Source organism: Apium graveolens, unplaced genomic scaffold (assembly GCF_009905375.1).
Source record: "Apium graveolens cultivar Ventura unplaced genomic scaffold, ASM990537v1 ctg8823, whole genome shotgun sequence".
In the NCBI taxonomy this organism is placed as follows: Eukaryota; Viridiplantae; Streptophyta; class Magnoliopsida; order Apiales; family Apiaceae; genus Apium; species Apium graveolens.
Window position 1 is genome coordinate 7,859 of NW_027421497.1, and position 72,089 is coordinate 79,947.

The window sequence follows — 72,089 nt, forward strand, 5'->3', positions numbered from 1 at the left end:
CTACTCACTCCTTTATGTAGGAGAAAAAGTGAAGTTGTTGGGACAAAAAGCCCAGTAAGATTAAAGGCCCAAAGAAGAAAGCCCAGAAATGGAACGTTCCAGAATACTCCAAGGAATTCCAAAGGAAATAAATAAAAAATTCTCGAGAATTCTAGAGAATTCTAAAGAAGGTGTTTAAACATATTAAAGTCCAGTTATAATATGGAAGAGGCCCAATAGAAGGCCCAAATCCAATTAGGATTTGGAAAAATAGAGGCCCGAATCCAATTAGGATTTGGAAAAATAGAGGCCCAAATCCAATTAGGATTTAGAAGAATACATGCCCAATTCAAGGCCCAAATCAAAGCCCAATCCCAATTAGGATTTGGAAAAAGAGAAGGCCCAAACAAGGCCCAATCCAAATTGAATTAGAAAGAAGGCCAATAAAGACCAGGGTTGAGGTCGAATTTGAGGTCGTGAATTCTATTCAAATTCTTTCGAACTGGTGCCCGAAAATTATGGGTAAAAAAGACTAGGATTGAGGTCAAATTTGAGGTCGTGAATTCTATTCGAATTTTTTCATATAGACACCCAAAATTACGGTTAAAAAAGACCAGGATTGAGGTCGAAGTCCAGACCAGGATTGAGGTCGAAGTCCAGGTAAATAAGACCAGGATTGAGATTGAATTCCTGAATCAAGCACAATATTTTTCAGGAACAAGGCCAGAAATTTTGACCAATATCCAGGTCGAGGGTTCGACTAGGATCCTGGTCGAAATCCAGGTCGTAAATCCTAGTCGAAACCATACGACCAGAAAACAAATAAGCACATAAATTTCGACTAAAATCCAGGTCAAGGGTTCGACTAGGATCCTGGTCGAAATCAGGTCGTAAATCCTAGTTGAAACTTACGACCAGGAAACAAAGAAGGACATAGATTCGACCAAAATCCAGGTCGAAGGTTCGACTGGGATCCTGGTCGAAATCCAGGTCGTGGATCCTATTCGACATCCTTCGACCAGGATTGAAATGCTGCCACAAAATTCGACTAGGATTCAGGTCGAAATTTCGACTAGGATCCTGGTCGAGAAAGAGCTGAAAATTTAAAAATATTCATGAAAAAATGCAGAAAATTTGGAAAAATCTCGGAAAAAAGGGAAAATTCCTGAAAAATATCAGAAAATTCCTAAAAATAGGGAAAAGGTAAGAAAATAAAAAGGAAGTTTTTTAAACGACCCTGAAGCCGTGTACAAGGCAAATCGTTGTAAACGTGTAGGTCGCTCCACACTTTACCCTAAACGATAACCTGAAAGGGAATGAACGAACTTAACTTTTCCGAAATCTTATACGGTTTCCCAAAAATTGGGGGGAAAATGATAGGGATAAATAATCCTGATTGTGTAATTAAATATTACATTAATTATACATGATTTGGGTTATTAAGCCCAATAAGAAGATGTATGACATTCATACCAAAAAGGTTAACACATTGATCAGGCCTGATGGACCAGATCAGGCCTGATGGAACAAAGAAGGCCCAAAAACCCTGAATATTAATTAATTTCGTAATTAATTAATAAGGGAAAAATCAGCTATTGAAGAGTCCCAATAAGGACATAAATCCTTGCAGATTAGCCTCTAAGGGACCTAGAAGGATAAGGAACCAGTTTCCTACTATTTAGGACTCCAAAGTCTATTCTAATTCTGAGACTTGTCAACCAAGTCTCCTATACCAAGTCCAATTTAAGGACTCCCAACATCTATATATGGGGTCTCACCCCACAAATCAGAACTACATTTTTTGACTTGATCCTTGGCAATCAGCAAGGTACGTAGGCATCTTGTTAAGGCAGATTGAGTCACAAAACACAAGAGCAGTCAAATGGAGTCTCGAAGCTCACGTTCCTTAGTAATAAATACAGCAGTTATATACCTTAGTTTTTAATCCATTACAGTATATAATTTCTTTATTTGGTGGTATCTTACTCTTTTTAGTACTCCCTTCAATAATATTATTAGAATTAATTATTTTTAAAATTAAATAAATAATTAGTTTTTATTTTATTTAAAAATTAAAAAAATGTTTATTATTAGTCTACACTAACAATTATGGTGTTGTACTGTTGCATCTCTTACAACTTAATTGACATTTATCCTAAAAAATATTCATTTCATGTAACTTTTTATTTACTTTTAAAATACTTCATTTAAAGATCATTAGTTCTGAAAAATAGGTCTTAAATTGCGTTAAATAATAATTTGTGATAGACAATGGTTTCATAGAAATAATACAAAACTGTTATAATGTAGTATTTCTACAAAAGTTTAGAGCAAGGGATTTATAAGACGTTGTATGAGTTTCTGTTCTACAATGGTTAAGTGAGAATAAACTGTCGTCTGTAATCAGATGACGGATTATGTCGTAAAACTCGTTGTTTGATTAATTTTCAGACAATCGTAAAAGAGTCTCATGTTAATATTAGTCATTTTACCGAATTTTCCTTATAAAATTATTCAAGATAAATTTGATTTTTTTTAATAATTTTTTATATGACTAAAATCTTTATACTTTAACATCCGTGTGGTTTGATCGTCTAAAAAAATATAAAAAAATAATTTTGTTATTCTAGAAAGAATCTCGATGAGGGTAATAGTACTTTTACCTAATTTTCCTTATAAAGTCAAGCAATATAAATTTAATTTTTTTATAATTTTTTCATATGACTAAAATCTATATTCTTTAACATCCATACGGTTGGATCACCTAAAAAATAATTTTAAAAAATAATTTTGTTATTCGGGAAAGAATCTCGTTGAGGGTAATAGTACTTTTACCGAAGTTTCATTATAAAGTCATGTAAGATAAGTTTAATTTTTTATGTAATTTTTTCATATGACTAAAATCTATATACATTTACATCTGTATGGTTGGATCGACTAATAATTTTTTTATTCGGGAAAGAATCTTGGTGAGGGTAATAGTACTTTTGCCGAAATTTCCTTATAAATTTATTAAACATAAGTTTGAATTTTTTTTATAATTTTTTCATATGACTAAAATCTATACACATTAACATCCGTATTGGTGGATCATTTAAAAAATATTCTAAAAAATAATTTTTAAAATTTAAGAATTTGATATCACACAAGGTCTCTTATTGTGCCAACTAAGTGATCTAGGTGAAGCCAATCAATGGGTGAGATTTTGCAAACTAAGCGATCCGGGTGAAATATTTTCCACCAATTAGATGGTGCCACATTTTCCTATAAATAGACAATGGTTACTGTCTTGTTAGAACCGTCATCTGAACCTTATTTAAGAACCGTTATTTGACATATAATAAGACCATATTTTTCATAAACACTTATCTGAAAGGTAAATATCCAGCAGAAAGACTTCTAAAATTAACCGTTGTCTCGGGATCGCTTAGACAACAAATTCATAAATTGTTGTCTTTTTACATTTACAAGACAACGGTTTTGTAAACCATTGTTATAGAGTTGGATTAACAACAAATTTGAAAAACCGTTTTCAAATATTTTAAAATGGTTACTCATCCCGTTGTGTGAAGCATATCAAGACAATAGTTTTAAAAAACTGTTGTGCAAACTCCACTTTTTTGTGATTTTTTTACAATGGTTCACAAAACCGTTGTATGAACCTTGGATTAGACAATGGTTATAGGAGGGCAAAATAAAACCGTTGTCTGTCATTTTGGGACAACGGTTCTTTTGTCAACTGTTGTCTAATTAGTGTTGTCTGAAACTGTTTTTCTTGTAGTGTATAAATAAAAGTTGACCGTAAATATGACTTCTGCTGGTCAAATTTAGCTGCAATCATATTTAGTTAGTCAAATTTAGTTGCAGTCATATTTAGTTGGTCAAGCTAATGACATTAAAGAAGCTCTGCTTGGGAGGCATCGAGGATTAAAGTATTAGTTAATTTTGTTTTTTTACTCTCAGATGTTACCTTGATGTGTTTCTTGAAGTTATTCAAGTGTTTACAATGATTTTGTAGAAGAATAGAAACCTAGCATGATCACACAGGTTTCAAACATGATCCTGCTTTCATGAAAACCTCACTGTCTAAGTACACGACTACTGTGGTATTGGGATGCTCATGTTTATTACATCATATTCATGCAAGAAGGTAGCAAAAGTCATTGTCTGATGATTTAAAATGTTCATGCAAACCCTGTGTAGCGATTGGGAAATTCGTGACGTAATTAAGAGAATACAGTATAATTTTGTGGTATAATTATAAATTATGTGATTAAATAAAGGGTTAAATAATTTTGTTGGTTAATTGTCTTTATTGTATATTAGTAACTGGGAACGTAAAATGACGAGTTCCAGTTTGATGAGTCAGCTTAGGGGATAAGCTGTGTTGTCGGGCCGTCAGGTTGAACGGGACCCTTTTTAAAAGAGATTAAAAGTATTTAAATGTGAACTTGTGTTGTAATGTGAAATGGAAATGTTTAAGTGTTATATTCCAGAGATGTATCAGTTGATATAAAGAGAATGATTGTGAAGCATAATTGAAACACTCAGCGTCGGGCCGTCAAACGGGACAAGACCCGTTACGCGAAAAGGAGATAATATTAAAAAGTCCAATTTTATGATCAAATTTGAGTCGTGATATGTGAATACATGCTATTGCTTGAAAATATGCTTGATTATGTGCTCTATTGATTTTAAATAATTTTAAGGGATTTATTTGATTTAAAATAAGGTTTATTGAACCTTTAAATATTTTTATAAAATTAGCTGAGTATGTTCAAGGTGTGAAATTTGTTTGTTATCTTCAAAATAGTCCTAGAGACTTTATAAAAATTATAGATGGATTAATTTCGTGATCGGTGTATTTTAAAATGATTTTATCGAGTTATAATTCTATCTTGAACGCAATCTTGTAAAATTGGTACTAAATCAACCGTTTGCTCAAAAGTTATTTTGAAAATATGGCTGAAAAGCTAATTTTGAGATCTTTATTCTAAATTTATTCTTTGCCTTCCCATATTTTCTGACAGAGTTATTCATTATTTAAATTCATTTTGGAGTTTAGAATAAAAGAGAAAAGAGAATGGACGTAAGAAAACCTTGTAAATTACTAATGTACCTCTGCCCTTTTATTATAAAAACCCACTCCCCTTTTCTTTTCATTTCTTCACCTGGATCTATTCTTTTCTCTCTCTTTTCTCTCACTTTCTCTCATCTCATCACTATCTCTCTCTCTCTTCCTCTCTCTCTACCTCTCGGTACACCTCTCTTTTCACTCAATTTTTATGGATTCTACCATAAAAATTCATCCTTGTTCCATATATGAGCTTTAATCCATGTGCATGTGTGTGTTTATGCTTGCATGTAAAGTGTTTGTCTGTTTGAGTTCGGTATTGAGCCGAGGCTCGAGTTTAACTTGATCAACTAGAGTTTTTGTTATTATTGTGATGAAATTGTATTGCATGTAGTTGTACTGCATTTTTTTAATAGAAATCGGAGGTTTTAAGGTTGGAAACCCCCGAATGGGGGCACCACCGCCACTGATGATGAACTCCGGTGAACCGGTGGTGAGTTGTGATGTAATAGCTGAACTCTCATATGAATAAAAAAGATTATTCGTAATTTCATGTTGTGCTTTGCTTGAAACCGAATGGTTCTTTTTTTTAAGAATATAAGTTGATTTTTGGACTTATAAATGATTGAGTATAAAAGATTGGCAAAGTAGAATGAGTTATGGTTTGGAAACATTAATTGGTACATGATGTTGTATTTGATGATTGTAAGTAGTTGTTACTAGAAATCGTGATATAGATAGATAATTGGTGGATTAAAGATCTATTTGATGTTTGCATGTGATATTTTTGGGAAATTCGAATAGTATAATTCGAGTTATAAGAAATTAAGATGAATTATGTGCTCAAAGTGATGCTTCTATGTTTCCATGAGTTATAATATTGAACATAAGCTAGATTGGGATAAATTAATGGTTAAATGTAAAATGGTGTTGTATTTAGCAAGGTTGCGATTTAAAAGAATCGTTTGATTTCTCGCCCGTGTTGTGTTATAACCGAATGGTTTATAGGTACAAAAGTGATTGATTTGATCCTGAGATTTGACTAAGTGAATGCATGTGAGATTCCTAAGAAATTATTTTTTAATTATTGGTTTTGGTTCGAATTATGTGAAATAAAAGAAAAGATTGATTCGTTTTGATATCGGGTTGTGTGATCATTATTATTACTCGAGTATAGAGTTTGGATGTAAGGATTATATGCTATGTGTCATAATTGCGTTGCAATATTTGATTCATTGACTAATTGATTTAAAGTATATGAGTATGTGGTATAAACGTGGTTAGTGTATATGATTGAGTATCTGTACTTTTCACTACAAGAAAATAAGGGTAAATTTGACCGACTAAATTTGACTGTCAACGGTCATATTTACGGTCAACCTTCGTGTATAGCTAGTCAAACTTAATTTTGACCGGCAGTATTCACATTTGAAGTCAACCATTATTTTGCAACTGGTCAATAGTTAATTTTGACTAAATGTAATTGAATTTAATTTCGGTCAAATTTAATCGGTCATATTTATTTTTTATGTCCCAAAATTAAGAGAGGGAAAATTCTCGCCTAGGAAACAAAATTCGAGCCGAGGGGTGTAAATTTGACCGTCGTTGGTCATATTTGAACGCGGTCATATTTACCTTTTGGCGCCAAAATTCCCGCCACGGTTAAACGAAAATATCAAAAAAAATTTGACCGATGACGGTCATATTTATAAATTTGACTGCCAGTGGTGAATTTTAAATAAATCATTTTTGTTTATTTATTTTAATAAATAGTAAATTATTTATTAAATTAAAAAATATTGGAGTACTCTAATAACAAAAACAACATATTAAGAATTATTTTAGTCACTGGTAAGATTTATTTTAAATGATATAAATAAGTTTAGTACGAGAACATAATATTTACATTAAAAACTAATGAACATATAGTAATACGCGTGTAAAAATTATATCAACAATACATTATATTGTTCAAGTGTGTTAGTCCCTTAACAATATGACAAGAATTACAGAAGGGGGGTTGAATGGAATTCTTGAAACTTTTTCTTGAAATAAAAATGTTCTAACTCGATATATATATAAGTGTGAATTGATTAGCACAATGCGGAATAGTTATTTAAATGAATCAAAACACAAGTAATTATAAACAAGAGTCTTTAAAAACTTTCTGGTGGATTTGAATGATTCCACCAGAGATATATAATATATCGAGAGAACCCTGTGTGCAAAATGCTCACAACTGCTTACAAATATTGAACAACTAAGAATGCTAAGAATTCTGCTTACAAATGTTTCTCTGCTTGTATCTCATATAATTCCTTAGTTGCTACTTCTGGGTTTATATATCACCAAGATTACAAAGTAATGAGACAGATAATAAAACAAAAACTATCTAGTCTATTACAATGCTACTTCATTACTCTATTTCAGCATCTTTGAATATTTTCATAATAGAATAGAAATGGCAATGCTTCTTTGTTCTCGAAAACCCAGTTGAATAGGCTACCACATTCCATTTGCATCCACTCGACGCATGTGACTGTGTTGTCACTGTCAACAGATATTTGAATTCTTTATCCGTCGGGTTTATGATCATCCGTCGAGTTATCGATCATCCGTCGGGTTGTGATCATCCGTCGAATTCATTGTTGCTTATCTGTTGGGTAGCAATCATGCACTTGACTTCATTTCACTTATGCAGAATTATAGGACATCATTTATGTACAATTAATCAACCTATTCTGCATATCTAACTAAAGTCAACATGACTTAAGTACTACTACATATTCTAAACAATGTGTATGCAGAAATGTGCTACAGACTTTTTGTTACATAAGCTACTCACTCGATGGATAATAAGTCATCATCCATCGGGACTATATTGAGTCATCCGTCGGGACTATATTGAGTCATCCGTCGGGACTATAAACCTTATCCGTCGAGTGCTACATAATTTCACTAAGTAAAATCTACCAAGGTGTTTTGTTCATGAAATCATCAAGTACAGAACATATACACAACAAAGTGTTTGTATGAGATACATGATTTAAGATTGGATTTAGAGGTTAGGCTGTCAATTTAAAGGGTTACTAGTTTTGTGAATTTCAAATTTTAATTTTAATGATCCAATTGTACGAATGTTAATTTTGTTAGTTTTGAAGGGTTCATGAAAAAAATCCATTTATAGACACTATATCTTAACTATTATAATGTATTATTTTTTTATATAAAATTATAAATTTGACTATTATGGCATTTTTTTCACATATATAAAAATAACGGTAATTATTAAGTAAATTCAAAAACGGTTTAGATGGAGGCACTACTAGAATTCTTATTATAGATACCGGTACTTGGACATCCGTTGTTCACACGACCAATGTTAAAAGGGTATATCGATATCGATATATTTATAGTGATGTTAAAGCTCACATCACACCCTTAGTCGATAGATTCTCACTTTCAGCACATTATAAATATACAGATATGAATTTATAAAAGTAAGTAATAAACAAAGTATATATAAGATTAAGTCGAATGCATAGCTATAGTTTGTGTATAATATTGGACCAAAATAAAAAATATATACTTCAATGCATATACTTTGTCTTAAAATGCATAAATGGATAGTTGATACTATATTTAGCACTAAAATAGCTATAGCTATCCTCACCCTATTATTATATAATTACGAATGAAATATATTATTTTTTATTTTAAATGAAATTTGGAAAAGAGCTACAAAACTTCACTAAATTTGGAAAGATATTAGTGTAAAATAGAACCAGTATTCGACTTAAAAGGCATATTTTAGCACAAAAATATACTTTTTGATCTCATATTATAACAATAGATGTAGTCATTTTAGCCTTTAGCACTTGACTTAAGTACCAATTTTTTCTAAAATAATTACTTCAAGATTTATTAATATAATAGAGTTTAAATATTTTCTATCTACAGGTAAACTTCGATAAATTAATACACCCGGATCATAAAAAAATATTATTTAATGAAAATTATTAATCAATAAATCAATTAATAATTTTATTAATTTATCGATATACATCATTTTTAATTTCTTTTAAACATATTACAAATATATATGCCAAAAATGTTATTAATTATCATGATGCAATGAATACCGAAAATGTTATTTATTATTGTGGCGAAAATAAAGAAGTGACATAATTGTTGAATATGAACAAACAATTAATACTGTTATAAAAAAATGGAAAGAAGATAAAAAAGGAAGATTATAAGATTATTGTAACCACTCTAAATGATGTCCTTAAAACAACAATATTGCTTATTTTCTGTAGGTCTAGAGTACGCCAAGCTCCCTAAAAAGGATACAAGTACATGGACAAATAAATTTCATAAGAAAGTAAGTTTACATTATAGTCTTATTTTAAAATATAGTTTAAAAATATATAACTTTAATATAAGACAAAATTATTAATTTATATATTTTATGCGACTTATATATTTTAATAAAAATTATTAACTTATGAAATAAGAGAATTATTAATTTATATTAACGATCTGGGTCGGGATTATAAAAAAAATTACTTAATCGAGGTTATTAATTTATTAAGTATTATTTATTGAAGTTTAAGTATACTGGACTCAGACCCGGGGAAAACTTTTGGACTAGGGCAGGAAAACTTTTGGGCTAATGCCGCCCAAATTTTCTTACAACCACACTCAATCGACTCTCTCTGACTCAAAATACCGTAACTCAATCGTCTCTCACTTTCAGCACTTCCACTCTCGTTCGCTCTCTACCCTCTCTTTCTGGCTAATCTCTCCCGTTAATCTCTCTTAGAACCACCGTCACTTTCTCTTGACACAACTTGGGATCTCTAGTACGTAATAAGGATTTTGGATTTCTAATTATGGCTCAATTGATATACATGTCAAGTTAGGAAATTGAGGCTCAATTGATTTGTTTATGTTTATGTTACCTTAAACCTCTTATAATTTTTTTAATTTCAGTATTCATCTAATTAGGGATTTGCATTTCAAGGCTTTGATTTAAGGTGATTTCAATTTCAGGGTTTTGTTTTGATGTTTATGTTCTTAATTTTTATGCTTATTTGGTTTATTTTTACGAAATAAAAGAAGCTCGCTCTACCTGCCTTTATTATTATTCCTACTCGTGTGTTGTGTCAAGAAGTATTGATCATATTTTTAAGTTTGATTTTGTTTTATCTGGAAATTTGTGTTGAGTTTAAGAAATGGGTGGATTGTTTCATACTCGTGAGTTTTGTCGACGTGTTTTGACTAATTATTTTATAGTTATGTTTAAATTTGCGGAACTGAACCAATTTGCGGAAATATAGCTGATTGTTATGTTGGTTATGATTGTAGGATTATAATGAGGTGATGTTCAGTGCGGCTTAAATTGGTTCAGTTCACGACGAACGCAGAATTTGGAGTTGATACCATTTTTAGTGTTGTTCTGTTTGGCTTTATTGAATTAAAAAATTTATCATGTGTCGGATTTTAATTTTTGATTGTGGTATTGTCAGAAAATAGGGTTGGCAGGTATTGAATTTAGCCGTGCTTCAAACAGAGATTGATTATGATTATAAAGTTGTTAACTTGTTTAAAGGAGAACAGCTAACTCCTGTAATATTTCTTTTATATTTTTAACGGTAGTGCAATAATTCTTATCCGGGTAGTAAATAAATCTAACTGAATCTAGTCTATAACTCGAGTCCAAGTTTTTCTTATCCAATTGATTTGAGCCTATGTACCTGATTAAAGTCAAACTCGAGTTGTTTGAAAAGTTATAAATCTGGAGTTTATCTCACATTTAAAACTAGGTTTTGTGTTTAGAAGATGAGATGAATAGGGGTGGAAATAACTCAATTTGTTCCGTCAGAGAACAAATATTTAAATTATAGGGCATCCACTCCTGCTTCCACAATCTGATGTTCTTTGTGCAGGGAACCACTGAGTTTATACTCGCGAACTGTGTTAATTTGGATCTACAAGTACCAAGTAAGTTGATGTTTTTATGTTTTGATTAGTTATGTCTCTTTTTCATATTTTAAAATACAAGCATGTATTTGAAATGCCTGCTTAATTTATCTTTAATATTATAGAAAATAGAGAAGTCCTTTAAACTACTGAAATGCTAGGTACATTTACATCACTCCTTGTATCTTGATGATTTAAATTTATTATCCTGAGTTTTTTTACTAGTTTATGATGGATTACAAGACTAACTGTGATTTTATATGATTGTTTGCAGTTAGATGTGCAAATTGTATACCTAGAAAAGATTGGTTTGTAGTTGGAGCCGATAACAAAATGATTCACGTATACAACTATAACAAATATGATAAGATTAAAGAATTTGAAAAAAACACAGACTACATCAGGTAATTGAATCTGCATCCAAACCTTCCATATGTTTTGTCAGCGTCTGATGACAAGCTCATCATGCTCCAGGACTGGGAGAAAGGCTGGGAATGCACTCAATTGTTTTGGCAAGATAAAACATATTTACACTTATTATTTTTTTTGGATGATTGACTTGTAGATTTTTTAATTTACTGCTAGGTTTTTCTTGACAACACAAGAGAGTCGTTCTTTTTTTTTATAGATTCTTTTGTGTTTTCCTCATCGCTGTTTAGCCGTTTTCTTTTAGCAAATTTTATATCCCGAGACTTTTTTAGAAATATGAATGCATTATAGTGTCATTTTACAAGAATGTATATGGGATTAAACAACTCCTTAGTGGGCCCTGTATTACGATCCGATAATATTAGAGTGTCCTCCTTTTTACAAGGGCATTATTATGTATTACACCGTAAATTGAAGCATTTTCCAAATTTGCCAGAAGATTCTATTCGTGAGATACGTCATTCGTCGGAATATGTTTTGAGCATAATAATAATTCTTCTTTGGTGCAGATTTACTCAGTTTGAAATGTCTCTGTCAATAACTTGAAGTGCCTTAGAGGAAAATTGGTCCACAATGGGCAAATATGCATATTGTTTCACAGGTTTGTCTTGTGGATTTAAACTTTACTGCTGAGACCTTTTCCTAAGATGTTTTACAAAACTTTATGAAGTCCTTTAAATTAATTCATGTGCATGAGGTTGGCCATTATTTTTCCCATCAATATTGCAATAATTATTCTTATTGCTTACCTATTATTAAAAGTTTCTTACCTGTAAAGAAACCATCTGTTTATATCACTAAAATGAAAATAGTAGTTGCTCACACTACAAGAAAAATGGCTAAATATGATCGAAATTTTCCAGTCATATTTAATCAAATTTGACCTCTAGCGGTCGTATTTAGTTAAATATGACCGAAATGTCGGTCTTTTTAGACTGGTCAAATTTAGTGAAATCAGTCAAATTTAATTAAATCCGACCGACTAAATATGACCGCTCAAATATGACCAACTAAATTTGACCGCCTAAAATTGACTTCAATCGGTCATTTTTATATTTTGACCTTTGACTTCAAAATTTTTGTAAAAATTGAATTTCCCGCCTCTAGTCACAAAATACCACGACCAACGGTCAAATTTATAAATTTGTCCGACTTATCACCAGTCAATTTTATAAATTTGACTAGGTTATTTTTTGGTCTAAATTGTAAATATGACTCCGTTTGTGTTAGCCGAATTAATAAAAATGACTGATTTCGATCAAATTTAAAAGCAAATATGACTAATATGATCAAATATAATTAACATGAAATATTGGTATGCTAAATGTGACGAAAAACGGCCAAATTTAACATACAATTATTTTAAAAAAACCGGCCCTGTGAACCAGTATATCCATAACCTGTATACGATCCACAATCTCCGAAAATAAACAAAAACTCAAAATATAAAGATAAGTTTAAATTGTGCCATCCAAATAACTTCCTTAAAACATCCAAAAGGTTATACATGCCAATATATTGTAAAAAGTTTGACATCTAATAGCTCAACAAGTTAAGCTAGGCTGGGAAATTGATTATTCAATCCCAAAAAGTTAACCCAAAAGGAGACATAACACATAAGTTTATGTCCCAAAAAGTTAGCTACCAAGGAGAAATTAGTTGTTATATCCCAAAATAATTATCTAAGAGATGATAATAGTAGATATTAGAAGTTCATTCGATGGCAAAGTCAACCTACTAGTACTAGTTAGAGCAGGGAGTGTCACGCTAATGGAGGGAGTAATTCTCAGCATCCTGATCTTCATCATCTTTATCGTTGTCTTGGAAGTGGCTGTCACATAAAGAAGCCTTTTCAATTCTAGTACCCTACAATACAACATATAATCTGTATCAACTATCTATAGAAATTGCAATTTAGATTCACATGCGGTAAACAAACTAAGATAACCAAAATATGAGAAGTTCAGGAACCCAGGTCAAACCCCATCTTTAAACATTTTACTTTGTACATATCAAGCATTTCTTGATTTAAACTACAAACTTGCACAATTTATATTTAGGCATTAGTCCTAAATATATGAAGTAACACATGGGACACATTATAAGAGAACATAACATATTATTTCTTCTCTCTGGATTATACCAGGGTAAATGAACCTGGAAATACGAAAATTGTCATACTTCCAATAAATAAAAGGTCCATTATTTCTAGAAAGTGTAGAAGTAACTTCTTTAAAATCCAGTAGAAAACAGCTCAATTAAAACTATTTATCTTCAACATCATTAAATTCTTAACGTCTTAATATTCAAAGAGATAAGTAGTTTCCGCTTTAGCTTTCTATGCTGCTAATATTGTTGTTATATGCTTGTAATTTTAACTATTTTAGAACCTTAATAAGTATGTGGATGGGAATTTAGACGATGTAGAGCATTAACTAGTAGGTCGCATGAGGTGGTTATGAATAGCTATGGATGTTGTCCTGTTTTACAATGAAGTCACTAAATAAAAATTATAAGTTTAATTAGTTGAAGGAGATGTCATAGTAAATTTAGTTATGTCTATGTAAGTCTACATGATATTCTATTAAAGAATAAATGGTATTCATCCACGCCCTCTTTGTATTCTTCCGTTAAATACTTCAAATCATCGTACCGATTACGACCAACCCAACTACGAGCGTATGTCATCTACAAATTATACATACGTGATGTGAGTTGAATTCAAATTACAATAAATGTGAATAGATCATAAATAATCAATTTAAATTAAACAAATTGATAAACTGACAACCATGATAATTTACATTAATATTCACCATAAAAGTTCAATTAATTATAATCATGGTTCACAACTAATAATAACACTAATTTCATCAACAAATTAAGAATTTCCAAAAATACATATACATGTGTATAACCAAATAATAGTTCCATACTATATTAAGAAAGTAAAATTAATTAAATGCAAAAGTTAAGGAATGAAACTTACTTGATGATTGATTAGATCTCATGAAAAATGAGGACAAAGGGTGGAGTTATGGTGGACAAAGGGTGGAGTTATGGTGGAAGAAGAAGGCAAAATGAGAGGAGAAAGTTTAGTAAAGAAAGGAAATTTTAAAAAATAAGCAGAAGTATCAGATCTGAAATGGTTTAATTTGACCGAGGGCGGTCATAATTATAAATCTGACCGTGTGCAGTCATATTTGTATATTCGACCGAAGCAACGGAAGGCAGTCAAATTTAGTACATTATTAAAATATATCTAAAAAATAGTAAACACAAAATTGACCGGTGACAGTCAAACTTAATATGACCGACTTCAGTCAATTTGGTTCCTGATAATATCTCTTAGTTTTGGCGGGAATTTTGGCGCCATTTTTTTATGACCAAGCCTAAATATGACCGGCCTCAGTCATATTTGTGCCGCTCAATTTTGGTTAGCATGGCGGGAAATTTCCCTCCATTTTTTGGCAATGTTAAAAACTAAATATGACTAATTAAATGTGACCGATAATAAAATTGACTTTCATCGGTCATATTTAATCCTTGACCAGGTTTAGAATGCTGGGTTGACATTAAATTTGATCGCCGACATTGAAATTTAAGTCTGACCAATTATATATGTAAGTGGACCATAAATATGACCACCGTCGTAAAATTTAGCCGCAGTCATATTTATTCTGTCAAATTTACCCTTTTTTTCTTGTAGTGTAAAATGATCCCACAAACTTTACATCATTATTACAAACAATGTTTGAATTGGTTAACACTTGTTTGATTCTTCTTTATTAATCATGTTTTGTGATTCTTTTCTATTTTTATCAAGTTCTACTATATATATGTGTGTGTGTATATATATGCTGATATGATAAAGTAAAATATTTTTAGTATTGACGTGATAAAGTGTTTTTCCTCTTGCACACGTACTTGCACTTGAGTCAATTTATCATTGTTTTTATTGCTACATTAAACAATTCTTGATCAGCCTAAGTTCTGATAAATAGTTGAATTCTTAAAGTTAGATATTGGTTGAGTATGAATTTGTTTTTTGTTTTTTAAGGTTTGTTATTTTGAGCAATTTTTTTTACTGTCAGCCAAGAGTATACATGGTTTTGTAGTTACTCCTGTTGTGCAAATGCTGCAATTTACAATTGATTTTGTTTCTAATTTTAAACATTTATGTTGTTTGTTATAAAGTAAATTTCACTTAATGGAGATTATATGTTTAGTGCAAGGTACTAGAATCAACAATGTGAATTGAACGACTGATTTCAAAGCAATAAAGATGAAGACGAAGATGAAGATGCTAACCAGTAGAGTTATTTTTCTATAGACTGAAAATATAGTGTCATCTAATAGCTAATCCTTTGGGATACAACAACTGTCTAACAGCTTCCTTTTTAAAATTAAAAGTCAATTCATATTGTGGATGTATTGGTCTGCTCTAGATGGTCTGTAATTTTTTTGCTAATAACAGTCAATTCAAAATCAGTCTTTTTATTAATTTCACCAACTCAAATGTCGTCATATTTATAAATTTGACTATATACTAAAATAGTCAAATTTATCAAAATGACTGAAAATGTGTCGGTCAAATTTATAAATTTGACCGCTGTCTGTCATATTTATTTATAAGAGGCGGGAAATTCAAATTTTATCAAAAATTTAAAATCAAAAGTCAAAAATTTTTAATTACCATTTTCAGTCAATTTTAGTCGGTCAAATTTATTCGGTCAAAAATGAACGGTCAAATTTAGTCGGTCATATTTAACTAAAGATGACCGATTTTGCTGAATCTGACAAGCCTAAAAAGGCCCACATAATTCGTTCATATTAAATCAAAAATAACCACGGGCAGTCATATTTAGTTAAATATGACTGAAATTTTTCGGTCATATTTGCCGTTTTTCTTGTAGTGCTTAGAGTATTGTGATAAAGGGAAATTGTTAATCGTTCCGGGAACATCGAATGGGAATCTAGTTAGGGTTTTGATTTTGGATTGTAGATTCGGAGCGTGAGGACATTCAGGCTAGGAAAGGGAAGGGTGTACTGTGTGGCAGTAGTTCAACCTTTGTAAAATAGGAAAGCGAATCGAGGCAAGTAACTCTGCCTACTTGTATAAGTTATGCATGGAAAAGATATTGATGATGCCATGATAGAGTATTCATCTTTTATAACACTTGTGATAACCTGATATTGATTCGTGAACCCTGATATTGATTTTTGTACCATACCTGTTATTGGTTCCTCAAAACACCCTGATAATGTTCTTGTAACGAATTGATTTGATTATTGTTTAAACCATTACTCGAAACCTATTGATTTATACCCCTATTACCCATTGATTCCTTTGGATACTTTGAATTCTTGTTAACCTTGTAAGAACCTTTGTGAACACCCTTGCGTATTGTTTTGAACAACTTATATCTTTCCTTTGTATACCTTATTTTGTAATAATTTCTAAGACTGATCTGATTCCCTAACTTATGATCCTTATTGTCATTTGATCTTGACCATATAATTTGTATTTGATTGTCTTGATTCATTTTATTTCTTTGAATCCCTGAAATTGAACTTAAGAATGATTTTTGACTTGAAAGAGTCCGAATGATTTCATATTCTTGGTAATGATAAAATTAATTTAGTAAAACCTTTATTTTCCAACACAAGGTTTTCCAAATGAATTCCTGATGGATTGTATTGAGACGTAAAAGACTAGTGGGACTAGTCCAATATAAGAGACTAGCCAGACTAGTCCAATTTAAGGCTAAAATTATGCCATAGGTACCTTAACGACTAGATGGAGGTCGGTACGGGCTGATCACCCGTATTATTATTTTTGAAAGTTAAAGTAGTCCAATCAAGGGTTCCCTATCAATTTATAAAAGATATTGAATACATTGCTTTAAGAAATTGATTCTGTGAAAATGAAATGGTTTATAATGATTCGAAATGAGTTGATTGTGTTATTGTTTAGCATACAGCTTTGAGAACCCTGATTCTTATTTTGATATTTTTATCAATTATATAATTGATTCCCAGAGTTCAATAATTTCTCGCTCTCCATTTGAAAGATCCTTGAGATCCTAATAATTTGTATGAATGTCGGTTTTCTCCTTATCTTGAACCTTGATTCCTGAAAGCCCAATTATCTCTTCATAAACCTTCCCTAGCCCAAAGATAGAAATCTGCCACCTAGAGATTTTCATTAGAATGCCTTAAAATTAATTGTGAATAAATATTAATTATTGCATCATAGAAATGTCATTTAGTTAGTTGTTGAGTTTTATACACATATATTATGTTTTGTTCTAACCATGGCCGTTAAGCAAGAGGATGGCCAGACTTAGGCGCACTTCTCGTAAGAGTGTACCTGGTGGACCCTACCATGTTGTAGGCTTCCAAATGCCAGAGCAGGCAGTACAGGTTGTGTGTGAGCAAGCACTTAGTCGGAAAGTTTATAAAGATTCGATGGGTTATCTGTCGGTTCCAATTCAGAATCAATTGGGTAAATTAAATATTATTTTGGGTTGTAATATATATTATCTGGTTGGTAGTTGTAATTTTGTCTCAAACTTAATCATGTTTGATCCTGTTATTAGTTTATCGGGGTTTATGCTTAATTATTCTTAGTATTAAGGTGTGGGTCCTCATTTCGTAACCCCGAGATTGAGGGCGTCACACCTTGGCATGTTCATGCATAGACAATAGCGATCTTGGTTGCTCTTTATTATTCACATGATCACGCGAATGTGACTAAGCATGATCATGCATGCACTTAAGCATGATCTTTGATTTAGACATGCTCATTCACCATATGAAATAACGAAATGTTAATATTTTGGACATCTAGCACGACCATGCACACAAGCCATTGGCATGATCACACACTAGAGTAGCATGCTTGTGCAATCGATTAACATGCTCATGCAACATAACTACATCAACAGTTAATAAGTCAAGAATCACGACATTTCATTCTTATATATAGGTGAGTATATGTTTCATTTTTTTATATTGTGGAATTATTAGTTAGTGTCATTGAGGATATTCACCCATTTAAGTGTGGGGATGTGTTTAAGTTGTGTTATACTATGATATATAAAAATCAAAACATATTGAAGACTTTAAATGTAAAAAAAATCTAGCTTTGTAAAATAGAACTAATAGAATTAGTGCCTACGACATCACCCCTTTAACATCAGTTAAAAATGTCACGATGTTAAAAGCAGTTTTAACATCGGTCGCTTCAAAACCGATGTTAAAAATGTTGTAAGACATCAGTATCTTAAGCAACCGATGTCTATAATCATTTTTTAAAAAAATAAAAAAGTCCCCCTTCTTTCTTTCCCTCGTTAATACACCAGAAAATCCCCCCTCTACCAAAATTTTATTCTCAGTTTCCCCCATTAACCAAAACCCTTCCCCATTCTTATATCATCCTCTCATTCTATCGATTCTCTCTTCTCTTTTGCGTAATGCCTTGTCGCTCTTCTTCTTATCTCTTATCTCTCATATAGCACTTTCTATCTTCTCACTCAACTCTCTCTTACTAGAATCCTATTTGTCAACCCTATTATATAAATTTAACTCGATTAATTTATAAATCGAGCTCGATTGGTGCTGAAGAGCCTTGAAAGAAGTCGGACTCCTCGATTAGTGTGAGAAAAGTAGGTTTCTTTTGAATTTATTTTCAAATTTATGTTTCGATTTTAATCGAGTTTGTTTACAGGTCGGTTTGGAGCTTTGTTAATCTGAAGTTGGGTTTGCTCGATTAGGTAAGATTTCACTAAAATTGTTACTTTAATATGCATATGTATATCAGTTGGGTTGGCTTCCGCCTTTCTGTTTATTCCTCTGTGTTCTTGTTTAATTTAGGATTTTTTTGTTTTTCAAGTATAATTGTAGCAAATGTTTAATCGTATAAACATATGTATATATTAAATGAAACATTTAATATATATGTGCAAAATCATCTATTAAAGTTTTAATCGTTTAATGTATATGTGTAAACATGTGTTATATACGAATGCTTCTACTTCTCCATGGAATGTATGTGATTGTGTTTATTGGGCTGCTCATCTGTGTTTAATTTAGTTGTGTGTGTGCTTTTAATTATGTGTCTTACAAGCATTACATTTGAACATTTCATTAATGTTACCATTTTGTATATATGAATGCACTTCTACTTTAAACATTTCACTTAATGCACATATATATATATATGCAGTTGGGATGTATATTGTTACATTTAATTATTCATGTTCTATCTGCATCTTCTATCAGTTGCATATATTTGTACTAATTTTGTTGCATTTATATTAAAGGATTGAAATGGAAGCTAAGAAGCAGAAAAAGTCCATAAATAGTAGTGAATCTAAAACAGCCGATGAAGCCAATGAGTTTCCTCTACAAATCAAAGTAGCAGAACAATGCGATCAGTCTGAAGGACCAAAATAAACACCAAATGAAGCAGCTGACTGTACCAATAGCTAAGGAGCAGAAAAAGCCAAATAGAAGTAGGGAATCTAGATAGCAGAAGATGCCAGTGGTCAGTCTGAAGGACCAAAAGAAATACCAAATGAAACAAAAACTCAACCAGCAACCAGTATTAAAACTTCAAAGTAGAGATATGGATCTGTGCGAGGTATTTTAATAATGTACAAAGTAGTGATCAAGAAAGCTCAGGAAATGAAAATTAATGTCAGATGAAATATGTATGGAGAGCTTGAAGGAGATACTAGACACAACTTTCAGTCCTACATTGAGATGCTAGCTAGAACTATGATTCCAATTGATATTGCAAGCTCGCCTAAGGTGGATCGGAAATTAAAAGCCAACTTATGGTCTGATGTTGAGGTAAAATTTTACATGTTCTTAGGACAATGTATAATTGTTGTTATATCTGTTTTTAAGTGTTTTCCATAGTACATTCAAAATTCCTCCCGAATGTGAGGCTTTGGTGCTAAAGTCGGCAGGAGTGAAGTGGAGGCAATTCAAAACTATGTTGACTTCCGACTATGTTATGCCGTTTGTTGGACAAAAGAAAAAGCTTAGGAAACCTCTAAAGATATCTTTTTTAATAGGACTTCAAAAATATTGTGTTTAGTATATAACTTAAATAGTGTACGATTTAGATAAAAGACTTTGAAGTACTAGTTGTCATTTATAAAACTACAATAAAACTAAAAACATTATTATTTTTGTGATCAGAATTTAGCATATGACATATTAATAAATTTAAGCACATCAAACATAGTTATTAGTTATAATTTATGAAGATTACAAACTTATAAATTTTTAAATATTATAAATTTGTAAAAGACACTTCGGAGAAGATAGGATATAAAAAATGCCACTAGTTTTTATTTAATTTTCTTAGGTGTAAGTGAAAATAGTTTTTCGCTACAGCCATCGCGTAAGGATAAGAGCGAGCGGGTGAAAAAGCGGAAATATCCACACTGCATGTCGAGGAAAGGGTATTAATTTACAAGAAGATGAAGTAAGAAACTATCAATGTTGCATTTTTTGTTTGTTTTCATGGATTTTAAATATTTCTATATTTTAAACAGATAAAAGCAGAGAGGTTGCAGTCTGGGGAGAAGGAAGATAGGGCAATTTTTTTTTTGAAGGGCCGTAAGAAAAAAGATGGGGTATATGACGAAGAAGTGGAAGAAATAAATACCAAATTGTAAGTAAATACTTAGTAGACTTTACAAGAAGGTAAGCAAATAATTTTTTTTTTGTTTTCGTATTTGTGTTGATATGATGCCTTGCTGGAGAAGAAGGAAAATGGAGAATTTCAACCACTAGGTGGTGTAGATGTGTAGAGCAAACCCTGGAAATCTTGAGCATTTAGGACGAGTTGTGGCATTGAAGGGTTCGTCACCCCAACATTGTTTTTCGATTTGCCTACAGAGAAATAAATAAGAATATAAAGGCTAATTTGATGTACCGTGATCGACGGAGGATGATGAGATGAAGACATTAAAGAAGGAATTTATGGCACATAGTCAAGCTCTAAAGACTCAATTTTCTCCAAATTTATCTGAGAAAGCAGCATCATGTCATGGAATCCTTGATGAAGGGTGTAAACCAACTGTTGCGAAGGAATTATTGGAGGCTGAAGATGACAATGAATGCATTATTTTTGACAAAGATCATCTGACCCAAAGGTAAAGAAGCATGTAGTATTAATATGTGATAGTGCACACAATACATGTTTACGAAAATATATTATTTTATGTCTTCCCTTATAAATGTAGGGTGCAAAAAAATGTGAGCTGGATGTGGACAATATTGAGAACAAGTTTTGCATTTGGTATGGTTTTGGAACACCCGGATAGAACAAATTCAATACATGGAGTGCCTATGCCATATTGATGTTTTCATGTTTGGTGGTGAGAACATCCAAGAAGAAGGCTTGGTTCTCGTACCCATACGTGGTGAAATATAGAGGGTCCGTTAAACTGTTGGCTCACATTCAACATGGCCTCGGTACATTGTAATCTTCCATCTGTAATTAAAAAGGTAGGTTGACGCTAATAATTTCTCACATTATGTTTAGAAAATGGGTTTCTATATTTAATAAATGATTGATTAATTAATTTCATAAAAAGGATAAGGAAATAACTTTGTCAAAAGTAAAAAGTGAGTTGCTATGCCTGGAAGAAGAATTTGACAAGGCAAAGACACATAAGAACGTGTCGAGTTGCTTGAGTTTGTTATACAAACATGCGAAAACATTCATGAAAGCTACCGGGTCCTCTTTACCGATTCCGTGCAGTGTAGAGCTCTTTGGAATAGAGAAAACAATATTTGTTTTGCATAAAAATATAATTTCCTTTTTATAGTATGACATGATCGGACAATCTACAATAGCGGCATATATGGCGTAATCATAGTCTTATTTTGAGCCTATTTTGTTTTAGCTACTTGCATACCATGGTCACTAAGAATGATGATTTAGATCTTTTTACCTTCTGCGATCCTGGAGTTACATTTTCCCTCCAACAAAGGTTTTAAATCTTACATGGTCAATCAGTTGAAAGAGGGGAATGTTGATCATGTATTCTTCTTGTCACATAACGAGAGGTAAATTTTACATTGTTACAATTAATTTTTAGGTAATTTTTTCCGCACATTCTAACTTTATTATATTTGTTTTAAAAAATAGTCAACATTGGATTTTAGTCATAATATGGGAGAGTGACATCTATATTTGCAATCCTTGTCTCAACCGCATCATTTTCCTAAGTTGGAAAAAAGTACTGTCAAGGTAATCTCTACGTGTACATGTTTCAGTTTTGATATAGATATTCTAGATTATTTTAGGTACTTTTTGACATTTTGTCATTCTATCACGTAGCGCAATAAAATATTTTAATACAGGAACTGGAAGGGAAAAATAAGCGTACAAAAATAAGAATCTTGCTGTAAGTATTGCATTTAGTCTATTTATCCAGATGGCGAAGTCCTTTTTTTCGCTTCTGACTTTGATTTTTGTTATTTGTAAAGGGATCGCTCAAAACAACCTGGTGCTCATGAATGTGGCTACATCGTCCTGCACTATATGAAAGAAATCATTTCAGATAGAGATATGACATTTAGAACCAAGGCATATCTAGTTCACGTGTTAACTATTAAAATAAACAGTTCTACATAATTCATGTGCTAATTCCTTGACACATTTATTAAAAATTAGTGGGCGACCAAGACCCGTTTGTCTTATATGACGGACGAGCTTGACAAGGTGCGAATGGAGGCTGTAAAATATATCCAGGAGTTGATATGAGTTTTTAAAGCCCGACTTGATTTTTGCAAACTAGTAAAATGGAACAATATGATTTTGCAAACATTAGTGGTCTCTTATTTGGTATGTTTAAATACGTAGAAGGAAGTGCTACTGTTTTGGTTCCTCTTATGTTGGTAAAATTTAGACATATATATTAAGTTGTATATATTTTAGTTGGAATATGAGATGTATATGGATGGCTATATTAGATTTTTGTTGTAGATATATGGATGTTGGTTGTTTGTTGGATGTCGGAATGGTTAGATGTTGGTTGTCGGAGAATGTGGTTGAATTTTGGTTGTAGACATGAAAGTTAATTTAGTATATTTCTGGTTGTTTATCGGATGTTGATTTAGTATTTTTTTTGCTTTTGTCTGGGTTTATGGACAAAATGCAAAGGCTTATTTTTTTTTAAAAAGAACTCAAACATCGGTTCTTGTCATAAAACTAACGTGAAGCAACTAAAAACACATCACCTGCTTAAACTAAAAATGATGTCTAAACTAACAAAATAAATCAAATTATAGGGATGAAAATGATGTCTAAAATGTTAAAACGCATCACTTTGTGCAAGAATATAAAAGTAAATGAAAAGAAAACTGACATCTTCTAGAACAATATACATCGGTTTAACCTACACAATGATGTTAAAGTAGAAATTTCACATCGATTCCTCAAGTAAAACTGATGTTATAAGTTATGTTTAACGTTAGTTAAGTAAATAAACTGATGTAAAATATAGAGTAAGACATCAGTTTTTGTTAAGAATCTGAAGTCTATCAACTAAAAGTTCTTCCCTGTTACATGTTTATAGTGCTTTTTAACCTCCTAAATACCGTTTTTTCACAATCTAGTTTTAACATGTTATTCAAATAAAGGGCTAATTATACATCAGTTTACTAAGGAAAACCGATGTCTATGTACATCTTTGACATCGACTAAAACTGATGTTAAAGACCCCTACCTTTCTCTACACATGCAAAGACATCAGTTTGAAAAAAGAAAGGCATCGGTTTATAACCGATGTCTAAGGGCATTTTTCTAGTAGTGTAGTTTATATAGATGGTATTACATCATATAGTTACCTATATGTTAGTTGGATTGGATTGTAATCATAACATGATCTCAAACTAGCAATAGTCCAATTTGGTGACTAATAATGATACTATGTGTACCTTGTTGTTGACTAAATTTTGGTAAGATCACATTCTAAAGATGTTACATGCCTAGTATCACTTGTGCAGAGCTTAATTATTTCTTAACACATTATTATTGTGCTCTGAAATTCAGACCTAGATATGTATGTTTCTTGAGGGGTAGAATCTTGTTAATGATTATAATTTTGACTATTCTATTTTTTGAGCTTAGTATGTAAAGGCTTAAGTTTGGGCGAGCTATAGTGTATAATGTCAAGAAAAAAATTATAAAAAAAGAGAAAAAATATATAAATGTATGAATAGTAGCAATAAATACTCACCAAAAATTGTGGTATACTTGACTAGGTTGAGCTCGTTAATAATCGAATAATTAAGTTTGAGGGGACTTTGTGCCTAGTAATCTAAATCCTTTTTATGGTATGGGATTGCTAACTTAACACTCACTACATGGGCATTACTGCATAAATCTTTAGGGATCTCGACCATTGCATAATTAATTAAACCACCTAATATCTATGTGTGTATAATATGGTCGATAAAGTCTTATGTAGGTCGTAACTCGCTTACACTAAGGAGACACCGAACCTTAGACCGAGCACAAAAAATATCATACGTACATATTGTTGTCATGTTGTAGAAATAAAGAAAGACATAAATATCCCTTGCTAAACTTGAACAATGGCTGATGGTAAGTAACGAAGTGTTTAAGATCTATTCTAGTTATCAACTTGGGAGCTATTAAGTCACATGACTTGTCATATTTAAACTTGTGTATCTTTGTTCTTGGTTCATTAAAGTGCATTTTATCAAACTAAGCACGCACGCATATTTTGTACTTTTGTTAACTATATGGTAATATTGTGTGTGAGCTTGATATATCTAAACTCGGTGCATGAGCTGAGGGCTATATTTGACTTGGCATAAACTTTTATATTTGAGATCATTTATATTGTCACTCATTTAGATTTGTGGTACATTCACTATAGGCCCCCACGACACCTTACTCGTCAACTAGGGCTATCTTAAGGTTTAAAGAGTTTGTTGCATATCTCAAATGCATCCGAGATCACCATATGAAAGTAGAATTAGTTAGTAGTATTATATATTAATTTGCACGAGGATGTGCAAAATATTAAGTGTGTGGATTATTGATAGAGTGTCTATTATATATATATTTTAAAGGATTTATTCTCATATATATAAAATTATATATTTATTTCTGTATTATTAATTAGTGTTGATTATTTTATTAAAGGAAATTAAGAAGTCCAACTTTAGATGAAATTTGTCTTATTTGGACTTGAATTATAAGCAAATTTGGATTTCGTGGGTTCCATGCACATACAACATAGTTTGGGCCCTAACTCGAAATCTAAAGATCACAATTAGGAAATCTTATCGCCCATGCGAAGCTAGCATAAATATCAAGGTTTTAGAAGTGGTCCAACATCAATAATCCAACTTGAGCAGCCGAGAATTAGGCCTGGAAGACAACCTACAAATTTACAATCAGAATCCAATTTATCTCGGGAAAAAAACGTTAAAACTCTTAATCATATTATATTTTTACATATTGTATAAAGGACCATTACATATTAGAGTATTGAATATATATAGGCGTATTCTTGAGAGAAGGGAGATAAGGAGTTTGAGAGGGAGATTCGAAGAAGAAGTAAATGGATTCATCAAGATTTGAAAGCAACTTTAAAGTTGTATTCTTTGTACATAAATTTTTACTCATGATTTCCGATCTTAATATATATTTTGTTTCACTTATAATGAATTACTGATTCCTTTATCCAAGAGTTGGGTAATATTCGTTGACTTAATAAGTTTATTTTACTGTATTGTGATATTCTTATTATCGTTAATATGTCATTGAGCGCTTTATACAACTAGAGCACTAGCTAACTTCTAATTGAATTTTTAGGGGTTAAAACAAATACGGAGAGGAGTTGTAATTCTAGTATATGATAAACTCAATTAATTTATTATATGGCGAGATTGATATGTGAATTGTATGACTATAATCTACTTTGGGAGATAATTTGTAAACATTATAAGAATTGTTTTGACCAAACAAGAATACAAATTAGATACTCATATTAATAATTATCCAAAATCCTAGCTCTTTTATTACAAATTTTATTACAAATTAGACACTCAAAATTAAGATTTTATTTGTAAATATAGGGGTTAACTCTATTGTTACAAAAATGTCATTTAAACATTTCTTTTTGAAAAAAATGTCATTCAAACTTATATATACAAAATCATATTTATTTTAATTATTTTTCCAAAGTTAATTTTAGATATTTTTCACATGTAAAAACTAGAAAAAATAATTTAATTGTTAAATATAATAAATTTTCTTACACATTCAACATCCAATTAAATGAAAAGAAATTTTTTTATATTAAACTTGTAAGAATTAATTTATTTTTGGATATTTTAATTCCCTGTTTCTACTTAGAAACTTACACATCACTAAATCCTTAGAAAACAAGTAGAGGACCAATCATTGCAATAATTAGAGGATTTTATAACTAGGTATTTATAATAAAAGTCCACCTAACAACCAATTACTAAAAAAATACTAAATTACTAATTCTAGAACCTTCCTACATCCTATATACATACATTTGACCAAGATTCAATTAAAACACTCCCTTGTTTTTTTAGCCCTCAAGCTCTCTCTATACTTTTTCTTTGCATTTCTTAAAGCTGTAAGCTAATTTAGTTAATCAATGATATCAGTGAACATATGCATAATTGATTTGGAACATTATTTTTATTTAGATTGATTAACGTTTATAACAAGATATATCATATTCATTTCCTTATATTTTGTATGTACTGCCATCATTTCATTTTTGCAGCTTCAGAGATAATGTCAAAGAAAATTTCTATGGGGGGAGAATCATGTGGTGCCCCATCAGCCAAGCACCCAAATGCGGCTGAAATAGAATTTGATTCCATGAACCAAAATCAATCTCTGGTAATATTTTTGTATTATTTAAAATATGAAAGCTTTATATTTTATTTTATTAGGAGTTATTATTATACCAAACAACCTAATTTCTAAGGTGATAAGCAGTTCACACCACTAATGCCTGCACAAATGGGGTCTGGATCCCAATCCATGACTCCAGGAGGAGACTGGTCGTTGGGATTTCAAGGTGGATGCTAGCATATTACAGGGTAAATAACAAGGTAAATTTTTACGTTTTTTTATTTTATCAATTGTTATATATTAATCTCTAATTTATTAGATTTTGACATTACTTTTCGTGGGCCTCATGGAATAAATAATTTTGAACTGGACTAAACTTTATATGCAATGATTAGTTGATATTTACTATCAACAAAAATGATTCTAAGCATTACTATTTATTGCAAAAAATATTAAAAGATATAGTAAATAATAATATAACTCTTTCTAATATAATCATCATGATCACCCCCTTAATTACTATATTTCTAATTGTTGATTATCTCATGCAGGAATCTAAGCCTTCTGATCTAATTGCTGCTCTGAGGGGGTTCATGCATTACCCAGAGAAGGTTTCACAACAACAGAAGAAATATTTATTTTTAGTTATTTTCATTTCATATATATGTACACATCATATGCTAATAACTTGAACTTTGAGAACGTCTTTTTGTCAAAGCACAAACTACAAAAAAAATCTACAAAAATCGATGAATAGTTTTATCTATTAAAAAACATAAAAGAAAATTGTCACATTATTCTTAAATATAATTTTAAATGAACTTACTTTTGTGGCATAGAATTTGTTTATAATTTATAATGTTTATATCCATATCCACTATCTGATAATAATTGTTATTGCTGCATTTTTGTTTCTTTTTGTTTATAATCGTTTTTAACAGAAGGATTCAGCCTCAACCCTGGCTGGAGTAATGGATTACATTCACCAAACCAAGGGGGAAATCCAACAACTGGATGAGAAGCTATATAGGGTATGTTGATTATTTATCTGTTTATCTATAATTAGAATTAACTTTAAGAGTGTTATAGTTTGTTTTAGAAAATTGTCATAGATATATGTGATATCACTTGTTAATCTCACGCAGCTTAGGTTACTACAACAGTCTCAATCAGCTGGTGTGCAGTCTCAGGACACAACTGCGCAACATTATGACATGGCAGGCAGTCCGGTTAGCGGATTGGTTGAAATGCCAAATCAGATGGAGGGAACTGATCACCATGATATACCAGAAATGGGAATTCCTGCTGACCAATCTGCTGAGGCCGTGGATGATGCTGTCGCCATGTATCTAGCTGTGGATGATGCTGACGCCATGTATCTGGTTGTGGATGATGCTTCCGCCATGTATCAGTCTGCTAACCAGGCCGCTGATGTTGCTGCCAGAGAGGGCTCCGGGAAGTCCAAAGCAAGTGCCTAGGGTCAAAACAGGCTCAGGGTCCACATTTTATTCAGGATCATTTTTATGGTCTATTATTTCTATTATTTGATGGAGAGTTGAACTTGTTGGATTTACAAATTGTGTTTTGATTTTTTTTTTTTCTGGTCTTCTTCAAATCAGTTAAGTACTTTCATGGATAAAATTAATTTTGATTTCTGATTGTAATTGATGTTTGAGTTTTGTTGTCAGCATATAAATTTCTAGACATCCTAATCAAATGCCAATTTTTATTTTCAAAAATCAAGTTAAGTGTCAATTTCGAGTCCAAATCAAGTTAAATCTAGTTACCTAAATGCAATCAACTTAATCTATGTGGAAAAATTATATTTCCCTCTTTCCATTATCTTGTCCTTTTTACTTTCTTATGTGCTATAGTTCGTAGCCCTTCCCACATTTGTAATTATTTATTTCCTCATTATTGGTTTAGAATTATAAATTTGCTTCTTGGTTATATTTTTACAAAAATTGGTAGTCATACTTAGATACAAATCTAAAGATTAAATTTTAGTACAAATTTGATGTCAGGTTTGGATATAATCGGTTTGGGATATGAATGATTTTAATTGAATTTGTATTTAAATTTGACTTTGATGTTAAAATTTGGATTCAGTTTGAGTCAATTATTTAATTTAGTTTCAATTTTGGTTTAATCTCGTTTCACTACTAGAAATATGGGATCAGAACCGATGTTAAAAAAAATCTGAACCGATGCCTTCGCGTGTGATGTTTATTACAGTGCTATACATCGGTTTTAAGATTAAATGTGATGTCCTTGCAATAAATTTCAGCTTATATTATAGTATTTTTAGGTAAATATGAGTATATTATGAGGTATTTATCCATTAAATCATGAAACCTACAAGCTTTAAAAGCCATTTATTAAAAAAAATTCGAACAAACCAATATGGAATGCTAGATCAGACATCGGTTAGATTAGTTGTCCGATGTGAAATGTTTGATCAGATATCGGTTAAATTAGCCCCCGATTTGAAATGATGGATAAGACATGGGTGTTCTTCACGAAACCGATATTAAATCTTTTTGTTTAACATCAGCCAATTTCTCTAACCGATGTTATTTGACTTAAAATACATTGAGTTTCATTTTAGAACCGATGTCAAATGACTATTTCACATCGGGTTTTTAGTTCTTTTTCGTTTAATATTATTTTACATGATGTCTTTTGTACATTCTTTACATCGGTTAACATTTACCATTGTGATGTTAATGTGGTGTAAATTACATGCCATCGTGGTCCTGTTTTACAGCCACATGAACCAATTACATTTGCACAAAAAAAAAACCTAACAATGCAATATCCAACCAAAAACATCCAACAGAAACATAAAGCTACATTGATACCAAATTTCTTAACATACAACATTCCATCAATCAATTCGGACATACATTCCAAGTCTAAAATAAACATCCCAACTAATAACAATAAAATAATTTAGTTTTCCAGGACTTGTTAAGAGTTTATACATAGACCTTTTTTTTCCTCTGAATTACAATTGTGCAGCTACCTTTCAAGGGTAGTATGTAGTTGTGCCAGTTTCAACTCGGATTCCTCTATTTCTTTAAATCTGGCTTTACTCTCATTTTGAACTTTATTAAACATGCACAGAAACTCATCAGCACTCTTTCTCAACTCTGTTATCTCTTCCTGCATGTATAAAATTCATATTGTAATAAAACGGTGTCTTGTAATCAATCAATTGATTAGGCATACGATCAACTATAACTTGAGTTTTGAGTGATGAGGCTAACTTACAGGAGAGAAAACTACATCTCATCTTCTATTATTTCAAGAAACTGGTAAGTTTTCTTACCCTCCAATCTGAAGGGTAAACATATGAATAACCATCTGATAAGTCTGTAAAAAAATCATAATTTGCTGGGGTCCCTGAATAAAAATGAAAACAATACAAGTTTTAACCAATTCATGATCAGAAACCAATTATTAGTGAAAAGAAACTGTTAGTGGACATAAAAAGAGAACAGTACAACTTAAAACCAATTCAAGATCAAAACACACTGGTTAGTGAAAAGAAACTGTGCACACAACTCTATTCTACGTAGTCAACTCTGATCTAACAATGCATAATCTCTTTTTTGTTTAAGATGAACAAACTTAACGATTAGACATGGATAATTTTGATCTATTAAATCCTCGAATAGAGATAAACAACCAACCATGATACCTTCAGCCAACACAGAATTTACAGAGAGTAGACTCAAAGCAAGGGCCCCGACTCCTAGTAATAGTGGCCTTATCTTAGAACTTCCTGCAATAATATTCACATGTATAAGCACAAACAAATATATGTAATCATTTAATAATATTATGAACAAAGCTTTTATGTAGTCAAGCACCTTTTACTAAAGAAGATGATAACAATGGGATTCTAGCTTAAACTAAAGAAGATAAGTACAATGGAGTTCTACACCATTCATTAATTTTAGTCACCGCTCTATTTGCTAAAATGAATGCCAAATCAAACTTGACAACTCAACCAAAGAAAAAGATGTATACTTGACCAACTAATAAAACCCCCACATACATCCCTCATATACTCCCTTGAGGGCTTGACAGTTTATTCAGTATAACATATGCTTTAGTGCATTAGATTTTGAAGTATACCCCAACTGGAAATGATAATCGAACTTATAACTTTGTCCATGGAGGATGGAGTTTTGACACTAGGATATCGACGAAACATCGAACTCACATTAAATAAATTGAACTATTTTGCAGTTAACAAAATAAATGTGAATTCACTCCCCTAAAAACATGTTAGAAAATACAAAAATAACTACAAAGATAAGCATTTAAATATCCCGAAAGAGAAATAAAATTTAGAATTCTCAGCTTACTTTCTTCCCAGAAGTTGTGTCACTAGAGCAAGCATTAATATTGATTGCAGAAGGCTTTGAAGTGAATCTTGAGTGTGCCACATTAAGCTGAAACTAAATAGAGAACATAAGCTATAATGATAAGTTCGAATAATAAACATGGTTACAACATGAACTCATCATGTTTGATAGACTTGTGGAGGGCAAGGCTAGTGAGAGTGATGAGACTGCCATTCTTAATATCAGAGAGCCATTCTGTTTCAGTTAGTTTCGGTTTGAAATGGATATATATTTGTATGGATTGTATATGTGCATTGTGTGATGGTTAAGATTGTTGTGCTTATGTAGATTTAGTCTTTTATTTCTATTATTTCAGGAGGCTTGTTTTGATTAGCAGCAAAAAGCTAGTAACATCAACATGCAAGAGTATCTATAAGATTTAAAATCAGAGAACAAAGAGCCAAAGACCCTAAATGTGTTTATAGACATATATGTACAACATAAAAAATGCACCTCTCCGGCCATCGTAGTTGGAACCCCTTTGTGCATCATTATTGGTCCTCACGGGAGCTACACCAAATTTTTCACCAGCATTTGGTGTACCCCCTCTAGAAGCTGCAAGCGCTATGGGTGTAGTTACAGCAGGAAGAGATGAAGTAGGTGTTGATCCTGCAGATCCAGCAATTCCACCAATACTCACACCAGGAAGAGGGCCATGTCCCTGAAATATGTTATGCAACAGTGACTTCAGTGTAAAGAACTACCAGTAGAGCATTTGTATAACAAGATAGAGAAAATAACGCAAGGAAAAAAATCCACTATTAAGGATTACGTTAAAACTCACTTGTGGCTTAACCTGGTCCTTATTACAAAGAAACAACACATCACCATCAAAATTATTGCTCTAAACAATCGCATAAAAAAATTTAAATTAAATCCTTACATGAAGTCATGATAAAGACATTAAATTGTGTTCACTGGGATATAATGGAATGAGATTTATAATCTTATAATGAAGTCATGAAAAATTTTACCATCTCAAATTGTCAATTTTGTTCGCTATTTCCTCGTACATTCTTTCTTCCTCTATAAATGTCTAGTTTTTGATTTCATTACATTCTCTCCAAGTGGACAGAACATAAGGGGTAATGAACAGACTGTTGGCTTCAGCTTCTTGGTAAGACATTAACCTCTTTGTTCTTTTGTTTTCAGATTTTTTCTCATTCTTTCCTTCAACAAACCTAATAAAACTAAAGTAATTTATTCCTAATTTATTGTAATTAGCATACATAGGTTTCAAAGTAATTTAGTATTTAAATAAACTGGACATAATAATCTGATTTTTAAATGGTTCCTATACAATACCATTAACCATGTCATCCCATAGATTAATTACCAAGCTAATATTCTCAATAGGTGTTCAAGTATAAACAAAGGCTATAGGTTACAACAAATAAATCCATTACTATTACTAAAACTTAATATACTAGAACTTAGAGAAGATTAATATAATGTTAGTAAACTAAATAAGCTGGACAATGATTTATAATAAAGAAGCTGGTCAGGAAATCAAACCTTTCATATCATCTGTACAATTGCCTTTGTTTCACACAAAGCACCTCTATAACCGAGTCCTTGGCTAGTTTTATGATTTCCTTTACTAAACAATCATCAATTGCAATCTTGTGCTCTTTGAGGATTGCAACAGTTTTGTGAACGAGTTTTGCTCACTTCTATAGCGTATTTTTTGTACCTTTTCACTATTTTCATAGCCTTGTTGACCTCTTCTTGCGTACAACTACAAGCTGAAAATATATACAAGAAAGTAAACAAATTGAAAGTACGACATGGAAGTTTGTAAGTCCCTTATTGATTGAACTCAACTTTTTAAACAATCCACAAGTCTTACCTTATCTTATATATAGGAAAAAACATCAGAACTCTTATATTTAAGTTTGTTAGCAAATGAATTTTAGCAAATCACATTAATGTTAAAACATTAATAGTTAATACTAAAGATTGACCCATTATACATGTAACTTATGTAGACATAAAAGCTAGGCATATTCAAAATATCTTAATTTTAAATATCAAAGAACACTCACTGGGTCATTGTATAACTACAGGGTGTGACATAATTAAGTTGATTATATGTAACAAATTGCACAAGATTTAAATATTTTATAAATAAAAAAAAGGAAGGGAAGAACTATTCTTTCCTTTTCATCAAACTATCCTCAATTGCTTTGAGTAAGGCCTGAATCCAACCTTTCACCAATCGATTTCATACAAATCGAACCAAAAAAATTATTTCACATTGGCCTCGTACTTAATTAGGTTATGTGGTTTAAAATTGTGAAACAGTGAGGATGAGATTAATTAGGGTTTGAGATGGGTTGATAGAGAGATGGGAGAGGGAGACTGAGACGGTGAGAGAGAGAAGAAATAGAAAAGAGATATAGATGGTAAGAGAGATTACATTAAGAGCTTGATCTGGAGCTTAATTAGGTCCAGGGTCTAAATTAGGGTTTTGGAGAGGGAGTATCGAAAAAGGAGAGAAATAGAGGAGAGATGAGGGAGATGAAGTCGAGATTTCAGAAAGGGAGTTAGGGTGTTTGAGATGAAGTCAGGATTGAGAGAGAAAGTTGCAGTGGTGATTTGAGAGGGAGATGCAGGGAGTGAGTAAAGGGGAAAGGGGAAGATATTTTGGAAAAAGGGGGAACTAAAAAATGAGTTGGGGGAAAATTTAGTTAAAGGGGAAAGTTGTGTACTGAAATGTGGAAGAATTATTTATAGACAACGGCTTACAAAAATAACCAATGTCAATTTTAAAAACTTTAATTTGATAACTTTAATTTTTGAACATAGACAACCATTAGTATACGAAACCGATGTCAAAATGTCTAAGTACCGATGTTGTATCTACTATTTCTAGTAGTGTTTAGGACCCATTATTATTTTAGATGGTTTTGCTTCATTTGGATTGCTGTTTTTTATTCCTAGGTTGAAGATTTATTGGTATATTGGATTATGAAAATGTTGTCCTTGGTTAATAAGTTTATGAATTGTGGTTTGTAATCTATGGGATAATTTCATAGTGCAGAGTTTAGACCACGTACTTGTGCTTATGGTGCAGAGTTTAGACCCTCCTTAACAGAGAAATATTTATTGATTTTTAGTAAGAAGCCTCTGCTCCTGAACTTAGTTCAGCTAGTGAATAAAGAATGAGTTAACATTTTTACAAGGATGTTCATCAAGTTATCAATTAGCTGATGTCTCAAACAATTGCATCTTGAATCGACTTCACATCGTTCATATTATCTACCCATGCGCTTATGACTGACTCGTATATTATATATTAGCAAGTAAGACTCGATTAACCACATAATAGACATAAGTACATAAGCACATAATCATTTTTATAGTTAAAATAATTTTTAGAATCAAAATCGACTTGCTGATCGCTCAACTGATCACCATCAGACTCGTTTCCCATTTTTCCGGAATTTTTCGGACTCGTCTCGGTACGCACTTCGACTGATATTCAACAAATAACAAAGTCAACTAATTTCTAGAAGAAATTAGGCTTTAATATTATTTTTAATGAAAATAATTCATTTTTCTGATTCAAAGGGCTTTCGTTTCACTCAAATCGGACTAACGGTCTAATTAATATCAATTAAACACTGATAATTCAATTTATTATTCAATATAAATAATTATTACTAATTTTTAGAACCCTAAAATGATTTTTAAATAATTATTTAAGAAAAATCAGAGTAAAAAAAGATTTTTCCATAATTTTTGGAATTAAAATGAATTTGTTATGATTTATTGAAATTATTTCATTGATTATCGAAGTAATTAATCATTTTTAAATGATTAATAAATAATTAATAACTAGTAAATAATTAATAAATAATCATTTAATAATTTAAAATAATTCATCCCTAATTATTGTATTATTACGATTATTATTACAACTTATACGATTTAATCGATCATCTGTATTTAATTATTCGTTACGAATAATTATTCTAATATTCTTCGTATAATTAACTATCGCTCGAATAATAATAATCTAACTCGTCGTTCAATTATTCATATAAATATGAGTTACTCGTTTTATTCGACTAATTATCGAACCATTAATTATATGATTCGATTATTTTTATTCTTATTTATTAATTAAATACTTAATTATTAATTAATAGACAAATAAATAAATAAATAATTAAATAATTAAATAATTACATAAATAATCAATTTCGAGTTTTTAAATTAATTAAATAATTTAGAAATTAATTATAGATATTTTCAGAATTTAAAACTAATTTTTAATAGATTTTTAGAATTAATAAAACTGATTTTTAATTTTATAAAATATAATTAAAATAAAAAAAATTCAGAAACAGAAACAGGTAACTGATTTGGGGCTTTTTAGAATCAAACCCGGGTCCTCGTTCCGGGTTAACGGGTCGGTAATCGGTTTTCAAGAACACGGTTAACCCGCCGGATTCTGTAGCAACTCCGGCCACCGGCCGAGTTTTCCGACGAGTTCGATTCACGCTCCTAGGACCTCGTTTACTCCAGTTTTTTATGTCAATCGATTCCCCGCGGCTGCAGCAACGTCACCGTCGTATCACCTCCCTCCCGTCGCCGTCCTACCTCCATCTTCGGCCAACATCCGAAGCTTTCCGGTGAACGCTTATCAAAGATACAACCTCTTATAATCATTATCAATAACCAAAATCTGTCAATAACATCTATAATTTACTAAAAACAAAAATCAAAAATTCGAAAAACCAAGAACTCGTTCTTAGCCTTCCAGGGGTTATATAATCAAAATAAATATATGAAATTACTCCTAAACTCGAGATAAAGCTATTTGAATCAACCAAAACATCAAACGATTCTTAAATTAAAAACCCCTAAATCGAACATGAACGCTAAAAATCGAATTGAAATTCACAGATATAAAACATGAAATTGATAGCAAAATCAGATAGTAGAGCTCAAGAGATTTCGATTGACTACTTACATGTCTGATTTGGAGGTCGGAATCACGATCAAATCCCTGGTTGAACTCAAGAATACAAAACCCTAATTTCTGGAAATTTGGGGAAATTGCAGAATTTTTCTGATTTTTAATTAAATAATTAATAATAACTAGGGTATTTATAGTATGAAAAATAATACCCCTAAATAAAATTAAGGGGCTAATTACACTCCTAATAAAAATATTTGGCCCTAATTTTTATAATTTTTGAGTATTAAAATTTAATTTATAATATTTTATATATACAATATATATGCCAAAATTTCCCAAAAATTGTGAATAATGCAAAAATACAAAGAAATGGTATAAATAAAAGTCCTATAATTTTATAAAAAAAATGTGATTTTTGTGTGGTTTTTAACATCCAATGGGGCCCGAAAAAGTTATTTTTCGCAAAACGAGAAAATTTATAAAATGTCTAGATGTTTAGAATAATGTGATGGTAAAAGTCGTTTGATGAAAAATAAGTCCCGTTTTTTTTGAAATACTGGCTTTATAATCATGGTTTGGGTCATAAAACATTTGAAATGAAAGCGATAAATGCAAAATAAAATATCTGAAAAATATCTTAAAAATACCGGAATGACAGAAAATGCACGTAACACGTAGCAATTAGGGTTTGACAGATAATTACACATAATGACACATTAATACACATAATTTATTATAAATATAAAATAATACAGACGTAAATTTCTCAAACGTTACAAATATGATAAATATGATAAATTTTAATATATTTGTATATATATATATATATATATTTGATAAATAAACATAAAAAATTACTATTTAAACTCCAAGTGTATTGTGTAGGACATAACTACCCGTAATAGAAACAAATTCAAAGAATTTTACTTTTATAAATCATGGGCAAATTTGTAATAAAATTTCTAAAATTTAAAAGTGGAGTTTATATAGTAAAAAGTGGAGGCTATTTAACAATTTCCTAATAATATATATTATAATAATGAATTTGTAATTAATATAATCATTTTATTTTTTACATACACTCTTAAAGTCTAAGAAAGTTAGAATTTATACCGTTGTTCAAATTCTAATTTGAATAACAGAAAACTACTAACCATTGTATGTGCAATTCGTAAATTTAAACTTGAAATCTAATATATCTAGGAATATTTTTTTAGTATATACAATATGTTGTTACACTACAACTTTAAATACTTTTATTTTTTTCTAAACTTCAAAATTCTTAAATAAGTCTAACATCAATATTTTTTATTGTTTTCTCAATTTGATATGATACGTGCCTAAAATAAATTTATAAATTTATAAAATGATCAAGAATTTTAATTTTAATTCTTAATTATTTTATTTTACTAGGATTTGTTCAGGCAATAAGTTGGTATGGCCCACCTATCTCGAGAGGTCACTAGTTTACCCTTTTGCCAACTTTTTTGATATCCATTTTTATGAGCAAGGGAGAAATGCCAGACCTTAATCAAGCTACTGATAATTGATAGTACCCCTTCCATGGGAGGATATAAGAGGTGAGTTTCTATATACTCCTCAAAATTATGAAATTTCACCAACACCGATACAGTAGGTTCGTTTAAATTGTAGATTGAAAATAATGAAACCAGCAAATAAGGTTGTTCATCAAACTGCCAATACAATACTGTAAATTATGGTTTTTTCATTTTATGGTGTAGTTATAGTTTGATTTCTTCACAAACCGCGTTGATGCTGTTTGCGTTTTTGATATAGTAGTATGAATCGCTTGCATTAGAATTCTATAAAATATTATTTATAATATTTAATAACCATACAATTTTATTAAAATTATATTTTATATGTTTTATTGTTATTATAAGTTTCATGTTTTATTATTAAATTATATAAATCAATAGTTGTATTGGACTAGCACATTTACACATATTATACGAATAACTAGCTTAATAACTTGGGAGGCATGGATTATTTTTTAGCATTAAATGACACTCGCATATTATATTTGTATGGGCCCTTAAAACAACCTGTACCACACGCATTTCTTCCGCATAAAGTATAAGATTCATGAAGTGTGATTATTGTTTCATAATTTACTCGAACGATATATATAGTTTGGTTAGTAGTTTTAGTTCAAATCATATCACATCTCCCCCCTAAGAACCCTACAAGTAAACCTATACATTAGGGCCTAACAATTAAATTCAAATTTTAAAATCAGATATTTCACAAATTATTTGAATATATATAACATATTATTGAGATTATATTTAAACGCTTATTACTTTTTATTTTCACTTTGTTTCGTGGTTCCCTACTTAAGGTGTCTCAGGCTCGATGAGGCACGCTTGGCTCTTGAAGAAGTACATGAAGGCATATGTGGGCAACACTTGGGGGGCAGGGCCTTAGATCATAAGATAACCCGTTTAGGCTTATATTCGCCAGAAATGATGGCTGATGCCAAAGAATATGTGAAAAAGTGTGACCGCTATCAGAAGCACGCACTAGTCGTTAGACAACCCCCCGAGATGCTGACCTCCATCAACTCGCCCATCCCCTTTTCTATGTGGGGAATTGATATACTGGGGCCTTTCCCCATGGCCACGACACAAAGGAAGTTCCTTATTGTAGCCATTTTATTTTACTAAGTGGATTGAAGCCAAGCCTTTGGCCAAAATCACAACTAAAAAAGTTGCACAATTCCTGTGGGAAAATATCATGTGCCGGTATGGAATTCCCTGCATCCTAGTCACTGAAAATGGAACACAATTCAACAATGAGGAATTCAAGAAGTATTGTGGGGAGAATGAAATTGAGTTGCGATTCACCTCTGTAGCTCACCTGCAAGCCAATGGGCAAGCAGAAGTGGCGAATCAAATAATCCTGGATGGATTAAAGAAGATGATTGAGAAGTCAATGAATAACTGGGTGGATGAAATACACCTAATACTATGGGCCTATAGGACTACCTGTAGAGTCACGACTGGAGCAACTCCCTTCATGTTAGCATATGGTGCAGAAGCAGTTGTTCCTGTAGAAATATCACATTCCTCCCCCAGGATTCAAGCTTTCAATGTTGAGGAAAATGAAGAAGGGCAAAGGTTAGCCCTGGATCTAATTGATGAAGCACGAGATGAGGCAAATGCAAAGATAGTGGAATATCTGAAAAAAGCTTCGTTCTACTACAACCTAAGGGTTAAAGAAAGGTTCTTCAAATAAGGTGACTTAGTCTTGAGGAAAGTGGAAGCTTCTGGTATAAGGCAGAAAGGGAAACTTTCCCCAAATTGGGAAGGGCCATACAAAGTCAAGAGCGTTAAAGGTAGAGAAACCTACAAGCTGGAGACTATGGATGGTTTTGAAGTCCCGAGAACTTGGGATGCCCAAAACCTGAAAGTTTACTATGTGTAAAACAGTTAAAGTACGATTCTCACTTGTCAGATTGACAAGAAGGTTTAAAAGCACATTGAAGCTTTGCTTGCTTAGGATTTTTTATAGAAGATATGTTTAGGTTTTATCAGGGTTGAACCCATCTCATGTAAGGTATCAAGAATACCAAGTTATAATAAAGAGCGTTCGGCTTAAGCCTATTAGTTTGATACATTGTGAAGGATAAAACCAAGTTATAAACTTGAGTTTGAAAACTCAGAAAAAATTAGATGATACTTGGGCAATACAACTGAAAATAATAAAAGTCAATTACAAAGTTCAATATTGTCTAAGACAGAAGAAATACATAAAACTTAGGCCTTGGAAAGCTCAGATTCTTTTGAACCACTATCTGAAGTCTCCTCGGACGTCTCTTAAGTCGGTCCCTTGGATGTCTCTTCGGAAATCTCAGCAGAGGTTCCCTCGGAACTATCCTCAGATGCCTTGGAGGCCGCAGAAGACGCTGGTTTAGGAGACGCTGGCTTTGGAGGCTCTTCTACCCTGGCCTTCTTTGTAACAGGCTCGGTCTCCTCCTCAGAAGAAGATTCCTCCTCTTCTGAGTTGGATTCAAGCTCTTTCCTCTTTTGGCCTTGGCCCTAGATTTCTGATGGGCCATCCTTAATCAGATCAGCTAGTTTATTTGTAATGCCCCCAAGTGCTGGAACTCACACAGGACAAGGGAAGCAAGATTGTTCAAGGACTTCTGGAAACTCGTCCTGGACATCCTCCACAGCGGCGTCCCGACCTTTCTTGTAGCTGACTGGATGTAGGAGGGCATCATGCTCCACCATTAAATCCTTGAATTCCTAAGTATCCATCCAGCCGCCAAAGGCTTTGTCCTTTTGAGCCTTGAGGATAACATTCTCAGCCCGGGCCATTTTCAGGTCAGAAGTTGATGAGGTGAGCTGGGTTTGAAGAGCCTCTATCCTCTGGTTGGCCTCCTCCAGCTTCTTGTTTGCATTCTCTAGACCAACTTTCCAAGCCTTGGCTTGGTGAATGCCCCTTGAAAATGGACATTCGCCTACAAGATACAAAGAAAAAGTGAGAAACGAGAAAAATTGCGGCAAAAAGCTATGAATGCCAAAAGAAAAATACGTATCGTCGCCAAAGCCTGAGCTCCAAAAAGCTCGTTAGCCTTCAAGTCCTGTTGAAGGACAAGGTCATTATAGTCAACCGGGGAAATGGAATGCATAGACCATTCCTTGGCAAGCGCTGTGTTGCCAATAATCGAATCCTTTCCCCGGATTCCCCTAGCGGGTTGGAAGAAAGCTCCTGGTTTTGGTTTAGTACGTAAAGGTTGGCTGGGGCCTTCTTCGCCTGGTTCCTTCGCCTGGAGTAGGAACGCTGGGAAATGATCCCCGAGGCGCGGGTCTTTGAAGACCTTCCCAGCACGTTTCATCATGGTTGTCTCCAGGTCTTTAGGCTTTGTAGCTTCCTCAATCTTCTCAGCCACTGCAACAAATAAGAAAAGTGAGTTGAGAAATTAGCAAGGTAAAAGATGGAAAAAAATGAAGACAACTAGAGAAGGAAGGAAACATACTCTTTTTAGGAATGGGAGAAATGCCACGTTCTACAAGAACGGTCTCCCTGATGAGATCCCAAGAGTAGGAAGTCCCATTATCTTGAGTAAGGACGTTGATAGCTTTGGTCTCCTCCTCAGACAAAAATATATCGTTAGGGCTCCCATTTACAGCTAGCCCAAAAGATGAACGAAAGAGGGTGCCCCAATCGCCACCCTCCCAAAGAACGTACATAAAATCTTTCTTCCACCCGAAATTATTGTCAGGGATAGACTTCCCATTCACTATGTAGGGAATAGTTGGACGCTGGTCCAAAGAACCCACCCCGGATTCTTGTCGGGACTATTCTTGAACTAAAAAATCTTTCTAAAAATGTCAACCGAAGGAGGAATATTGTGTTTGGCCCATTACGACAAGTAGCACAGAATCAACCTCCAAGAGTTTGGAGGGAGTTGTCAAGGGCTGATCCCCACATCAGCTAGAAAAACAGGGATAAATGGGTGAAAGGGGAGTCTATTACCTGCCATTAGAGTGTCCCTGTAGACGCATAGTGCATCCTTCCTCCATTGACAGGCCCTGACGGCCGGACCCGCAAGAACTAGCTTGAAAGGTTCCTTGATTTTGAAACAAGCACTCAACCTGTCCAGCTCCTTTGGATCCCGAAAGACACTGATATGATCGTGCACGTCTAAATGCACATCAGACGGGTACTCGTCCACTCGGGTGTTGATCATATCAATCAGGGAAGTGTAGCTTGATCGAATGGGGAATTCATTGGACTTTCTGGCCACGTTCATCTTGACCAAACGAGTCATTTTCTTATCAGCCATCTGAAAAAAGGGCACATAAGAAGACAATTTTAAATGCAAACTATGCAAAAACAAGCATAAGAAGAGAAAAGGGAAAAGTGTTTACCTGAAGTAATGCTGCTAAAAGAGGCTGGCTTGCTAAATGGAGGCTTTGGGGCTCAAAATACTCCGACCTACAGTTGTTCTTCGAGATCCTTAACAGAAGAAAAAAGAAGGAGAATTTAGAAATGAGAAAGTGAGGAGGAATAGAATCTACTCACTCCTTTATGTAGGAGAAAAAGTGAAGTTGAAGGGACAAAAAGCCCAGTAAGATTAAAGGCCCAAAGAAGAAAGCCCAGAAATGGAACGTTCCAGAATACTCCAAGGAATTCCAAAGGAAATAAATAAAAAATTCTCGAGAATTCTACAGAATTCTAAAGAAGGTGTTTAAACATATTAAAGTCCAGTTATAATATGGAAGAGGCCCAATAGAAGGCCCAAATCCAATTAGGATTTGGAAAAATAGAGGCCCGAATCCAATTAGGATTTGGAAAAATAGAGGCCCAAATCCAATTAGGATTTAGAAGAATACATGCCCAATTCAAGGCCCAAATCAAAGCCCAATCCCAATTAGGATTTGGAAAAAGAGAAGGCCCAAACAAGGCCCAATCCAAATTGAATTAGAAAGAAGGCCAATAAAGACCAGGGTTGAGGTAGAATTTGAGGTCGTGAATTCTATTCAAATTCTTTCGAACTGGTGCCCGAAAATTATGGGTAAAAAAGACTAGGATTGAGGTCAAATTTGAGGTCGTGAATTCTATTCAAATTTTTTCATATAGACACCCAAAAATTACGGTTAAAAAAGACCAGGATTGAGGTCGAAGTCCAGACCAGGATTGAGGTCGAAGTCCAGGTAAATAAGACCAGGATTGAGATTGAATTCCTGAATCAAGCACAATATTTTTCAGGAACAAGGCCAGAAATTTTGACCAATATCCAGGTCGAGGGTTCGACTAGGATCCTGGTCGAAATCCAGGTCGTAAATCCTAGTCGAAACCATACGACCAGAAAACAAATAAGCACATAAATTTCGACTAAAATCCAGGTCAAGGGTTCGACTAGGATCCTGGTCGAAATCAGGTCGTAAATCCTAGTTGAAACCTTACGACCAGGAAACAAAGAAGGACATAGATTCGACCAAAATCCAGGTCGAAGGTTCGACTAGGATCCTGGTCGAAATCCAGGTCGTGGATCCTATTCGACATCCTTCGACCAGGATTGAAATGCTGCCACAAAATTCGACTAGGATTCAGGTCAAAATTTCGACTAGGATCCTGGTCGAGAAAGAGCTTTAAATTTAAAAATATTCGTGAAAAAATGCAGAAAATTTGGAAAAATCTCGGAAAAAAGGGAAAATTCCTGAAAAATATCAGAAAATTCCTAAAAATAGGGAAAATGTAAGAAAATAAAAAGGAAGTTTTTTAAACGACCCTGAAGCCGTGTACAAGGCAAATCGTTGTAAACGTGTAGGTCGCTCCACACTTTACCCTAAACGATAACCTGAAAGGGAATGAACGAACTTAACTTTTCTGAAATCTTATACGGTTTCCCAAAAATTGGGGGGAAAATGATAGGGATAAATAAATCCTGATTGTGTAATTAAATATTACATTAATTATACATGATTTGGGTTACTAAGCCCAATAAGAAGATGTATGACATTCATACCAAAAAGGTTAACACATTGATCAGGCCTGATGGACCAGATCAGGCCTGATGGAACAAAGAAGGCCCAAAAACCCTGAATATTAATTAATTTCGTAATTAATTAATAAAGGAAAAATCAGCTATTGAGAAGAGTCCCAATAAGGACATAAATCCTTGCAGATTAGCCTCTAAGGGACCTAGAAGGATAAGGAACCAGTTTCCTACTATTTAGGACTCCAAAGTCTATTCTAATTCTGAGACTTGTCAACCAAGTCTCCTATACCAAGTCCAATTTAAGGACTCCCAACATCTATATATGGGGTCTCACCCCACAAATCAGAACTACATTTTTTGACTTGATCCTTGGCAATCAGCAAGGTACGTAGGCATCTTGTTAAGGCAGATTGAGTCACAAAACACAAGAGCAGTCAAATGGAGTCTCGAAGCTCACGTTCCTTAGTAATAAATATAGCAGTTATATACCTTAGTTTTTAATCCATTACAGTATATAATTTCTTTATTTGGTGGTATCTTACTCTTTTTAGTACTCCCTTCAATAACATTATTAGAATTAATTATTTTTAAAATTAAATAAATAATTAGTTTTTATTTTATTTAAAAATTAAAAAAATGTTTATTATTAGTCTACACTAACAATTATGGTGTTGTACTGTTGCATCTCTTACAACTTAATTGACATTTATCCTAAAAAATATTCATTTCATGTAACTTTTTATTTACTTTTAAAATACTTAAATATAAATATTTATATAAACATTTAAAGATCATTAGTTCTGAAAAATAGGTCTTAAATTGCGTTAAATAATAATTTGTGATAGACAATGGTTTAATAGAAATAATACAAAACTGTTATAATTGTAGTATTTCTACAAAAGTTTAGAGCAAGGGATTTATAAGACGTTGTATGAGTTTCTGTTCTACAATGGTTAAGTGAGAATAAACTGTCGTCTGTAATCAGATGACGGATTATGTCGTAAAACTCGTTGTTTGATTAATTTTCAGACAATCGTAAAAGAGTCTCATGTTAATATTAGTCATTTTACCGAATTTTCCTTATAAAATTATTCAAGATAAATTTGATTTTTTTTAATAATTTTTTTATATGACTAAAATCTTTATACTTTAACATCCGTGTGGTTTGATCGTCTAAAAAATAATATAAAAAAATAATTTTGTTATTCTAGAAAGAATCTCGATGAGGGTAATAGTACTTTTACCTAATTTTCCTTATAAAGTCAAGCAATATAAATTTAATTTTTTTATAATTTTTTCATATGACTAAAATCTATATTCTTTAACATCCATATGGTTGGATCACCTAAAAAATAATTTTAAAAAATAATTTTGTTATTCGGGAAAGAATCTCGTTGAGGGTAATAGTACTTTTACCGAAGTTTCATTATAAAGTCATGTAAGATAAGTTTAATTTTTTATGTAATTTTTTCATATGACTAAAATCTATATACATTTACATCTGTATGGTTAGATCGACTAAAGATAATTTTTTTATTCGGGAAAGAATCTTGGTGAGAGTAATAGTACTTTTGCCGAAATTTCCTTATAAATTTATTAAACATAAGTTTGAATTTTTTTTATAATTTTTTCATATGACTAAAATCTATACACATTAACATCCGTATTGGTGGATCATTTAAAAAATAATTCTAAAAAATAATTTTTAAAATTTAAGAATTTGATATCACACAAGGTCTCTTATTGTGCCAACTAAGTGATCTAGGTGAAGCCAATCAATGGGTGAGATTTTGCAAACTAAGCGATCCGGGTGAAATATTTTCCACCAATTAGATGGTGCCACATTTTCCTATAACTAGACAATGGTTACTGTCTTGTTAGAACCGTCATCTGAACCTTATTTAAGCACCGTTATTTGACATATAATAAGACCATATTTTTCATAAACACTTATCTGAAAGGTAAATATCCAACAGAAAGACTTCTAAAATTAACCGTTGTCTCGGGATCGCTTAGACAACAAATTCATAAATTGTTGTCTTTTTACATTTACAAGACAACGGTTTTGTAAACCATTGTTATAGAGTTGGATTAACAACAAATTTGAAAAACCGTTTTCAAATATTTTAAAATGGTTACTTATCCCATTGTGTGAAGCATATCAAGACAATAGTTTTAAAAAACTGTTGTGCAAACTCCACTTTTTTGTGATTTTTTTACAATGGTTCACAAAACCGTTGTATGAACCTTGGATTAGACAATGGTTATAGGAGGGCAAAATAAAACCGTTGTCTGTCATTTTGGGACAACGGTTCTTTTGTCAATTGTTGTCTAATTAGTGTTGTCTAAAACTGTTTTTCTTGTAGTGATAAATAAAAGTTGACCGTAAATACGACTTCTGCTGGTCAAATTTAGCTGCAATCATATTTAGTTAGTCAAATTTAGTTGCAGTCATATTTAGTTGGTCCAGCTAATGACATTAAAGAAGCTCTGCTTGGGAGGCATCGAGGATTAAAGTATTAGTTAATTTTGTTTTTTTACTCTCAGATGTTACCTTGATGTGTTTCTTGAAGTTATTCAAGTGTTTACAATAATTTTGTAGAAGAATAGAAACCTAGCATGATCACACAGGTTTCAAACATGATCCTGCTTTCATGAAAACCTCACATGTCTAAGTACACGACTACTGTGGTTAATATCCAAAATTGATACGCTTGGTTGAGTGGTTAATATCCAAAATTGATACGCTTGATGTGGTTTTGTATTTTTATGTGCTACTTAGAGAGTGGAGTGGGTAAGTACTAAATTAACCTTCTGCCAAAATAACCAAGTTTTTGCATGTAAGGCTATTCTAGTATATTGATTAATAGAAAGAAGTTAGCGGGGTTGGAAATGACTTTGGTACCCCTCTCTCCTTTTGGATGTTCAAATGCATGCAAGGAAAAATGGGTAATCAACAAATATTTATTCACAATTCTAAATATCATTTAAAAGAATGACTTTTATAAATAAAATTAAAATTCCATAAATTACAAGAATTATACTATAAAATAGCTTGGAATTTTAGAAATTTTATAAGATCACTTTCATAATTTTAGAGAAAATATATTTTTGAAAAGTAGATTTTATCAACTTATAAAATCTTGAAAATTACGCACAAAATTCCAGATAAAACACTTTGCTCATCGATTTATATTAATCTGCTATATTTGGTCACATAAACATTTAATTCACATATATTCATGCAAGCTTAGAATAATTACACATAAATATCCCAATACGACTCAATTATAAGTAATTAAATACCGGTCGTAACATCCTCTCCCCCTTAAAGGATTCTATCCCCAGAATCTTGGAGAACAAATGAGGATACTGTACCCGCATATCAGACTCTAACTCTCACATTAATTCCTCAACCTTGGGATTCCTCCAAAGTACTTTCACTAATCACACTGATCCTAAGACTCTTTTCTTTCCAGTCGAGTATCTTGACGGGCTGCTCTACATAAGATAAATCTGCTTGAATTTCTATTGACTCAAACTCTATCACATGCTTGACATCTGGGTTATACTTCTTGAGTAATGACACACGGAATACATTATGAACATGCTGATACTGTGGTGGCAAAGCTAACTCGTTAGAAAATTTCCCCACTTGACCCAAAATTTCAAAGGGACCGATGTATCGCGGTGCTAATTTTCCTTTCTTCCCAAATCTGGTCAATCCTTTCCATGGAGATACTTTTAACAATACATCTTCGCCTACTTGGAAATTCACGTCTTTTCGAGCTGGGTCAGCGTACTTTCATTACTTGTCTTGAGTAACAAGTAATCTCTTCTGGATCAATTTGACTGTTTCCTTCATCTGTTGAACCATTTCGGGGCCGAGAATCTTTCCTTCTCCAACTTCGTCCCAATTCATTGGTGATCTGCACTTCCTTCCTTATAGATCTTCGTAGGGCGGCATGCCGATACTGGAATGATAGCTATAGTTGTAAGAGAACTCTACAAGTAGTAGGTGATCATCCCAACTTCATGTGAAATCGATTGCACAGCTGCACAAAATGTCTTCGATTATCTGAATAGTCCGCTCGCTTTGACCGTCCATTTGTGGATGATATGCCACGCCCATGTTCAACTTTGTGCCAAGACTTTCTTGAAATTATCTCCAAAATCTTGAATTAAATCGCGGGTCTTGATCCGAAACTATCAACACAGGTACGCCGTGGTATAATACGATCTCGCACACATACAAGCCACCCAATTTACCCAATGAAGACCTATAATTTATTGGAAAAAATGCGCTGACTTCGTAAGGCGATCAAGTATAACATATATAACATCATTTCTGGATTTTGTTCGAGGTAATCCTACTAAAAAATCCATAGCAATATTCTCCCACTTCCATTCTGTAATCTTTAAAGGATAAAGTAAACCACTAGGCCTCTGGTGTTCCGCCTTCACCCTTTGACAAGTATAACACTTGGTGACCCATTCTGCAATTTCTCTTTTCATATTTGGCCACCACAACTTCTTCTTCAAACCCCGGTACATCTTTGTGCTTCCTGGATGAATTGAAAATCTTGATTTATGTGCCTCTTGCAATATCCCGTTCTTTAGTTCGGTCACCTGAGGAATCCAAATTCTTGATGAAAATCTAAATACACCTTGGTCATCTTTTTGCGTGCATAATTCTTCTCCTTGCCCAATACCTCTTCCTGACATATCCTTATCTTTTTCAACAATTCTGGCTGAAAGGTAATAACTTGACACATTTCCCCCATTCTTCAGCGAATACAAAGTTCTAGTTGAAATTCCTCAATCTCCTTAAACAATTCCTTTGACATTGCCATTATATTCAACTTCTCATTTCTACTCAAAGCATCAGATACCACATTTGCTTTTCCCGGGTGATAGTGTATCGGGAAATCGTAATCCTTAATTAGTTCCAACCATCTTCGTTGCCACATATTGAGTTTTTTTTGCGTAAATATATACTTCATGATCTTATGATCCATGTAAATTTCGCATCTTTCTTCATATAAATAGCGTCTCTAAATCTTGAGTGCAAATACAATGGCTGCTAATTCCAAATTATGTGTAGGGTACTTCAGCTAATGAGGTTTAAGCTGTCTTGATGCATATGCAATCACCTTATTGTGTTGCATTAACACACAACCCAATCCTTTATGTGAAGCATCACTGAATATCATAAATTCTCCTTTATCATTTGGTAGTACCAACACTGGAGCGGTAACTATAACGACTCGTATTTTTTGTATTATTTTAAAGTGTAATAATTAGATAATTAATTAAATAAAATATGTGTATAGATTTGGCAGCAGTGTGTTGATTCATATTAGTTATTTGAGAATTATTGATGAATAGGTTGGAGTTGTGTAATTTATTATTAAGTTATATTTTTTTATTTTACGTTTAAAATTGATTTTATTGCATTTTATTTCTCATAAATATATGGAATGTCTTTAAATTGGTTTTATAATTTTATAATTTCAATAATTGATTTTAGGATTTTATAAAATTGAGAAATCAGTATTTCATTAATTATTTATCTTTAAATGATTTTTTGAATGTGTTTATTTGTAAAATCCATATTTAAATCCAACATTCTTTGAAAATTACGAAACTCATATTTCATGAAGTTTATAATATTATGAGAATTTTAAAATTATTTTAGGAATTTTAGGAATTTATTTCACCCGCGCGTTGTTTTGTTTAATTGTTAAAAGTGGGTATAAATTGCATTTCAAAAATGGTTTTAAAATTTCGAAATTTAGGTTATTATTAACTTCGGGATATTCGTAATATTTTAAGATTATTTTCATAATTTTCTGAATTCGTTTTTGAGTGCACCTAGGTTCGTTAATTACGAGTTTTGGGGAAAACCGAGACTCAAAACCTTCATAATTATCTTATAACTACGTGTTGATTTTTCAGAAGGGGGAGTGCCAGATGTTTCTATCTCCTGTATTCATAACCAAAGGAAGAAAAAAAATAAATAAACAAAAACCCCCACCCCTTGTTTCTTGTTGTGTGTGTGTGTTTGTGCTATGTGCGTGTGTGTGTATTTGTGTTGTGTGTGTTTGGCGGCTGTGAGGCCGTGTGTGTGTGCGGTGGTGATAGTGGTGGTGCTCAACTGTGTTGCTTGTTCAGTTTGGGATTTTGATTATTTTATTATTATTATTTCTGCAGGTTTTTGATTAATATTTAGGATATTAATTATTCACGCAGAATTATTTTAAGGATTAATCAGTGAAATTTTGTGTTGGAAACCCGAGAATTGATCGGGTACCCGCGAAATTTTACCGCCGTCCACGATGACTTTGTACGAGCAGACGTAGGACCGTGATGATCACTACCTGAGTCCTAAATTTTATAAATAAATAAAATAATTCGTATAACCGGTTTTGTATGTAAATGATTTTGGAATTTTTGAATTGTGTTGCGAATTGTGGGTTGTGAATATTGACACCGACTGTAATCGACGGGTAGGCTTTTAAACATAAAAGTTGCTGCCAAAATTTTCTAAAAATTTATTTTAAATATGAGAAACGTACTATATAATACAAAACGTATTATCCTTATTTGAATAGGACTATGTGATTACGTGATTGTGTGTGTATATATAATACGAGTCAGGTTATCAATTGGGCTATTAGGATTTGAGGATATCAAGCATGTCGGTATAACTGATTAGGGTATTCTGTTATTGTAGATCCTAATCGAGTTTCGCTAGGACCGAAGTCAGTGTAACAACTACTTAGGGTTTCCAAAAGCGTTGCAAGGAAAGTACCCCTGACCATTCTTTTATGGTTCAGTACGTATAAATAAACTGTTGTGTTATTCTCGTAAAGGAACATAAACGTTTTAAGTTACGTATCCCTTGTAGTTATAGATCACTGTTCTAAACCTGTTTTGGGGAAAAGTAACTTCGAAAGGTACCTATCTTAGATGAAAATGATTTATGAATCAGTTTTACGTGTGCTGTTAAAATAAATAGTTTTTGAAATGAAATAGGTACAAGTGTTTTGAAAACTGGATAAAACGATCAGATATGTGATACATAGGGGCCAGAGTTGGGCTATTGAGGTGGCATAAGAGGCTAATTCAGTTGCGCGCAATTCATAACCGATTAGTCCAGCTGGTCAAAGACCTAGGTAGTCTCTGAGTTTCGGAACAGGTAAATAGGATGAAGGTTAGGGCTGTCTGGTGTTGATAGCCTAATCAGCTTTCTTCACATATATGTTACTTATCTGATTTGGCTTTGTGATTCCCGTAAGCGTATAAGAAATTGATACATTGGATTTATAAATATGAATAGCATGCTAAAATTGGACTCTAGTACTTACACATCACACTACTACATTTGTTTTGTTAAAAGCATGCTAGTCAGTGATATCCAGTTATCTTAGCTTTTCTTTATATACTGTTGTTCGAAATGATCTACAGATTCAGATTTTATGTTGATTATAGTTCTGTTCCTATAACTGTTTACATTACTGTTATATCTTATTATTCATATATTGGTACTTCTGAGCAATTATGCTCACCCTTGCAACCTGTAATATATATATCGCAGATGCCTAAAATATAGATCAGACCTTGGCAGAACCATGTCTTAGCCCCTTCAGGACCCGGTTCCTCAGAGGTAGTTAGTATCAGACCATGTGCGGTTTGATGAGTTGCTGAATAAGGTAGTGTGTGTCATACTTTTGAATAAATGGTTTATAATAATGTGTAGCTTGGATTATACTTGAACCTGGATCGGATCTTGGTTTGGAGTCGTAATAATAAGAATCTTGTTGTTTATATTTCTTGTAATTATGTTTAGTGACGTCAACTCCTGACCCCGGGGTTGAGGCCGTCACAGTTGGTATCAGAGCTACAGGTTCAACTCCCTAATTCAGGTTAGGGATTGAGTCAAAAAGTTATAGAACTGTGTCTTAAGGTGAGTCAGCAACTCATATAGAGGAGCAAACCCTTGGAGTCAGTCGAGGGTTCCGACGACGTTACCCTGGCATCTACTAATAATTTAATAGAACTGCCTTGACCTTGTTGTGTCTTTCCTGTATATTTATCATGTTGGCAGTGGCCTATTATGATCTCTAGTTCTCCATCCCGGGAGAATTCATCAGACTCGGATAGCTCTGACTCCGAGAGGACCACGGATGTTATAGCTGAGGAGACTCCTCTGCCTCCCCCACCAGTTCCTTCATTCGTACCGAGGGATATCCCTGGACCTAGTGTCCGTCCTTGCTGGGTACGTAGTTCTATATCTGCTGTTAGGGACTTTCCTACCGGTTTTGGTCCCAGTTCTTCCTCTTCGAGACCTCTGATTCCTCCCTCTGCCCCTAGCGGTACCTCTTCCCCGATTCCCTACCATGTTCACCAAGCGGTGAATAGATCTTTCATTAGAGAGCAGAGTCCGGGGCTGGCTGCACAGCTTGACCAGATACCAGTTTGACCTTTTCAGGGAATCCCTGCCCCTTCACCTGAGGTGCAGACCCGTGTGCGATCTTTGACCCAGACTGCTGTTGAGAGGGCTAGATCCATTGACCGTTTTATTAGCTCAGAGCTCAGGTCCATTCAGTACTAGGACCTGGTGAACTGGTTGGTGTTTGAGTTAGGTTCTATCGGTGGCAGTGGTAGTGGTTAGACCAGGGCTGCAGCAGTGAGATACAGAGCTCAGAGTTCTCTTCCAGGAGTTCTGTAGTTATTTCTTTATATATCTACATTATGTTGTTATAGTTTATAGTAGGCGAGTTGCTATGATAGCCGATTTTGTTGTGTATTCGAAAGGTTTCTTTTCAGTTGGATTTCAGTTGTATCAGTTGGATTTCTGTTGGTTGTTATGTAGTAGCCGCTTTCTTATATTGTTCAGTTTTCATATATATACTTGTGTATTGTTATTATTGTTGTTACTATCATTGTTGCTTCTATTGCTGATATCTCTAGATTATGTTCATTCGCTCAGGATGGATCCAATTAACGGAGGATGAGGATATTGTCTTAGTGGCAGCACTCTCCTGATACATATGTATAAACTGCTTGGAGCAATCTATTTTCTTATATATGACTATTATGTTTCAGGAGAATGCCACTAAAGAAGAATTCTCAAACCAATAACGGATCTGCTGGGGATCCCTCCATGAGTGAATTGATAGATTTGTTGCGTCAGCAGTCTATTCAGCTGGCCCAACAACAACAGAAATTCCAGCAGCAGCAACAGTAATTTCAGTAACAAAAACAATAACTTATACAGCAACAAAAGCAGCACATCCAACAGCAGCAGCTGCAAATCCAACAGCAACATGAGATGAGGGGGACAAATCAAGTTGTTAGTTTTAAGTCTTTCCAGGCGGTGAAACCCCCAGAATTTAAAGGTGAAGTGGATCCTGTTGCTGCAAGAATATGGTTGAAGGAAATGGAGAAGGATTTTGCACTCACCAAGGTAAATGAGGATTTAAAGACAAATTATGCTAGTTATTTCCTGAAAAATGATTCAAACTATTGGTGAGAGTCTACGCGAGCATTAGAAGGAGAAGGTCTATTTTCTGGACCCGATTTATAGAACTGTTCTTGGAAAAATACTTTCCGGATTGTCTCCAGAGTCAAATGTAGAGGGAGTTTTTGGAGTTGAAGCAAGGAGACATGAGTGTCACGGAGTATGAACCCAAGTTCACAGAATTGGCCCGTATAACACCAGGTATGTGAGTTCGGAAGCTCAGCGAGCAAAACGGTTTCAACAAGGGTTGAAGCTAGAGATTAGGAGTGGAGTTGTAGCCTTACAACTCAAGACATATACTTCGGTAGTTCAGGCTGCTAAGGAGCAGGGTGAGAAGAAAAGGAAGTTTGAAGGCGGACCTACTAGGCCAGAACCGGGAGGAGTGAGTTAGAAGTTTCAGCATCAGTTTGGAAAGAATAAGGATAGGAAGTTCAAGAGATAGAATTCTCCCCAGGCTAGGCCTAGTACTACTTCAGTCAGTTATACCCCAACAAAGTTCAACAAGCCAGTGATCGACTGTAAGACATGCGGAAAGAAGCACAGTGGTTAGTACAGAGAAAATGTCAACTATTTTAAGTGTGGCTAGAAGGGTCATTATTCCACTGAGTGCAAGTCCGAGACCCCAGGAGAACCTGTTTTAGTTGCAGCAAAGTGGGACATATTTCTAGGAATTGCAGATCAGTTACCTAGGGTAGTTTTGGAAGGAGTGTGTCCCAAGGACCAGCAACAAGTACCGCCAGGGCTAGAACCTTTAAAATGACTAAAAAATCTCCGGCTCAGGATTCCCATATAATTGCAGGTACGCTTTCTCTTAATTCCGTGCCTGTTAACATTTTATTTAATTCGGGAGTGTCCAAATATTTTATATCCATGAACTGTGTGAATAAAATGCAATTGATATTGGAAGACTTAGATGAACCTTTGACCAGAGAGGTGGCTAATCAAGATAAAGTGCCCGTAAGTCAACTCTGTCCTAAGTGTTCCCTATAGATTTCAGGATATACTTTCCCTGCCGACCTAATACCTTTTGAGTTAGGAGACTACGATGTTCTTCTAGGCATGGATTGGTTGTCTCTGTATAAGGAAAATATTCACTGTAAGAAAAAGAGAGTTGTTATGTATACCACAGATAATAAAAGGATTAGCTATCAAGGACTTAGGCAGGACAAGAAGTTTCTTTTGGTATTAAAAGCAAAGAAATTATTGCAACAAGGGTGTGAAGCATATTTGGCTCATGTGGTGGATATGAAGAAAGAGACCCCTACCTTGGATGAGATTCCTATAGTAAAAGAATTTTTCGACGTCTTTCCAAAAGAATTGCCAGGATTACCACCTGATCGAGAGATAGAGTTCTCCATTGACTTGACACATGAGCCGAAGTAGTGTCCAAAGCTTCATATAGAATGGCTCCAGTGGAAATGAAAGAATTGTCCAAGCAACTTCAGGAACTATTGGATAAGGGAGTTATTCGACCCAGTGTTTCTCCGTGGGGTGCTCCAGTGTTATTCGTAAAGTAGAAGGATGAAAGTATGAGGTTATGCGTTGACAATAGAGAGCTGAACAAGTTGACAATAAAGAACAAGTATCCTTTGCCAAGGATTGATGATTTATTTGACCAGCTGAAAGGGGCATGCTATTTCTCAAAGATTGACTTAAGATCTGGCTATCACCAACTGAAGATAAAACCCGAAGATATCCCCAAGACTGCATTTAGAACAAGGTATGGCCATTATGAATTCTTAGTAATGTCATTTTGATTGACCAATGCACCATCGACTTTTATGGATTTAATGAACCGGGTGTATAAGGAGTACTTGGATAAGTTTGTTATTGTATTTATTGATGACATCCTCATCAATTCAAAGACTCCAGAAGATCACGCAACACATCTACGGATTGCCCTTTAGAGGTTCAGAGAAAAGCAACTATATGCTTCAACCTCTGACCATTTACCTTGAATGCTTGGCCCAGATCACTTTTAAAAAATTCCACCGCACCATGCAGAAACACAATTTTGGTTATGAAGGGCCCTGACCACCTTGACTTCAACTTTCCAGGAAAAAGACGAAGAAGAGATTTGAACAAAAGAACTTGTTGCCCCGACATAAATGATTTGAGCACTAGACACCGATCATGCCACCTCTTGGCTTTCTCCTTACACATTTTGTTGTTCTCATAAGCTTAAAGTCGAAACTCGTCGAGTTCATTCAATTGAAGCATCCTCTTCTTTCCAGCTGCATCCAAGTCAAGATTCAATTTCTTCAAAGCCCAATATGCCTTATGCTCGAGCTCCACAGGAAAATGACACCCCTTACCATAAACCAAATGAAACGGCGACATTCCTAATGGACTCTTATATGCTATTCTATACGCCCAAATAGCTTCATCAAGCTTTAAAGACCAATCTTTTCTCGATGGACACACAACTTTCTCTAAAATGGGCTTGATCTGTCTGTTAGACACCTCAGCTTGACCATTTATCTAAGGATGATAAGCCGTAGCAATGCGATGATTCACATTATACCTTTTTATCATAGCAGTGAACTTGCGATAGCAAAAATGAGAATCGCTAAACACGAACTAATAATACACGCAAATATACGAGTTCAAAAGTAGTATAAGATATAAATCAAATTCGCTCCCACAGAGACTGGCTTGGTTATTTAATTAATTTATACACGTAAGCAACAATGTATGGTTATTATTCAATGCTAAAACGATAACAAATTGACGTTGATTATAACTAAGAATTAAACTAACAATTATCAATAAGAGAATAAGATTGATTGATTTAATATATATGACAAACATGGGATTCTAACTTCATTAAATACTTCATGCAATAGCCTTTTTGTTCTTAACCTTAGCATGTAATGGTGATGACATTAATCAAATAACACGAAACTGATAAATGCCAACTTTTATTGCAGGAATACCATACTACCGGACAATCACAAAAGAGATAGAAGCTAAATATACACCAATTATATTGAGACCCTATACGTCTATAGAATTTGACAACATAACGATTTAAGCACAAGTTATCTATCTTGATTACATAGGGTAAGTAAGATGGTTAAAATTACCCACGCATCATGCATAACAAATACATGAACCTATGCTAGCATGGCAAGTTCTAAATCCTTAAATTCACTTTCGCTTCATTAAGAATTAAAACACTATCTTATAAGTTCGCGACGCTCATAAGACGCATATGTGCAACCAATACTAGGTTATCATACAATCACCACACACTAAGGCATCAAAACAAATCAACTAAAGAAATCCATAAATAAATCCACTAGAACCCCACGATAATGATTAGCCCATAATCGGACTCATCATCAACGTGGGTTCCGAAGAAAGCATGGTATAATAAACGTAGTCTTTATAACGAATAATCAAACAAAGTTAACACAAGAGTATAGGTTCAACAAAACAAGAAACGAGCATCCAAGATTACAACTCAAAACAAAGATTCACAAGAATAAACTAGATCGTCTTCGCCTTTTTTGAATTGTGCTATGGTCTCTTGCCGTCTTCTCCTTAGCTCTGATATGTCTCTGACTTGATATCTTATGAAAAATGACCTAAAGTTGTTTATATAGCAGCCCCATGCAATGTAGAAGTATTTCTATCAAAAGCCAAGTAGAAACATGATTCTGCTATCCCGACACGGCGCGGGCGCGCTGGCTCTCTGTAGTTTGGGCGCAGCCGCGCGCTTGATCAGTGCGGGCGTGCTACGCTTCTGCCAAAACTTTGACTTCTTCTATTTCTTACAGATTTGAGCCGGTCTTCACGAGCTTTATTCCTTGGACACCATCCTAACACCATATTAGCATCAAAATAATTCTAATTCACCTGTTTCTCATATTAATGCCTGAAATGCAAAAACACTAGAAAACACATTAAAATACCAATAACTCAAGTACAAATACACAAATTCAAAGCTTAATAGAGCATTATAAACTGTCATAAATGCCACTTAACATACCCCCAAACTTGAATCGATGCTTGTCCTCAAGCATAAAAAGACTAGAAAAATAAGAAATACAAATGCATGAATGCAACTAAATGAATGCAACGATCCCCATAGAGTAACTAAACCAATCAACAAGCAACACCTCGGCAAATGCAGTTATTCGCATAAAGATTAACCAAAGCTCACAAATCAATCTAAAAACCAAAGATGTGCGTGTGTGCAACTGCTTACAGATATACTATCGCAACTAGATCAACAATCATGGCTCACTACCTATCAAAGCAATCGCAAGTTTATAAATAGAATAAAAGCTAGACTCAAAATAACTTATAACACTTCAATTCTTATATCGGAGTTTAACATGGATTCACGCTTTTATTCACAACAAAACAACACAAGTATGCTTATTTGATCGTGCAATGAGTGAGGTCCATAAAAGACTTATACAATAGTACCCATGTAGCGAGAATTAGGTTAGCAGATCCCAGACTATAGAAGCCTTAGGTCACTAGGCACAAAGTCCCCTAAGAACTTAATAACTCGAGTATTAAAGAGCCCACTCGTGATCAATTATACATAACACTTTTTTTTCTTCTTTTCTTTTTTTTTTTTCAAATTTCTGAACGAGTGCGTTTCGCTCCATCTCGCTCAACCCTAGATTACTCATATACATATGAGCCGGTTACTAGATATTTGACACCTAGCCACACAACTAGCAATGAAATCCAGTTTTCTCCAATTTTAAAAATCCATGCTAATTTATTATTAAGAGAATATCCTAACTCGACAAACAACTGAACTATGACCCTGATCAAGCACTTTGGCAACCTATAAGACTTATTGAAATACAATTGTCTTTAGCATGGAAATTAATTTGATAAGACTTAACATCACTAAATATGACATCACTATACTAACATCAATATCACAGATTAATCGGAAAAATCATCTAAAGGATCATGTTATTACGCAAATGCATGCAACTACATGAACAAATTATCATAAAACTACCAAAAAATAAAAAAAACTACTTGGAAAATTAGGCAAACTATATGAACTAAACTATCATGAATATGCAAACTAAATGTGACTCACACAAATATATTCCTTCAACTACTACCCCAAACTTAAAATATTCACTTTCATCAGTGAAGGTAATAGTAAGGAATCACGCATACCTACTGCGAATCAGAATCATCACCCTCAATGGGTGGAGTGTCAGGTATGTCAGGAGGCGGATACACAGAATCTCCACAAAATACTGGCCACTGGATGTCAACACCGATGGCTCTAAAAGCTATCCCAAGTGCTTGGGTGAGATCATGTGCAAACCGACTATGGATGTCGTGCATCGCATCCATCCTCCTTGCTAGACGCCTATACTGCGTCGAACTCAAACCAGCTCCAACATCTGCTCCAGCCTCCTCCTCCTGCTGCTGCTGTGACGAACCAGCCCCCTCTCCTAACTGAGCTCTCTAAGCTGCTTTACGGGCCTACGAAGAACCTCCCACAGTAGCTCGATCCAAGGGTACACCACCTGGAAGATGAGCATATGAATAACCATGCCCTTAGGATCAGGCTTCCCTCCATACCACTCCTGCATACTAAACAACGTAGAACTGTTAATAGGAGCACTGGGAAGCTGAAGCTACTCATTCCCAACTGAAATGGCGACATTCCGAATGGAGTCTTATATGATGTTCTATACGCCCAAACAGCTTCATCAAGCTTCAAAGACCAATATTTTCTCGACGGACACAAAAGTTTCTCTAAAATGCGCTTGATCTCTCTGTTAGACACCTGAGCTTGACCATTTGTCTGAGGATGATAAGTCGTAGAAATGCGATGATTCACATTATACCTTTTTATCATAACAGTGAACTTGCAATTAGAAAAATGCGACCCCCATCACTGATTATGACTCTTACAGTTCCAAACCTTGTGAATATCTGCTTGTGAAGAAAATTAAGCACCACTTTCGCATCATTCATTGGCAACGCCTTAACTTCAACCTATTTTGACATATAATCAACCGCCAACAAAATAAACTGATTATTACAAGATGAGACAAATGGCCCCATGAAGTCAATTCCCCAAACATCGAAAGCCTCAACCTCGAGAAGTACATTAAGAGGAATCTCATCCCTCTTAGACCTATTACCCACACGTTGACATCAATTACATTTTAAAACGAACTGATGAGCATCTTTAAACAAGGTTGGCCAAAAGAAACTTGCTTACAGAATACGAGCTGCTGTCTTTTCTCCACCATAATGTCCTCCATCAGTGGCAGATCCAGCTTTGAATATAAGGGGGGTCGGAAATTTTTTATGTCCGAGTATTGGCATCTTGTGCTCGAGTTCAGCTCGAAATAAGCTCGAGCTCGGCTATTAAAACAAAAATATGATCTTATATATTAGATTATTGAGAATATTTTCGGCTGAAAATCCTCTATTAATTGTTGCAATTGCAACCGTTAGATACACTGATAATTTTACCAACATATAAATCCAAGGATATTCAATATCCTTCTGTAAGGCTGTAATACGATTCGGGCAGCTCGCGAGCTCGCCCGGCTCGAACACAATTTACTGGGCTCGGCTCAGATTGTTTCGTAAACAAGCTTGAGTTCGGGTAGAGGTTTCATATCGTTTAATTAAACTAGTCAGCTCAACTCGACTCGTGAAATTAAAGAACCGAATTTGGGTAGCATTTTAGGCTCAATTTAGTGTAAAATTGAAGGAGCCGGCACGCCCATCTCATTAAAACCGACTCATTTAGCTAAATGAGCCGGCTTGACTCGTGAAAATTAACAAGACGGGTTTGGCAGAGGTTTAGACTCGTTTAACTAAACGAGTCATCTCGACTCGTTTAGACTTGTTTAACTAAATGAGGTTTAGACTTGTGTAAAGTACCTAATTAAAAAGATGATCTCCAAGTGATTAGAAGACGTATTTGATCAAATTCTGAAGGATAGGATTTTAATCAAAAACTAATAAAGAATTATGTGGATTAAAGCATGATAGCTCAGAAATCAACTTTATATTAACTTCATTATAATTCTATCAAAATCAAAATTAATGGTGTTAAAGTGGTTTAATTAGAAATACTCGTTCAATATCTATTCCTATTATTTTTAGTCATATATTTCTAACTTCTACTTTCACTTGTAACTCATAATTTTTTAAAACAAAAAATGTGTAATTTTCACTTATAAATGTTGCCTTAATGAAAAGACTTTTGACATAAAAACAATAAGTAGGGGCAATTTTTTTTTTTGCAAAAATTAAGAGGGGTCATTTTTAGTTTTTATATAATTTATATATACATATTTACCTAAACAAAAAAATTTAAGGGGGGTCAGATGACCCCCCCTTGCCCCTTAGAGGATCCGCCTCTGTCCTCCATAAGCCGTTGAGTGGCAATCTCACAAGATCCCCCCCGTTTCACTGTAAGGAATACATCTCTTGATGATTTGGTTAGCTCCTTGTCGAAAAAGAAATGGCTCATCCCACATATACCACTTCACTTCATGTAGAAACTTCTTGCTTTGAGCATAAGATAAGTCAGGAGTCATGATATTACTCACAAGGTAGTTCACAATATCTGCAAACCATGGTTCTTCTTCTAGCACTCCAAACAGCTGCTTATCAGGAAAAGACTCATTTATCAATGTCTTATCCAACGAAGTAGCATTAGGGTTCTCTAGACGCGAGAGATGATCAACGACTTGATTTTCAGTCCCCTTTTGTCCTTGATCTTTAGTTCAAATTCTTGAAGCAAAAGAACCCATATAATCAATCTAGGCTTCGAGTCCTTCTTTGGAACGAGATAATGAATTGCAGCGTAATCAGTGAAAACTGTCACCTTAGTCCCAAGTAGATAAGATCAAAATTTCTCAAAACCATAGAAAATAGCCAAAAGTTCTTTTTATGTAGTAGTATAATTCAGTTGAGCACCATTTAGGTCTTCCTAGCATAGTAGACCACATGAAATAGGTTGTTCTTTCTCTGCCCAAGAGCTGCACCAACTGCATAGTCACTTGCATCACACATCATCTCAAAAAGTTCATTCCAATCAGGTACAGTTATGATCAGTGCCGTGATTAAATTCTTCTTTAATGTCTCAAAACCTGCAAGGCACTCGCCATCAAACTTGAAAGGGACATATTTCTCTAGCAAACTGCACAACGACTTCGAAATCTTATAGAAATCTTTGATGAAATGCCTATAGAAACCCGCATGGCCGAGAAAACTATGAATTCCCTTAACAGAAATAGGTTGAGGAAGATTCTCAATGACCTCCACCTTGGATTTGTCCACCTCAAGACCCTTACTAGAAACCTTGTGCCTGAGAATAATGCCCTATCGCAGCATAAAGTGACATTTCTCCCAATTGAGAACTAGATTGGTCTCAACACACCTCTTAAAAACGTGTTCAAGATTTTACAAGCATTCATCAAAAGAATCTCCAAATATAGAGAAATCGTACATGAACACCTCCATATTCTGGCCAATCATATCGGAAAAGATGGCCATCATACATCTCTGAAATGTGGCTAGTGTACCACACAGACCAAAAGAAACTCGTTTGAAGGAGAAAGTACCAAATAGACAAGTGAAGGTAGTCTTCTCCTAATCTTCAGGAGCAATACAAATCTGATTGTAACTCGAATAGCCATCCAGAAGACAGTATTACTCGTGACCAGCCAATCTATCAAGCATTTGGTCAATGAAGGGCAAAGGGAAGTGATCCTTCCTAGTGGCCTTGCAAATTCTCCACCCCGTGACTGTTCATGTAGGAATAAGCTCATTCTTCTCATTTGCTACCATAGTAATTCCACCTATCTTTGGTACACATTAAATTGGGCTCACCCATGAACTGTCAGAAATAGGATAGATGATCTCTGCATCTAGCCACTTAAGAATTTATTTCTTCACTACTTCCTTCATGATCGGATTAAGTCTTCTTTGCTGCTCGACCTTGGGCTTGCTACCTTCCTCTAGCAGAATTTTATGCATGCAATAAGAAGAGCTGATTCCTTTGATATCTGCTATAGTCCAACCAATTGCCAATTCGAACTCTCTCAGAATCCTCAGAAGCTTTTCCTCGTCACTACTTAAAAGTTTAGATGCAATAATAGCAGGCAAAGTAGATGCATCACCTAAAAATGCATACCTCAATTGCTCGGGTAAAGGCTTAAGCTCAAGAGTGGGAGTTTCCTGAATAGATGGCTTGAGGCGTTTATGAGCTTTTTTCAATTCCTCCATTCCAAGAGATTCAAAAAGCATATCAATCTTCCTCTTCCAGGGAGAAGCATTCAAATATTGTAATTGTTCTTCACCTTCGTCATCTTCACTATCTAAATTTCCCAATAAGGCTTTTTCTAAGGCATCAGACCTTAGCAATTGATCAAGTTCTGAAGTATTATCATAGAATCGACCAACTCCACCTTTAAGCACTCCTCATTTTCCGTAGGAAATTTCATAGCATTGAACACGTTAAAAGTTACATCCTGATCCAACACTCGCGTTGTGAGCTCACCCTTCTACACATCTATCAAGGTTCGGCCAGTCTCCAAGAAAGGTCTTCCCAAAATTATGAGAATCTTCTTATCCTCCTCGAAATCAAGAATGACGAAGTCAGCAGGGAAGATGAGTTTATAAACCTTGACCAAGACATCCTCCATAATACCTCGCGGATATGTAATAGAATGGTCGGCCAATTGCAAAGTCATATAAGTTGGTTTTGGATCAGGTAAGTCCAACTGCTTGAAGACCGACAAAGGTATCAAATTGATGCTAGCTCCAAAGTCATATAAGCATATTTCAATAGACATTTTTCCAATAGTAAACGGAATAGTAAAGCTTCCTGGATCTTTAAGCTTCGGAGGGAACTTCTGGTACAACACAACACTACATTCCTCTATGAGAGAGATTGTCTCTAAATTATCTAGATTCACTTTCCGACAGAGAATACTTTTCATAAACTTTGCATAACTAGGCATCTGCTCAAGAGCCTCAGCGAAAGGTATGTTGATATGAAGTTTCTTAAACACCTCCAGAAACTTCTAAAATTGCTTGTCCAGCTTTTTCTTCTGCAGCCGCTTAGGAAAATGCGGTGGAGGATAGATCTGTTTCTCCCCTGTATTGCCCTCGGGGGGAGTGTGCTCAACAGTAGTCTTCCTTGGTTCCACTTCTACTTCATGCTGCTCTTCTTCTTTCTCAGCCCCAGCTTCTTCAATCAATACTTGAGTTTGTTCGGGATTCGCAACCTTTCCATACCTCAAGGTAATTGCATTTACCTACTCCTTAGCATCCCTCTTTCCTGGCACTTCAGTGTCACTAGGTAGTGTACCAGGATGACGATTTAGCAAGGCATTTGCAATTTGCCCAATTTGATTTTCCAAAGTCTTAATAGAAACAACTTGACTCTTGCACATAAGCTTTAACTCCTCCAATTCAGACTTTTCATTAGCTTGCTGCAACTAAAGTTGCTGTCTTCGTGCATATTACGGTTGTTGAAAACCCGGAGGGTTGTACTGCTTAGCTGTATACTCCTGATAAGGCTATTGAACCGCATTCTGAGCATTGCTCCAACTGAAATTAGGATGATTGCGGCTGTTGGGATGATAAGTGGCTGGCACAAGCTGCTGTGAACGCTTAAAGTTGCTCACGAACTGACCTGATTCACTAGAAATTGTACACTAATCAGTCTTATGGGCACCAACACAAAGCTCACAGATACTAGCGATTTGATTAACTCCATAATTAGCCAGAGTGTCTACCTTCATCGTCAAAGTCTTAAGTTGGGCAGCTATAGCAGTTGCTGCATCCAACTCCAGAATTCCGGCAACTTTTCCCTGAGTCAGTCTCTGGGAAGGATTCTGGTACTCATTAGCAGCCATCACTTCAATCAATTCATAAGCTTTATCGTAGCTCTTAGCCAACAAGGCTCATCTTGATGCTGCATCGAGCATGGGTCTAGAAGTAACTCCCAATCCATTGTAGAAGCAGTTAATAATCATCCAATTCGGCAAGCCATGGTGTGGGCACTTTCTTAGCATCTCCTTATATAGATCCCAAGCGTCACACAGAGATTCTCCAGTTTGATGAGTAAACTGAGTAAGAGCATTCCTGATTGCAGCAGTCTTCGCCATAGGGAAGAATTTAGTGAGAAGCTTTTGAGCAAGATCTTCCCAAATGGTGATAGACCCTGCTGGTAGAGAATATAACCAGCACTTAGCTTTATCCCTTAGAGAGAATGGGAAGAGTCGTAGCTTGATAGCTTCTTCAGTCACATCATTGAACTTGAAAGTGTCGCAGATCTCGATGAAATCCCTGATGTGCATGTTGGGGTCTTCAATAGGAGAACCCCCAACTGAACTGAGTTATGTATCATCTGAATCGTGCTTGATTTGATCTCAAAAGTGTTAGCCCTAATGGCTGGCCTGATGATGCTTGACTGAATATCATTGATCTTAGGCTGAGAATAGTCTTTCAAAGCCTTAGGATTTTCTGCTTGCTCTCCCATCTCTACTAAAACTGGTTCCTCGAATTTCTCTTCTTCTTCTACCTACTTTTCTTCTTCAAAAACTTTCTTTTGAACCACCACAACTTCTTCCTCGACTTAATCCAGTGTTCTCTTACGAGTACACGAACGCGTATGCATAGACCCTCGCTGGAGTACCTGAAATAAGACAAGGAAACGAATAAGTAATAATGTCCGAGTCAATGAACTTTAACGACCACTGATGGAAAATACATAAACTAAAAATTAACACTGTAGTCCCCGGCAGTGGCACCAAAAACTTGTTAGTCGCTAAACACGTGCTAATAATATACACAAATATACGAGTTCTCAAGTAGTATAAGATATAAATCAGATTCGTTCCCACAGTGACTTGCTTGGTTAACTAATTAATTTATGCACTTTAGCAACAATGTATAGTTATTATTCAATGCTAAGACAATAACAAATTGAGGTTGATTATAACTAAGAATTAAACTAACAATTATAACTAAGAGAATAAGATTGATTGAATTAATATATATGACAAACATGGGATTCTTACTTCATTAAATACTTCATTCAATAGCCTTTTCGTTCTTAACCTTAGCATGTAATGGTGATGACAATAATCAGATAACACGAAATTGATAAACGCCAACTTTTGTTGCATGAATACCATACTACCAGACATCCATAAAAGAGATAGAAGCTGAATATACACCAATTATATTGAGACCCTATATGTCTATAGAATTTCATAACATAACGGTTTAAGCATAAGTTATCTATCTTGATTACATAGGGAAAGTAAGATGGTTAAAATTACCTACGCATCATGTATAACAAATACATGAACCTATGCTAGCATTGCAAGTTCTAAATCCTTAAATTCACTTTCGATTCATTAAGAATTAACACACTATCTTATAAGTTCGCGATGATCATAAGATGAATAAGTGCAACCATACTAGGTTATCATACAATCACCACACACTAAGGCATCAAAATAAATCAACTAAATAAATCCATAAATAAATCTGCTAGAACCCCACGATAATGATTAGCCCATAATCGGACTCATCATAAACGTAGGTTCCGAAAAAAGCATGGTATAATTAACATAGTCTTTATAACGAATAATCAAACAAAGTTAACACAAGAGTATAGGTTCAACAAAACAAGAAACGAGCATCCAAGATTACAACTTAAAATAAAGATTCACAGGAATAAACTAGATCGTCTTCGCCTTTGTTGAATTGTGCTATAGGTCTCTTGCCGTCTTCTCCTTAGCTCTGATCTGTCTCTGACTTGATATCTTATGAAAAATGACCTAAAGTTGTTTATATAGCAGCCCCATGCAATGTAGAAGTCTTTCTCTCAAAATTCAAGTAGAAACAGGATTCTGCTATCTAGACATGACGTGGGCGCGCACTTGATTAGTGCAGGCGCGCTGGCTCTCTGTAGTTTGGGTGCGGCCGCGCGCTTGATCAGCGCGGGCGCGCTGGGCTTCTGCCAACACTTTGACTTCTTCTATTTCTTGCATATTTGAGCCAGTCTTCGCGAGCTTTATTCCTTGGACACCATCCTAACACCATATTAGCATCAAAATAATGCTAATTTACCTGTTTCTCAGATTAATGCCTGAAATGCAAAAACACTAGAAAACACATTAAAACACCAATAACTCGAGTACAAATACACCAATTCAAAGCTTAATAGAGCATTATAAAGTGTCATCGCGCGGCCGCGCTGGGCTTCTGCCAACACTTTGACTTCTTCTATTTCTTGCATATTTGAGCCAGTCTTCGCGAGCTTTATTCCTTGGACACCATCCTAACACCATATTAGCATCAAAATAATGCTAATTCACCTGGTTCTAAGATTAATGCCTGAAATGAAAAAACACTAGAAAACACATTAAAACACCAATAACTCGAGTACAAATACACCAATTCAAAGCTTAATAGAGCATTATAAAGTGTCATAAATGCCACTCAACAACCACGAATCTGGTCTAACCACGAATCTGGTTCAAATTTAGAAAAGCATTCAATTCTATAATAAAAACATAATAAACAATGTAATTTAATAAATAAAATCATAAACAATAATTACAAGATATTTGTCTCAAAGCATAGGGATTGGCACCATAAAGGTATAACAAGGTACTGAAGAAGGTATGAATGTTTGTACGTTAAATAAACCCATTTCGATAATCATGGTATGATATAATTGTGTTGGTAGAGTAGTATCAAATATATATGGTTCATATCTGGGAATCCAACAAGTAATGGTTTATAAAGAATAAGGCTTACGGCTCAAATATCAATTGAGGTAATTAGGGTTCAAGGGTAAGTAATTCAAAGAACTTGCAATATAAAACATGACAATTCTGAATACATATCAAAAGAGAGTTCAGAGATACTTGCCTTATCTTGATTGACCTTCACTTTACTTGCACACGTCTATCAATTCTTACTCACTGACCATTTGCTTTCCCTTTCTATGCCTCGATTCCTCTGCTAGACATTACAAGTATCTATCAATACTCATTCTCATCTTATTCTAATCGTCACGTAGACGCTATAAGCTTCTATCTACCCTTTGTTTAACCCAAATCTGACGTACGGATTGAAAGTTATAACGAAAACCGTCAAACAATGTACATACATGCATATTACACATCAATCAAATAGCACATAACACATCGCACGTAAGATATTCTACGAAAATATTTTTCCAAAGAAGTTTCGGGTTTAAAATGATTTTTCGGGTATTTAATACGAATTATTGAACATTTTTCGGAATTAAAACGGGTCAAAAAATCATTTTATAGATAATTAACAAGGTTCAGATAACCGAATCTGACTTTAAAATCATTTATTAATAATTATCAAGTCTTGAACATAATTTAAAATAATATTTTGAAGCTCGAAACTATTTTTTCAGAATTTTTAAATCAAAAGAAATAATTAAATCTAATTAAATAATTAATTAAAATTATTTAATAACTTTATTAAACTAATTAATCAATTAATATTTATATTAATTTACCAATTAAATAATTTATTATTAACTAAAATTAATTAATTAAATAATTCAAATTTATTTTTGAAATTTTTAAATATCAATTTTTTTTCTGAAATTAAAATAAATAGGAAATATATTTTTTGAAAATTTTGGAAACAGGAATCCTCTTTTTGCAAAGTTTGCAAACTACAGGGATCTGTTTATAATGGTTTGACAAATACGGGGGCAAATTGGTAATTTACCACCCTCCCCCGTACTCTCGCCGGCGGTCGCCGCGGTCGCCATTAACAACGACCTCGAGCTTTTCCGACCAACTGTAAAACTGCACATAATCGCACCAAATTAACATGACTTGTTCTTCTCGATACCAGAAACACATCTGCACGATTTTTTTCGACAAACAACATATATTTTGATTGGAAAATCCGATCAAAATTCCGCCGCCAGCAAGTTTCAAAACTCCGGCGAACTCGAACCCGTTATCCTTCGGTCTCCAAACTAGTACCAATCGATTCCTCTTTAAACGATCTATTTACTGGTATAAATCAATTCAACTAATAACCCTTGAATCAAAAATGCCCAAATTCAATTAAGAACATTCAAACTAATTATAAACCCTAATTTTAATTATCAAGAATCAAACTCAATTTTGAACATGTTATTGAACTCCAAATCACTATTATGATATACCAAAGTGTTCAGAATTCAATCCTCTATAACATGCAAACATCAAATCATACAAACAACATTAAACTCAAAAATTCCTCATTTAATTGAAATTAATTCGAATTTAAATAAAATCCCATAAATTACCCTGTGATTTCTGCAGTAGTATGGGTTCTGGAAATGGATTTTACTCGACAAGACCTTCGTTTCGGTTACTCATACGCTCCAATTCGAGTTCGTTAACGCCTTCGTTTGATGGTTTGATGATGAAGAACACCTTTAATAATTACGTTTTCTCTGGATAATTATCTGTTTTTCCTATTTAGTTATGTTATTCTATATAAAATAAAATATGGTAAGGGCTATTTATATTTACGAAATATTGGTATCTCGTTGGATCATATCGGATGTAAAAATAGAATATTGAATAGCTAAGTATTAACAAAACTGATCCAATCCGGTACCGGTTTTAGGATAATTATCAAAACCAGGATTTTTGTAGATATAGTCTTGGTCTCAGCGCTTTGGTTACATGAACTACGAGAAGATATTATAATAGTTTAATCAAAATATCCCGTTTCTCGAAAATACGGGTTTTATCGATTTACTGAAACAAAAATAGTATCATAAAATTTGTACTAGGAACCGTACAGGTAAAACCGTACTCCAGATCGAAAAAGTCAAAACATGAAAAATGCTCGGAATAATCAAATTAGGTTAGAAAGGAATTTTCCTGAGACTTCCGAGTAAAAACATAAAAACGATTGAAGTTGGATAATTCCCAATTATGCAAAATAACTTATAATTAATCTGAAAAATAATTTATTAAATCTATAAATCCTTTATAAAATCATATAATAACATATAAATTAATAAAAAAAAATATCAAAATTATCTATACTTTATTTTAGACATATAGAAATTAAAATTCTCAAATTTTACCACATATAAACACCCAAACACAAACACCAATTAACAGAAAATTCACCAAAATTCATATAATAATCACATAATATTATTTATTGACAAAAATAATTACACGCCATATCATGGATATTACAATCAGAGCGAAATTTGAAAGTAAACAGATAAAGATCTTGGAAGAATGAGTGCACAAAAGATAAGAAGTATCAAAATACTAGCCTTTGATAAAATCAACTATACATTTTGGAAGAAAAAGATGATGCTGTTCATAAGGATGGCCAACCCTATGTACATCCAGATTCTCAAGAATGGCCCTTCTATTCCCATGGAAAGGGTTGATGAATTTGTTGATGGAGACATGGTCATTCCAGCTCATTATGCCTTGTTAGATATAATTAATGATATCTTGACAGAAACTATCTGAAGTTTTTATCAGGACTTATATCAGTATTTGCTGAAGAGTGACGTCATCAGTAGTTATATCAGTATTTGATGATCAACAGATGATGTCATCAGGATTTTTCATATCAGTAGATATTCAAGGAGGAAAAGGAAAGTAGGAATTCAAGGTGATGAAGGACTTTATCTCAGAAGCAATCATATATGGATAGGTTTCTTATTATAATTGAATAGGATTCCATATTTGATTGTGTAGCTGTGCTCTATATAAAGTACATATTTGGTTCATGCTATAAGAATTGTGAACATTATTATATCATTCGCATAACATAACAGCTCTCAATGATATTTGTTCATCATTTTGAGAGAGTATGTTTGTAATCAGTTTTTACTAGTTAATATAAAAACTCTTGATTCTGTTGAAGCTTTGTCGAATTATTTGGATAAATTATATTCACTCCCTCTACAGTTGATTACAGACCTAACATGCCCCTACAGACCCCTCAAAATACACAAAGCCTGAAAAGGAAAAGGTTTATATGGAAAGTGGCTTGTAACTAATACTGATAGAGTCACTTGAAAATTTTATGTACACCAATATTGTCAACTGTGACACAGCTAAACAGAGTTGGGAAAAGATAAAAATTCTTTGTGAGGGTACAGAGGAAGTAAGATCTAATCAAAGGAGAATACTGGTGTCTCAGTATGAAAGTTTCATGGCTAAACCTAAAGAAGAAACTAATGAAGTTTTTGGAACATTCAGTAAACTGATTAATGACTTGCAACTTCATGATAAATATTATGAAGCTGAGGAAGTTAACCTAATTTTTTTGCTAGCCCCTCCTAACCACCTTGAACATAGAATATCATCTCTTAGAGAAGGAAGAGACTTGAGAAGAATGACACTGGAAGCCTTATATGGGATCTTGAAAATATATGAGCTTGAGATGTTATAAAAAAAGTCATTGAAGGCAAACCAAGGACATGTGTTGATGGATACAATGCCTTAATGGTCAATGACAGTGAAGCAAGTGAAGATGAACAAGATGCTCAAAATCCAGTCATTCATGTTGTTGAGAAAACCAACAAGAGACCTCAGAAACAAGTTATTTTGGAGCTAGAGGAATATGAATACTACACCCTTGATGAGATAGATGAGATGAATCAATCAATGGCTTACCTGGCTAGAAAATTCTCTGACATCAGGGTTAAAAAGCCAAGCTTTTTCAAGAACAAGGGACAATTCTCAAATAGCAACAACTAGAAATAAAAAACTCAGTTTAACTCGGCTAACAAAGGTGGCTACAAAAATGGATCTATTGACAAATCAAAAATAAGATGCTTTAAATGTAATGAGTTGGGCCAGTTAGCAACTAAGTGCAGGAAACCAATGAAAGTGAAGAAAGATAAAAGCTATCTGGAATTGGAAGTAAAGCATGAAGCTCTCTTAAAGAAACAACAGGGAAATGCTTACATAGCTAAAGGTAAGAGTTGGGATGCCACTGATGAGAATGAAGAATTTGAAAATTATGCACTTATGGCTCTTGAGAAAGGAGAATCATCCTCGTTAAAATCAAAGGTACTAACTCTAACTACCATTGATTTAAATATAAGCCAATATAAAGAAACTGTTGACAAGATGAGTGTAGAGATGTTTCATATCCACACAAGCATGGTGGCATCTACTGAGGAAATTAGTAGACTGTCAAAGACAAATGAGAAGCTTGAGATTGAAATGCAAGAATTGGAGCTGCAGCTTGCAGAGCTTGAAACAGTCAAGTAAGATAATGAATATATGCAAAACAAGCTCAAGTGTGCTAGTGAAATTGAAGCTGTGTTTTGGGAAAAATTAAAGAAAAA

General features: G+C 33.7%; 1 protein-coding gene, 3 long non-coding RNA genes and 1 other non-coding gene across 5 annotated transcripts; 4 read left to right on the plus strand and 1 right to left on the minus strand.

Annotated features, from left to right (window-relative positions):
• The first annotated feature begins 10,851 nt into the window (after positions 1-10,851).
• LOC141705362 (uncharacterized) lies at positions 10,852-15,906 on the plus strand. The gene is made up of 4 exons (XR_012568306.1): positions 10,852-11,059; positions 11,313-11,442; positions 11,977-12,068; positions 15,697-15,906. It is a non-coding gene; the product is annotated as an uncharacterized LOC141705362 (long non-coding RNA).
• An 11,169-nt stretch (positions 15,907-27,075) lies between these two features.
• LOC141705360 (uncharacterized) lies at positions 27,076-27,583 on the plus strand. The gene is made up of 3 exons (XR_012568304.1): positions 27,076-27,144; positions 27,298-27,416; positions 27,516-27,583. It is a non-coding gene; the product is annotated as an uncharacterized LOC141705360 (long non-coding RNA).
• A 668-nt stretch (positions 27,584-28,251) lies between these two features.
• LOC141705364 (uncharacterized) lies at positions 28,252-28,955 on the plus strand. The gene is made up of 2 exons (XM_074508361.1): positions 28,252-28,402; positions 28,517-28,955. Exons 1-2 carry the CDS (start codon positions 28,343-28,345, stop codon positions 28,847-28,849), a joined length of 393 nt encoding a protein of 130 aa, XP_074364462.1. The 5' UTR covers positions 28,252-28,342; the 3' UTR covers positions 28,850-28,955.
• A 2,797-nt stretch (positions 28,956-31,752) lies between these two features.
• Positions 31,753-34,474, minus strand: LOC141705361 (uncharacterized). Its single transcript, XR_012568305.1, has 3 exons — positions 33,302-34,474; positions 32,240-32,447; positions 31,753-31,834 (listed from the first exon to the last, which is right to left on the minus strand). It is a non-coding gene; the product is annotated as an uncharacterized LOC141705361 (long non-coding RNA).
• A 30,261-nt stretch (positions 34,475-64,735) lies between these two features.
• LOC141705365 (small nucleolar RNA R71) lies at positions 64,736-64,842 on the plus strand. Its single transcript, XR_012568307.1, has one exon. It is a non-coding gene; the product is annotated as a small nucleolar RNA R71 (small nucleolar RNA).
• Positions 64,843-72,089: the final 7,247 nt, after the last annotated feature.

Excerpts from the sequence above, each read along its gene's own strand:
- LOC141705364 (XM_074508361.1), top strand. The coding sequence starts at position 28,343 with ATGGATTACATTCACCAAACCAAGGGGGAAATCCAACAACTGGATGAG. Across the intron at positions 28,403-28,516 it reads TGGATGAGAAGCTATATAGG|CTTAGGTTACTACAACAGTC; the intron begins GTATGTTGATTA and ends AATCTCACGCAG.